We start from the raw sequence: 72,089 nt of genomic DNA, 5'->3' as shown, positions 1-72,089 counted from the left end.
TCCAGCCGTATACACCCCATACCAAATTTTACACCATGTGGGGAGACTACTCGACCCACCCAACTGCTACACAATTACGTAAATTGCAAATGAGGTCGCGGATATTGTGACGAAGTCACCAGATATGATATTGTGGCTAGGCCACCGTATCAGATATATATATGTGGCGGCCACCAGATTGCAAATGAGATCGGCAAATATTGTGACGAAGTCACCAAAATGAATATATGTCGCGAGGCCACCAGATTGCAAATGAGGTCGCTGTAACGCTTCCTCCAAAGAATATAAACCCATGTCCCATGCGATGTAAATAATATGTCATGGCATACGATACGTAAATGTAACATCATGCTTTTCAGAAAAAATAACCCTACGGGTAAAATCGTAATTTTGCATGCATAAGGGTATTTTAGTAATTATTACCTATTGCTAAGGTTTCATGCTCATTCTAACGCTTATCAAGTAATCGAAGTACTTACCTCGTTTTTACCAAAGTGGGCCAACCCATTGGCCCATTTTTGGCCCATTAAGCCAAAAATACCGTTGGGCACCTAAAATGCACACTCGCACTCTAATCATCCAAATGCACCATATTCATTAACAATCGTTCACGAAGCGCCGCGACGCCATAAGTTCACAACATACCAACGTTTCGGTATTTCGGCTTTTACCAATTCAGTCTAAGGAAGGCTATGGTTTACACACTTGGTTGATGACGATTGATGACGATATCTCCCACGTGATAATCCTACAATCGATCACTAACACATTAGCCTTACGAATTAACGATAACTAACATAAATCCACGTCAACTAACCCAATTATGACACAAGTTAGTCATTTACGCACGAGGGGCAAAATGGTAATTTTATGTAACACCCCGTACCCGAGCCCGTTACCGGAGTCGAACACAAGGTGCACACAAACTCAGCTAAATTGTTTTCACAAATCCATAAAAATTTTCCAGACTAGCTGGTTATCAAGGCCACTGCCGCTTCAAAAATCATATCTTGAGTTTTAAAGCTCAAAATCGCTTTTGAGTGGGACTAGATCTTTCGAGATATGAAATGGTGTGCAAAGCCTAAAACCTAGATTTCTTCCCTTACCTCGTAATGGCTCTATGCCGCTAGACAAAAGTGCCATCGAACGACAATGAGTAATTCTGAAGCCTCACGAGGAGTATCATTAGAGATACATTATACACATAGTATATTAAGCTTCAATGAGTCAGTAACACCCTAAACCCTACCGAAGTTTGGCTCGAATCAAGGTGTCACATTGAAGTGTTTTTCAAAACCATGTTTCCATTAAAACCCTTCTTAATAATTAAAAACTTATACCCTTTTTAAACCTTGTTAGAAATCCTCACTAAATAACATTCTTAACAACTTTGTAAAAATCTTGGTAGTTATGGAAGCTTTAATTTAAAAACAATTGCGGATATCTGATGTTTTAAACAATAGTAGTTGCTTTGGAAAACCGTGTTCTAATACTAGCAATTATAAGAACAATAAATAAAATTCCAAATTTGAAATCCAGAAAATTACAACGGCTTTACTACAACCCACATAAAAATATTTAAAAGTAATAATCAAAACTGTAACATAAACAGTGTGTGTGGCTTCCTCCGAGCCCCTCGCAGCTCCGATCCATCTAAGGCTGGAAATTACCTGAAAGGTTAATAAATGGGGTGAGTTTACGAAAAATCAGTGTGAAATCCCCTACTATATAAAAGGAACAGTCAGTCATATAAACAAATTAAAAGTCTGGCCCCAACCCTACTTACAGTTTCAATATCAATTGGGCCTTAGCCCATTATAACAGACAGCACCAGATGGGCCTTAGCCCATTACAGAATAAGAAACGTTATCAAAACTAGAATCAAAATGAGAATCAGAATCAGAATCAGATGACAAAATCAGAATCAGAATCAGAATCAGACTTAGGTGATAGAATCAGAATCAATATTAGGTAACAAAATTAGAATTAGAATATGAATGCAATCCCAAACCAATCCAAACCAGATACACCCCATACCACTTACACCATGTGGGAGACTACTCGACCCACCCAACCGCTACACACCATAGAAATTGCAATGAGGTCATGATATTGTGACGAAGTCACCAGATATGATATTGTGGCTAGGCCACCGTAATGCAGATATATATATATGGCGGTTACCGATTGCAAATGAGATCGCGGATATTGTGACGAAGTCACCGTAACAGATATATGTGGCGAGGCCATCGATTGCAAATGAGGTCGCTAGAATGCTTCCTCCAAAGAATATAAACCATGTCCCATGCAATGTAAATAATATGTCATGGCATACGATACGTAAACAAAACATCATGCTTTTCAGAAAAAAATAACCCTAGGGGCAAAATCATAATTTTGCATGCATAAGGGTATTTCAGTAATTATTACCTATTGCTAAGGTTTCATGTTTATTCTAACGTTTACCAAGTAATCAGAAGTACTTACCTCATCTTTTTACCAAAGTGGGCCCGTTTTCGGCCCATTAAGCCCAAAAATACCGTTGTGCACAAAAATGCATACTCTGCACTCTAATCATCCAAATGCACCATACTCATTAACAACTGTCTCACGAGCGCTCCCACGCTCGCGAGTTCACAAAATACCAACGTTTCGATATTTTGGCTTTTACCGATTCAGTCTAAGGGAGGGTGTCGTTTACACACCTGGTTGATGACAATTGATGACGATATCTCCCACGCGATAATCCTACAATTGATCACTAGCACATTATACTTACGAATTAACGATAACTAACATAAATCCACGTCAACTAACCTAATCATCACACAAGTTAGTCATTTACGCACGAGGGGCAAAATGGTAATTTTACCCCACGAGGGTATCTCGGTAATTCTACCCTACAGGGGTATTTTAGTAATTCTACCCTATAAGGGTATTTCGGTAATTCTACCCTATAGGGGTATTTCAGTCATTCTACCCTACAGAGGTATTTCGGTAATTCTACCTTACAGGGGTATTTCAGTAATTCTACCCTACAGCAGTATTTCAGTAATTTTACAAATCTGGGGTATTTTGGTAATTTTACAAACCAGGGGTATTTTGGTAATTTTATAAACCAAGGTTATTTTAGTAATTTTACAAACCAAGGGTATTTTGGTAATTTTACAAACCAGGGGTATTTTGGTAATTTTGTAAAATAAGGGTATTTTGGTAATTTTACTAATTGAGGTATTTTGGTAATTTGAAAACTAAAGTATTCTAAACAGGAAAACAATACGAATGGGCCTAAAGCCCATTCTCTATTAAATGGGTCCACACACTGTGTGGCCCTTTTAGCCCAAATCTAGCCACGATATATGAGATTCACCTAGCCTAGTCCAATATTTACTACACAATCAAACAACTTATCCAATTGGGCTCAGAGGGCCCATTGGGCCCACATGGCCCCTTTCGCCATCGCGACTCAAGTAGCCATCCTACAGCCTAGAGTAGTGAGAAATACACACTTGATAGGAGACTGGAGTTAATCCTCGCTCCGAGCACTCTTAGCCGACGCCCAACCCAAACGAGCATGCCATAAAATGAAAGGAATCAGCCAAGAAAGGTATGCCTACTCTCCTCATGGTTTGCTCTATTTAAAGCCAACTCTCCATCTACTCTTATGTTAGCTTCCTGATGTGGGATCCCTCCATCACCAGAGTTTAAAACCAACACCAACTCTTGCCGTCCCAACATAGCAAAATAATCAACCTTTGCGTTCCAAGGGATTCGAACCAAAGTCCTCTCACATGACAACTCACGCCACCACACTCATTTGTGTCATAAATCCAACACATTAAACATTAAAGCGCACCTACTTGCTTCCAGATTTATTTAAAAGAAAAACCAAAATATATTGCAAGAGCCAAGACTTGAACCTTGGACCCCTTGCTTCCTCTATGGCGTCACTTCCTTGTCCCCTAAGTGGCACGACCTTGCCACTATACTACACTCCTTTTTGTGGCACAATTTCCCCAACAATATTCTTAAGGCCTACCTACTACACCTAGGGTTTTATTCACCTTAAACCAAAATTTTTGCTAGAGTCCAGATTTGAACCCAGGACTTCTCCAACACTTCTCAGCACACTTAACCACTAAAACAAGCCTTCATTAACGAAATTTACATGCACAAAAAAATATTATAAGCTGCCTTCAACCGCTCCCATACTCAAGGCCCAAAACTTCTAGGCCCAAATTTAAGGTGTTACAACTCTATCGCCCTTAAAGAAATTTCGTCCCCGAAATTTCCATCTAACAGGGTGGTCGTGTAACATCTATCCCACTACGCTACCATTGCGCACTCTGATCCTACTATCACTATCACACTTCAACTAGAACTTGAAATATCTCACACATACAACACTTATTCACCAAGGCATACATATTTATCACACATATATACAATTTCTATATCCAAACATCACATCCACATAAAATAAATACCAAATTTAAATTCAGACCAATATCTAAGGAATCTACAGAATTTCAATTTCTAAACAGACAAAACTATTCAGCAAACTTACGGATTCGGCGCCGGAGACTCGGTGTGCCACACTTTTTAAGAGAAATACTTCAAACTGAGCACATGGTTGAAAATAATTTTCTGAAATTCAACCTTTGAAAACCCAATCCACAGCCGAGTTGTTGCAACCCAGGCTCTGATACCACTAAATGTAACACCCCAACCCGGCCTGAAAGTTTGGTTCGAATCTGGCGTGTCACATTGAAGTATTTTTCGAAAACCATGTTTCCATTAAAAACCCTTCTTAATAATTAAAAACTTATACCCTTTTTAAACCTTGTTAGAAAACCTCAGTTGAATAACATTCTTAACAACTTTGTAAAAATCTTGGTAGTTGCGAAAGCTTTAATTTAAAAACAATTGCGGATATGTGATGCTTTGAACAACAATAGTTGCTTTGGAAAACCGTGTTCTAATACTAGCAATTATAAGAACAATAAATAAAATTCCAAATTTGAAATCCAAAAAATTACAATGGCTTTACTACAACCCACATAAAAACATTAAAAAGTAATAATCAAAACTATAACATAAACAAAGTGTGTGGCTTCCTCCGAGCCCCTCGCAGCCTCGATCCGCTTAAGGTGGAAATTACCCGAAGGTTAATAAACGTGGTGAGTTTACGAAAACTCGATGTAAAATCCTTACTATATAAAAGGAACAAATACCATATAAAAGAATTAAAAGTCTAACCCACTTACTTACGGTTTCAAGATCAATTGGGCCTTAGTCCATTATAACAGACAAGACCAGATGGGCCTTAGCCCATTACAGAATAAGAAATGTTATCAGAACTAGAATCAAAATGAGAATCAGAATCAGAATCAAGTAACAAAGTCAGAATCAGAATCAGACTTAGGTGATAGAATCGAATCAGATGTCGCAATGTAATCGAATTAGAATATGAATGCAATCCCAAACCAATCCAAACAGTATACACCCCCATACCAACTTTACACCATGTGGGAGACTACTCGACCCACCCAACTGCTACACACCACGAAATTGCAATGAGGTCGCGGATATTGTGACGAAGTCACCAGATATGAATATTGTGGCTAGGCCACGATCAGATATATATATGTGGCGGCCACCGGATTGCAATGAGATCGGCAAATATTGTGACGAAGTCACCAAAATGAATATATGTCGCGAGGTTACCAGATTGCAAATGAGGTCGCCGTAACGCTTCCTCCAAAGAATATAAACCCATGTCCCATGCATGTAAATAATATGTCATGGCATACGATATCGTAAAACAGAACATCATGCTTTTCAGAAAAAAATAACCCTAGGGGTAAAATCGTAATTTTGCATGCATAAGGGTATTTTAGTAATTATTACCTATTGCTAAGGTTTCATGCTCATTCTAACGTTTATCAAGTAATCAGAAGTACTTACCTCGTCTTTTTACCAAAGTGGGCCAACCCATTGGCCCATTTTTGGCCCATTAAGCCAAAAATACCGTTAAGCACGAAAATGCACACTCGCACTCTAATCATCCAAATGCACCATATTCATTAACAATCGTTCACGAAGCGCCGCCGCCATAAGTTCACAACATACCAACGTTTCGGTATTTCGGCTTTTACCAATTCAGTCTAAGGAAGGCTGTGGTTTACACACTTGGTTGATGACGATTGATGACGATATCTCCCACGTGATAATCCTACAATCGATCACTAACACATTAGACTTACGAATTAACGATAACTAACATAAATCCACGTCAACTAACCCAATTATCACACAAGTTAGTCATTTCCGCACGAGGGGAAAAATGGTAATTTTATGTAACACCCCGTACCCGAGCCCGTTACCGGAGTCGAACACAAGGTGCACACAAACTCAGCTAAATTGTTTTCACAGTCCATAAAAATTTTCCAGACTAGCTGGTTACTGCGTCACTGTCGCTTCAAAAATCATATCTTGAGTTTTAAAGCTCAAAAATCAGTTTCGTAATTTTTCCCCGAAACTAGACTCATAATTACATCAACATATTTTTTTCTAGAATTTTTGGTCGGGCCAATTAGTACAGTTTATTAGTTAAAGTCTCCCCTGTTGCAGGGATCGACTACACTGACCTTTGTGTGTTACGAATTGGATATCTCCCTGTACAGGGCTTCAATGCTGATGCCGTTTATTTCTATAGAAACTAGACTCAGAGAGGAATCTATAAATATATGGAATGACTCATAATTATCTCTGGTTAATTTACAATGAATTTCTAAAGTCGGAACAGGGGATCCAGAAACCGTTCTGGCCCTGTTTCATGAGAACTTTAATATCTCTTAACATATAATTCATATGACTGTTTCGTTTCTTCCATATGAAATTAGATTCATCAAGGTTCATTTACATAATTTATTCACTATTTAATTTCATTCCTACAATTTTTAGTGATTTTTCAAATCCACACCACTGCTGCTGTCAGCATCTGTTTTTCAGGTAAACCTTACCTATTTCGTGGTTTCTATGGACCAACTAAAGTTTTGACATACATAGGTCCACATATAATCATTTTTAGCCATTCCAATGGCTGATCATTTGCTCACACTTCCATTCAGTCCGTAGTCACATCATAAAACCATACATATATACATAAGCACAAATGGTCTAATGCCATACTCCACTTTTACGAGCCATTTTCGCATGGTCGTACACACATACATCACAAAAGTACTTAAAACGCAACAAAAGGGTAGTCCTATACATGCCATTTCAAAATCCAACCAAAATATATACCGAAAGGGACTTTGATAGTGTGGGAGACTTCGACTTCCAGAAATCCCGAGTCCGATAGCTGACGAGCCAAAATCTATAGACAGAGAAACAGAGAAACAGAGAAACGGAGTAAGCAATTTATGCTTAGTAAGTTAGAGCAAGGGATTCCAGCACAACAAAAGCATAACATTCATATAGCTAACGGATAATTTCATATGCACAAATTCTCAATATCATACTTATTTCACATTCCAACCCCTATATTCATACATAAGGGTTCGTCTTAGCCAAATGCCGAAAGCTCATTTCTCGATTGAGCGAATATTATTCGAAGGGAATCAACTATTCCAAAGCACATACGAACATACCTTGTTGCTGGAATTTTCAAGCGTATTAGCTGAAATTTTACAGCAGTTCATTCATTCTTGAATCACGTATCTTGAGTTTAACCGGATATGGCTACACATTCAAATGCCTTCGGGACATAGCTCGATTACATGATAACTCGCATACGAATGCCTTCGGGACTCAACCCGGATTTAGTAGCTTGCTCGAAAGCCTTCGGATCTTAGTCCGGATTTAGTAACTCGCACGTATGCCGTCGGATCTTAGTCCGGATTTAGTCACTTAGCACAAAGCCTTCGGGACTTAGCCCGGATATCATTCAATAACCATGTACATTTATCAATAAACCATAACACATTCACATTTCATTTTCATTAGCAAAATTCGACACAAGTCACTTATCACATTTGTAATTTCGGCTCAATAGCCACACACAAAGAGCATGATTTTAATTTGCTTTAAACATGATCTAATCAATTCGGAATTTAAGCTCTATTGCTCAAGAACTTACCTCGGACGTGGTCGAACGATTTCGACGGCTATTCCACGACTTTTTCCTTCCCCTTATCGGATTTAGCTCCCCTTTGCTCTTGAGCTTAATTTAACAAATAAATTGGTTTTATCATGTGAGCATCGAAGAGGAATTCAAGATACTTAGCCAATATATATACTCATTAGGCATCAAAGTCGCATATGTACGAAATCATGAATCGAACTCAACACATTAGTTAATATTCCTCTTAGCCGAATTTTCTAAGCCAAGAATAGGCATCAATATGCTTGCCTCTAACCGAATGCATGCACACCAATTTCCCCTCATGTGGCCGAATATACATGTCCAATTTGAGGCCAATTATACACTTAATACCACACAAAAACAGCATACATTTTACTACTAACGCATTACATATCGTAACTCATTGCACATCTCTCATTTACTTCATAATCGAAACATCATCACAAGCAAATATACACCTTGAAATAGCATATATGTCATACCAATACATCGTAATGCGAAAATATATACATATATATATGCTAGAGCCAATTCTCAAGTGGCTTATATCCAAATATATACACATATCCAAAGCTTAAATCTTACTTACCATGCAACATGCATGAATCATACTTATGGATATAACATGGCCGAATACCACAACACCATACCATTTCAATTTGGTCATGGTAAAACAAAGAACTTAGTATCTCATTCAAAAAAATGCTAAAAGAAAATCTAAGAATCCTCAATCCTCCATCACATGTATCATTATCAAGCTTGATATTTAGCATGCAATGGCATTAACACCATATTCACTTTGGCCGAATTTCATTCCCATGGCATAACAAAGATTTGAACCATGGGCTAACAAGAACATCAAGCTAGCAACTAAAAACATGCATGAATCTCATGGCACAACCTCAAACATACCTTAATCTTGATGCAAGTATAGCCAACCTCTTCCTAATCCTCTTCCAAACCAAGTATGAAGCAAAACTCCCTCCTTATCCTTAGTATTTTTGGTCAAAAAGAGAGTGAAAATGGATGAACAAAATTTTTTTGTTTTCTTTCCTACCTACACGGCAATGGGGAGGGAGAAGCCTTCACACACACACATTTTTTTTTATTCCATACTCCTTATTTTATTTAATCCAACATAACCCACTTACCAAACATGTTTCATGACATGATTTTTGCCCATAATTCCTTGTCATGGCCGGCCACTAGCTATTGGGGGAATTTGACATGCAAGTCCATTGTTTTGCATGCATGCTTTAATTAGTCATCACACATTTCCCCATCATACTTTCAAAGTTTACTACTAGGTCCTTTCTAGTGAAATTCACATTTATAACTCTAAATCAAAGCATAAAAAATGTCACACATGGGTTAACACACATTATAGGCAATAAAATAAATATTAAATTATTTTTATGCCTCGGTTTTGTGGTCCCGAAACCACATTTCGACTAGGGTCGTTTTAAGGCTGTCACAACTCTCCCCCACTTTAGAAATTTTCGTCCCCGAAAATCTTACCGGTAAATAGGTTTGGATATCGCTCTTTCATAGAGGTCTCGGGTTCCCAAGTAGCTTCTTCTATCCCGTGTTTGAGCCATAACACTTTCACTAGCAGAACCCTTTTGTTTCGCAACTCTTTCACTTCACAAGTTAGGATACGAATCGGTTCTTCTTCATAACTCATATCGGCTTGAATTTCAACCTCTGATGGACTAATTACGTGCGACGGATCAGATCTATAGCGTCGAAGCATTGAAACATGGAAGACGTTGTGAATCTTTTCGAGTTCAGGGGGCAAAATCAAACGATACGCAACTGGGCCAACTCGTTCGGAGATTTCGTACGGCCCAATGAATCTCGGGCTCAACTTGCCCTTATGGCCGAATCTGAGTATCTTTTTCCACGGCGAAACTTTAAGAAACACTTTATCTCCCACCTGATACTCAATGTCCTTTCGTTTCAAATCCGCGTACGATTTCTGACGATCTGTGGCCGCCTTTAGACTTTCACGGATTACCTTTACCTTCTTTCAAAGATCTTTAATCAAATCCACTCCGAAAATTTTGTTTTCACCGAGCTCGGTCCAAAACAATGGTGTACAGCATTTACGCCCATACAAAGCCTCGTAAGGCACCATCTTAATACTTGATTGGAAACTATTGTTGTAAGCGAATTCAATCAAAGGTAGGTACCGTTCCCATGAACCACTCGAACTCGAGGATGCAACATCTCAACATATCCTTAAGTATCTGAATTATCCGCCGGATTGACCATCGGTTTGGGGTGAAAGGCGGTCTGAAATGCAACTTGGTACCCAAAGCTTCTTGCAATTTCTTCCAAAATCGCGAGGTGAACCTCGGATCTCTATCCGACACAATGTAAATCGGTACCCGTGTAATCTCACAACTGAGAAACGTACAATTCAAATGCTAGTTTATCCAATGAAAAATTCAGACGCACAGGATAAAGTGAGCCGACTTAGTCAATCTATCAACGACAACCCAAATCGCATCCTTCTTACTTGTCGACAATGGCGGTCAACACAAAGTCCATTGTGATTCAATCCCATTTCCACTCGGGTATCGTGATCGGTGAAGTAACCTCAAGGCACTTGATGTTCCGCTTTCACTTGTTGACATATTAAACATCTCAAACAAAGTCGGAGATGTCTCGTTTCATACCATGCCACCAAAACCGACGTTTCAAATCGTTGTACATCTTCATACTCCCGGTGGATTGCCATTCGGCTACAATGGGCTTCGTTGAATTATCGAAATAAGTTCAATTCTTTGGAACACACAAACGACTTCGAACCTCAAACAATCGTCATCATCAATTTGAAACTCCGATTCCTTATTCGAACACACTCAAATTTCCATTTTGCAAGCAACTCCTCATCAACTTTCTCGAGCTTCACGAATTTGATGAGTCAACAATGGTTTGGCCTTTAATTCGCTACTAACACATTGTCGGGCGTAATGGACAAGTATACATTCATAGCTCGTAAAGCAAACAGTGATTTTCAGCTTAAGGCGTCCGCAACCACATTAGCCTTTCCCGGGTGATAATCAATGACAAGCTCATAATCTTTTAACAACTTGAGCCAACGTCTTTGTCGCAGATTTAAGTCTCTTTGGGTCATCAAATATTTGAGACTTTTGTGATCCGAATACACATGGCACTTCTCACCAAATAAGTAATGTCGCCATATCTTTAAGGCGAATACGATGGCGACCAATTCGAGATCATGGGTCGGATAATTTTTCTCATGTGGCTTTAATTGTCTCGACGATAGGCCACAACTCGACCTTCTTGCATCAATACGCAACCTAACCCAAGTAGGGAGGCATCACTATAGATGACAAACTCTTTGCCGATTCGAACAGTACTAGTACTTGGAGCTTCCACAAATGAGTTTTCAATTGGTCGAAACTTTTCGACACTTTTCCGTCCATTCAAACTTGACATCTTTCAAGCGGTTTCGTCATGGGTGTGGCTATCATCGAGAATCCTTTTACAAACCGTCGGTAGTAACCGCAAGTCCCAAAAAGCTCGAACCTCGGAATATTTCTTGGAGGTTTCGAGCTTAAGTATGGTTGAAATTTTGCTCGGTCAACTCGAATACCCGATGCAGATACCACATGACCCAAGAAGCTAACCTCTCTTAACCAGAACTCACACTTGCTGAACTTAGCATATAACCTGTTTATCCCGTAAAATTTGCAACACTAATCTCAGGTGCTCCGCATGTTCGGTCTCATCTCTTGAATAGACCAAGATGTCGTCAATGAACACAACTACGAACCGACCCAAATATGATCTGAAGATCCGATTCATCAAATCCATAAATACCACAGGGGCATTAGTGAGCCTAAACGGCATCACTAAGAACTCGTAGTGACCATATCTCGTTCTGAAGGCAGTTTTGGGTATGTCCGAATCTCGGATTCATGAATCGATAATAGCCTCGATCTCAAATCTATTTTGAGAACACCGAGGCTCCTTCAGTGATCGAACAAATCATCGATACGCAGTAACGGATATTTGTTCTTTATTGTCACTTTATTAAGTCGACGATAGTCGATGCACAACATCATGGTTCCGTCCTTCTTTTCACAAACAACACCGTGCACCCCAAGGTGAAAAACTCGGCGAGCAAAACCTCTATCCACCAACTCTTGCAACCGAGCTTTCAACTCCTTTAATTCCGTTGGTGCCATACGATCTGAGCTATCGAAATCGGTGTGGTCCTGTACAAGCTCAATACCAAACTCTATCTCCCGAACAGTGGCAAACCCGCAATTCTTCTGAAAAACATCCGGTATTCACAAACCACCCAAGCAGATTCGGTTTTATTTCTAACTCCTTATCATCAAGTACATACGCAAGGTATGCTTCGCACCTTTTCTTACATATTTCGGGCCAACATTGATGATATTACGGTGGCAACCCTTCAAGTCCGTAGACTCAACTCGGATCATCTCGTTATTTATGATCTCAAATCAATAGTCTTGCTTTTGCAATTCACAACCGCATCATGCACGGTCAACCAATCCAACCCAAGAATAACATCAAATTCATCGAACGGCAAAAGCATCAAGTCCGCCGAAAACAGAACCTCGAATTACTAGGGGCATTTCTTACACACTTTGTTGACCAAAGACGTAACGACCCAAAGGATTTGACACCAATTACGAACTCAGAGACTCAATAGGTAAAGTCTTCGGATACTAAGGTTTCGCATATATAAGAATGAGTGGAACCGGTCAATCAAAGCAATCACATTAGTATCAAAGAGAGTGAAAGTACCGTAATAACATCCGGCGATGAAGCATCCTCATGGTAGCGTAGATAGCATAAGCTCTAGCAGAGCGCGAGCCTCGGATCTGGTCGTAGCATCTCTAGATCCTTCGACCACCACTAGCATTGCCCATATTTCTAGATGGTCTACCTCGGCGATGGTAGCGCCGGTTTCCCACTCGATCTACATTCTGCTCGCACAACCTCGGGCAATCTTTAATGAAGTGGTCAACTGATCCGCACTTGTAACAGGAGCGGTCACGGAATCTACAACTTCCGAATGCCATTTGCCACAATGTCGACACTCGCTCTATCTCGATGTTCATTCCCAACACCGGCAACCGAAGTGCCTCGTGTACCCATTGTGGGTCGATCACGATCTCGCCTAAAAGGCCCGGTGCCTCTAGATCGCCCACATCATCTCGAAATTTCTTCGATGCTGTTTATGAGACTTTCCGAGGATCTTTTACGAAACTCTCCGTTCCCACATCAACTTTTTGTTTTTCTTTTCTAAGCTCCTCGGCTTTACAAGCTCGCTCGACAAGTACTACTGAACTCTCGATTTCAAGAATGCCCACGAACATTTTTATATCTTCATTTAGCCCATCCTCGAGCGTTTACACATGATAGCCTTGGACGAAACACATTCCGAGCGTATCTACTAAGTCTAACAAATTTTCGTCGTAGTCGAGAATCGACATAGAACCTTGCTTAAGCTCAAGAAATTCCTTCCGTTTTTGATCAACAAATCTCTGACTGATATACTTCTTCCGAAACTCAGTTTGGAAAAACTCCCAAGTTACTTGCTCTCGGGACACAACAGAAGTCAGAGTACTCCACCAATAGTAGGCAGAATCGCGTAGCAAGGAGATAGTACACTTTAGGCATTCATCAGGTGTACAAGATAGCTCATCGAGTACCCAGAGAGTGTTGTCCAACCAAAATTCAGCTTGCTCGGCGTCGTCGCTATCCGTAGCCTTAAATTCAGTAGCCCCGTGTTTCCGGATTCCATCAACTGGGGGCTTACTTGACCTTATTTGGTCAGTTACCGGAGGCATTGTAGGTGCGGGGGTTGTATTTGTTGGGAATGGAGGTTGTGGAACAGCCGTATTTGTTCGAATGTATTGGTTAAACCAATCATTCATCACGCTATAGAAAGCTTGTCTAGCTTCATCATTAGGATTACTAGCATTAGGTTGAGAGTCCGTCGGAGCTGTCCCTTGTGCGGGAGCAGGCGCTACACTCTCAAGATCATCAGCTACCGCTCGATCGGGATCGGGATCCATTACTATAAATAAACACATTTCAATTGTCAGAAATCACCACACTATCAAATAATCACATAAAATGGCATGTATAACTAGACCCAACACATTACGGTAGTCCTAGAACCGACTAAACCGTAGCTCTGATACCAATAAAATTGTAACACCCGCACCGAGCCCGTTCAGAGTCGAACACAAGGTGCACACAAACTCAGCTAAATCGTTTTCACAGTCCATAAAAATTTTCCAGACTAGCTGGTTACTGCGTCACTGTCGCTTCAAAAATCATATCTTGAGTTTTAAAGCTGAAAAATCAGTTTCGTAATTTTTCCCCGAAACTAGACTCATAATTCCATCAACATATTTTTTTCTAGAATTTTTGGTCGGTCCAATTAGTACAGTTTATTAGTTAAAGTCTCCCCTGTTGCAAGGACCGACTACACTGACCTTCGTGCGTTACGAATTGGATATCTCCCTGTACAGGGCTTCAATTCTGATGCCGTTTATTTCTATAGAAACTAGACTCAGAGAGGAATCTATACATATATGGAATGACTCATAATTATCTCTGGTTAATTTACAATGAATTTCTAAAGTCGGAACAGGGGATCCAGAAACCGTTCTGGCCCTGTTTCATGAGAACTTTAATATCTCTTAACATATAATTCATATGACCGTTTCGTTTCTTCCATATGAAAGTAGATTCATCAAGGTTAATTTACATAATTTATTCACTATTTAATTCCATTCCTATAATTTTTAGTGATTTTTCAAATCCACACCACTGCTGCTGTCAGCATCTGTTTTTCAGGTAAACCTTACCTATTTCGTGGTTTCTATGGACCAACTAAAGTTTTGACATACATAGGTCCACATATAATCATTTTTAGCCATTCCAATGGCTGATCATTTGCTCACACTTCCATTCAGTCCTTAGTCACATCATAAAACCATACATATATACATAAGCACAAATGGTCTAATGCCATACTCCACTTTTACGAGCCATTTTCGCATGGTCGCATACACATACATCACAAAAGTACTTAAAACGCAACAAAAGGGTAGTCCTATACATGCCATTTCAAAATCCAACCAAAATATATACCGAAAGGGACTTTGATAGTGTGGGAGACTTGACTTCCAAAATCCCGAGTCCGATAGCTGACGAGCCAAAATCTATAGACAGAGAAACAGAGAAACGGAGTAAGCAATTTATGCTTAGTAAGTTAGAGCAAGGGATTCCAGCACAACAAAAGCATAACATTCATATAGCTAACGGATAATTTCATATGCACAAATTCTCAATATCATACTTATTTCACATTCCAACCCCTATATTCATACATAAGGGTTCGTCTTAGCCAAATGCCAAAGCTCATTTCTCGATTGAGCGAATATTATTCAAGGAATCAACTATTCCAAAGCACATACGAACATACCTCGTTGCTGGAATTTTCAAGCGTATTAGCTGAAATTTTACAGCAGGTTCATTCATTCTTGAATCACGTATCTTGAGTTTAACCGGATATGGCTACACATTCAAATGCCTTCGGACATAGCCCGATTCTGATAATCGCGACGAATGCCTTCGGACTCAACCCGAATTTAGTAGCTTGCTCGAAAGCCTTCGGATCTTAGTCCAATTTAGTAACTCGCACGTATGCCGTCGGATCTTAGTCCGGATTTAGTCACTTAGCACAAAGCCTTGAACTTAGCCCGGATATCATTCAATAACCATGTACATTTATCAATAAACCATAACACATTCACATTTCCTTTTCATTAGCAAAATTCGACACAAGTCACTTATCACATTTGTAATTTCGGCTCAATAGCCACACACAAAGAGCATGATTTTAATTTGCTTTAAACATGATCTAATCAATTCAGAATTTAAGCTCTATTGCTCAAGAACTTACCTCGAACGTGGTCGAACGATTTCGACGGCTATTCCACGACTTTTTCCTTCCCCTTATCGGATTTAGCTCCCCTTTGCTCTTGAGCTTAATTTAACAAATAAATTGGTTTTATCATGTGAGCATCGAAAGAGGAATTCAAGATACTTAGCCAATATATATACTCATTAGGCATCAAAGTCGCATATGTACGAAATCATGAATCGAACTCAACACATTAGTTAATATTCCTCTTAGTCGAATTTTCTAAGCCAAGAATAGGCATCAATATGCTTGCCTCTAACCGAATGCATGCACACCAATTTCCCCTCATGTGGCCGAATATACATGTCCAATTTGAGGCCAATTATACACTTAATACCACACAAAAACAGCATACATTTTACTACTAACGCATTACATATCGTAACTCATTGCACATCTCTCATTTACTTCATAATCGAAACATCATCACAAGCAAATATACACCTTGAAATAGCATATATGTCATACCAATACATCGTAATGCGAACATATATACATATATATATGCTAGAGCCAATTCTCAAGTGGCTTATATCCAAATATATACACATATCCAAAGCTTAAATCTTACTTACCATGCAACATGCATGAATCATACTTATGGATATAACATGGCGAATACCACAACACCATACCATTTCAATTTGGTCATGGTAAAACAAAGAACTTAGTATCTCATTCAAAAAAATGCTAAAAGAAAATCTAAGAATCCTCAATCCTCCATCACATGTATCATTATCAAGCTTGATATTTAGCATGCAATGGCATTAACACCATATTCACTTTGGTCAATTTCATTCCCATGGCATAACAAAGATTTGAACCATGGGCTAACAAGAACATCAAGCTAGCAACTAAAACATGCATGAATCTCATGGCACAACCTCAAACATACATTAATCTTGATGCAAGCATAGCCAACCTCTTCCTAATCCTCTTCCAAACCAAGTATGAAGCAAAACTCCTCCTTATCCTTAGTATTTTTGGCCAAAAGAGAGTGAAAATGGATGAACAAAATTTTTTGTTTTCTTTCCTACCTACACGCAATGGGGAGGAGAAGCCTTCACACACACACATTTTTTTTATTCCATACTCCTTATTTTATTTATTCCAACATAACCCACTTACCAAACATGTTTCATGACATGATTTTTGCCCATAATTCCTTGTCATGGCCTACCACTAGCTATTGGGGGAATTTGACATGCAAGTCCATTGTTTTGCATGCATGCTTTAATTAGTCATCACACATTTCCCCATCATACTTTCAAAGTTTACTACTAGGTCCTTTCTAGTGAAATTCACATTTATAACTCTAAATCAAAGCATAAAAATGTCACACATGGGTTAACACACATTATAGGCAATAAAATAAATATTAAATTATTTTTATGCCTCGGTTTTGTGGTCCCGAAACCACATTTCAACTAGGGTCGTTTTAAGGCTGTCACATTTTACCCCACGAGGGTATCTCAAGGCTGTCACATTTTACCCCACGAGGGTATCTCGGTAATTCTATCCTACAGGGGTATTTCAGTAATTCTACCTTACAAGGGTATTTTGGTAATCCTACCCTACAGGGGTATTTCAGTAATTCTACCATACAGGGGTATTTCAGTAATTTTACCTTATAGGGGTATTTCAGTAATTCTACCCTATAGGGGTATTTTGGTAATTTTACAAATCAGGGGTATTTTGGTAATTTTAAAAACTAGGGGTATTTTGGTAATTTTATAAACCAAGGGTATTTTAGTAATTTTACAAACCAAGGGTATTTTGGTAATTTTATAAACCAGGGGTATTTTGGTAATTTTGTAAACCAATGGTATTTTGGTAATTTTGCTAATCGAGGTTATTTTGGTAATTTGGTAAACTAAAGTATTCTAAACAGGGATAACAATACGAATGGGCCTAAAACCCATTCTCTGCCCAAATGGGCCCACACGCTCGTGTGGCCTTTTTAGCCCAAATTTAGCCACAGATATGAGATTCACCTTGCCTAGTCCAATATTTACTACACAATCAAATAACTTATCCAATTGGGCCCGTAGGCCCATTGGGCCCACATGGCCCCTTTCGGCCCATCGCGACCCGAAGTAGCCATCCTACAGCTAGAGTAGAGAGAAATACACACCTGATAAGAAACTGGAGTTAATCTGCACTCCGAGCACTCATAGCCGATGCCCAACCCAAACGAGCACGCCATAAAGCGAAAGGGATCAGCCAAGAAAGGTATGCCTACTCACCTCATGGTTTGCTCTATTTAAAGCCAGCTCTCCATCTACTCTTATGTTAGCTTCCCGATGTGGGATCCCTCCATCACTAGAGTTTAAAACCAACACCAACTCTTGTCATCCCAACATAGCAAAATAATCAACCTTTGCGTGCCAAGGGATTCGAACCAAACTCCTCTCACATGCCAACTCACGCCACCACCACTAGGCCATCAACTCATTTGTGTGATAAATCCAACACATTAAACTTTAAAGCGCACCTACTTGCTTCCAGATTTATTGAAAAGAAAAACCAAAATATATTACAGGAGCCAATACTTGAACCTTGGACCCCTTGCTTCCTCTATGGCGTCACTTCCTTGTCCCCTAAGTGGTGCCACCTTGCCACTACACTACATTCCTTTTTGTGGCACAATTTCCCCAACAATATTCTTAAGGCCTACCTACTACACCCAGGGTTTGATTCACCTTAAACCAAAATTTTTGCTAGAGTCCAGATTTGAACCCAGGACTTCTCCAACACTTCTCAGTACACTTAACCATTAAAACAAGCCTTCATTAATGAAATTTACATGCACAACAAAATATTATAAGCTGCCTTCAACCGCTCCCATGCTCAAGGACCAAAACTTCTAGGCCCAAATTCAGGGTGTTACAGTAGCAATTTACTGAATGGAATCAAAAGAGGAAGAAGAAAATAGATGTACTAGCATCAGTTAAACAAAAAGATTCAACGAAGGTTAAAAAAGGAGCTAGTGGAACCATTGAACAAAACTCAACGGGATGACCAGATGGATGCAGGAAGCAGGCCTGGTACGTAACGCCCTGAATTTGGTCATAGAAGTATTGGGCCTTGAGTTTGGGTCCGTGAGGAGGTTGTATATAAGTATTTAATTGTGCAAGAAAATGACACAATTAAATGTCTATTTTAGTGGTTAATGGCCCTGAGAAGTGTTAGAGAAATCTTGGGTTCAAACCTGGACTTTAGCAAAAATTTTGGTTTTAAGTGAATAAAACCCTGGATGCTGGGATGAAGGCCTTTTAAATTATTGTGTTACATAAATGACACAAGGAAGCATGTGGTCTAGTAGTTGTGGCGTCATTAAGGTTGCAAGGGAGCCTAGGTTCAAGTCTTGGCTCTTGCAATTTATTTTAAGTTTTTATCTTAAGTGAATCTGGACGCTAGCACATATGTCTTATAGTTAATTGAGGATATTTTGTTACACAAGAGAGCTTGTTGCAGGGAGGCAAGTGGCGTGTGAGCATGTAAGAAGGGTAAGGGTTCGAATCCCCTTGCAAGCAAATTGCAATTATTTTGGTACATGGGGATGGTAAATGGTTGAATTGGATTGAAACTCTGGAAGGTTGTTGTGGACTTGGTAAAAGGGTCAAGTTTGAACTGGTCATGGTTGTTGAATTGAATTTGAATTGGGGAAAGCTGGAGTAAATTAAGGAGGGATTTGTGGAGAAAATTAAGGAAATTGAAATTGGAGAGTTGTACCCGAATAGGGAGGTTTGCGTATGACAAATTCGGCTAAGGGGGATTTGGTGAACATTTTTGGCAATCTTGGAGTTCTAGTCTCTTGTACAAATTCGGGTTTTAGTGATGTTAAACATTTAGTTTCAGTTTCTATTACCTTTTGCTACTGGTGCTGATTTCTTGCTAGGGATTAAAGGTCTTTTCAGTTTTAGGTGCCTTCGGGTATTATTCTTTTTCTCCTCAATTTCCCTGTTTTCCAAATCCATTTTGTGGTGTAGCACCGTTTCTCTGTTCTTATTCCCATTTGCACTCATTCAAGTTCTTTTCTCTTCTAATCTGAATCATTTCTCCATCTTTGTACTCCACTCTCTTTTCTGTTTTTCTCTCGATTTTCCCATATCATTTAACACGAATACTCCTCTTCTCTTCTATTACTACACTATTTCAGTTTTACAAGATTCCTTGGCTATTGGTAAGTGCCACTTTTCCCTCTTTTTGTTTCAGTTTGCTCTCTTTCTATTTCTTTTCTGTGAGTTTGGCCTAATATCACTGCTCCTCTCCCTCATAGCCCATTCGGTTATCATTGTTAGCCGGTTGTGCTTTCCTTTTTGTGAACCGAATCTCTCTGCATTTAGTTATCCATCTGATCAAACTCGCAATGAGCAAAGGGGGTTCTAGCAATAAAGGGATGTCAATGGTGCCAAGCGGGAGTGGACGTGTAGTCTTTGCCCCTAAGTTTAAGCGACGTGGGGTGTCGGCAGTTCGGGTCTTTCTGCCAGGTTGTGGAAGCTGCACCAAACTTTGGATTAAGTAGGCAAATCGCAGTTGACCAAGGCAAGTGGTAGTCGATCCTTTGGCTAGGGGTTTTTGTTAATATTCTTTTAACTATATTGCTAAGTGATTAACCGATGTTATGTTGAATATAGGTTCTGGCGATCGTCAATTCTTAGTACTCTACGTGACCAGGTGTGTAATCGAATGCCTTGTTTGATAATTGTCTGAAAAGTCAAAAATGTGCATGATGTTACTCTGCTATGAATGTAGACCGGCAAATGCCGAAAAGCCGAAAACATGGCCTATGACGCCACACAAGCGTGCGATCGCATGTGTGGTGAATCAAGCCCACAAAACGTGGGTGTACGGCAGAAGAGGCCACCATGAGCGAATTCGTGGGCTTAGGGTAGTGGGGCACTTCGGCCACGAAATGGACCGAATAAGCCCAATGGGCCTGTGGGCCCGCTTGTGTCAAATCAACTGCTAGGTGGAATATGGTTGGGCTTGTCATGTCGCGTACATGGCATTGGTTGTTCTGGGCCATGTCGGGCCGGACTGGGCCGTGTAAGCCCGATGGGCTTGTGGACCCACACAGATAAAATGTATGTTATGTGGAAAGTTTTGAATTGGGCTACGTCGTTCGTACAGTCAGGAATAGTTCTGGGCTAAATGGGTAGTATGGGTCCAATGGGACCATGGGCCCTCGTGGATAAATTTTGCTGTTAAGCGGGGAGTAGATAGACTTGTCATGTCGCGCACATGACTTAGGTTGTTTTGGGGCCTTGATGGGCTGAAATGGGCTGTGTGGGCCCACACAGATAAAATTTGCAGTTAGTGACTATTAATGAACTAAGCTATGGTGTACACATAGCCATATCTAAATTTGGGCTAAATGGGCCACACGAGCGTGTAGGCCCACTTGGGCCGAGTATGGGCCTTCGGCCCATTTGCACCGTTATGTCTGTTTAGGTTACTTTAGTCGCTCGAGGCAACAATGGACCTTCGGCTGGGTCGTTAAGACCCTAAGTTTGTAAAATTACTAAAATACTGTCGGTTTGTGAAATAACCGTAATGCCCCTATAGGGTAAAATGACTGTAATGCCCATGTAGGGTAAAATTACCGTAATACCCTCGTATGGTAAAATGACGATTATGCCCTTATGTTCCATATGACTGATGTGCTTATGATTTACATATATGATTGTACTGAGTATGGCTTTGCATACACATAATGTTTATGACATGACGTATTGCATCGGGGTTGGGATTTTGATATGGAGGAAGTATTGTACTGGTGACTATGTCACGTTTACTGTTTTTGGTAGCTATGCTGCATTATTATTACTGACAACTTTGCTGCGATATTGGTGTGCTGGCTGGGTGGGACAATTTATATCCCCACATGGTCTGTTGGTAGGTACGGGTGGTGTGCTGGTTGGATTTGGGTAGGATGCATAATTGCATTACACTGTACTATATTGTTACTATATTAGGCTTAGGCCCACACTACTCTCAGATAGGGCTAAGGCCCATCTGACCGATCTTGTATAGGGCTAAGGCCCGGCTCGTATTGATCTTGAATAGGGCTCGGGCCGGTATCACATGATTTGGGCTTAAGCCCAGACTGTGTTATTCACTGTTTGTTCGTTATAGGGGTTACACACTGAGTTTTCGTAAACTCACCCTTTCTTTTGTTTGTGCAGGTAATCCCCAGCCTTAGACGGTTAGTGCTATGAGAGACTCAGAGGTGGCCATACGTTTGCTTATGATCTACCTTTAACTTTATTTATTTAAATTTCATTTTGCGGTTCTGATTATGTAATAAGGCCATTGGTGGTTTTGACTTTTAATTGGGCTTGTGAATTTCTATGATAAACTGCTAGTCTAGGAAAACATGAGTTTTCAAATTGTCACAGTTTTTTAAAAGAATACGAGCTTTTAATAGCAAAGTTTTCAAAATGCTTCCGTGATTTAGGTTGGATAAATGTACCAAGGTCAAATAAATTGGTAAACGTTTTGACAAGAACTATTTTTGAATAGTAATAAAGGATTTAAATTCAGTAATGCATTTTTAACGAAAAGATCAAGTCTTCGAAAAGCACTTTGATGTGACACGTCAGATTCATCCATAATGTCTAGGCCAGGTTTGAGGTGTTATACGATACTTCAAGAATTCTCAAGGATGAAAGGGTTATGCACTCTAAGTTACCCCCTAGATATGTTCAGGTCGACTCCAACTCATCAGAATAATGGGGCTAATTTTGAGGAGGAAGGTGCTGCTTAAGAGTGCCCTGAAATGGAGGACGAGTACGAAGCGACATTTCAACTGCAATTTTCTACACCAAAAGGGCCTATCATATGAAGCCTAACTCATCAAGTGCCTTCTATGGGTGGGAGCTCCCACCGAACAGATGTTAAGGGAAAGTGCAGAGCCTCTATGGAGAAGTGAGACTATCATCCTCTCAATGATTCAAAGGAGGATTGAATATTTTTATTTTGTTACTTTTCAAAGATTTTTTTGTTGTACTTTGTTAAATTTTCTATGTAGGAACCCAACACGAAGGAGACACAAATAATTCAAGCTAACACGATCAAAGGAGGAGGCACCCACCATTAGCAATTGGATCAACCAAGATCAGTCGGGTAACTTCCTTTCTTATCTATTATTGGGCTACACAAAAGTGTGGGGGAGGGGGTAATATAGAAAATTTGCTTAAAACTTTTACATTTTCTTTGATTTTTCTTGTCCTTTGGTGTGCTTGAGCTTATAGAAATACAAGTGATTGGTTAGAAGTATGTACATAGGTTGCTTGTGTTTATGAATAAATTTAGCATGATGATAGGAGATTTTAAATTTTTTATTATTGGACTACTACAGTTCTATATGTTACACTGTAAATAGGTATTAAGCTATCATTTGTACTAAGTGATATAGAAAATACAAGGAAACAAACATGCTAGTACCAATGATAAATAGTTGAATTTGTATTTGTTTGGTTGATTAAATTTGTGTATGATTGAGATATTTAGGGATGACCTAAAGAATATTTTGGAACACATCCAAAGCCAAAAAGCTGTCGTAATTACATTTCACCCTTAATACCAATTTTTGAACCTACTGCCACTTCTTGATGAACCACATTACAAGCCCCAAGCCTAAAAACATCAATTTGTATTTGCCCTTTTTCTTTGGTCTTGCACTACACGATTATAGACGTTTGACCATAAGTATTGAGGGTTAAGTAGATACATCATGGTGGAGGTTGTAAAAATAGAGTGAAATAGGAAATATTAGTCTAATATGGGAACTATAGGTTAGCCCGAATGTGCAAAACAAAAGAGAAATCCAGAAAATAGAAGTAATACGAGTAGAAAAAGTACCTGAAAAGCCAAAAAGCATTCTTGAGTGAGAGAAAAAATTGAAAAAAAATAGTGACAAAGTCACAACAATAGAAAAAACTCATTCATTAGTGCACCAAAACCCATAGGCTAGCCATGGTTACTATGTCATGCTATAATTTCCTATCCCAACTAGTTGTTCCGCTAAGAATCCCTACATAAAAATTAATTACTCCTATGTCTACTTACTAATCCCCCATAAGAGGATTAGTTCCTCATGGATCTCATAAACAATATAAACTTGAAAAAGAAAATAGACATGAAGAATAAATAAAGAGTAAAAGTTAAAGAGAAATCTTGAGTTGTATTGATATTGAAATACAGAAATTAGCAAAGAGTTTGTTGAATCTACAAATCAAATTCTCCGAAGAACAAAGATGAAAATAAACTGAAAAGAAATCCTAAGTACAAAAGAAATTAAAAACTAAAACCTAAACTAAAAGAAAAGTTCTATGATACAGAAAAGATGATGCTCAAGTGTTTGACGAGGCCTATTTATAGCTTTAGGGTTGGCCATCATCCTTAGCCCTAGCATGGCTAATTTTTTATATAAAATTTCATTGTGTAGACCAAAATGCCCTTAGCTCGTTAATTCTTCACGTATAGGGCTACTGTTGCGACATCCTCTACCCTATGTCGTGACACTGATGGAAGTTTGATTGGCTTAAACTCATATTTAAGGTTGTGTCGCGACATCCTCTGACTATGTTGTGAACCAAAGGCAATCTTACGATTTTGATATTTTCTCACTATGTTGTGATGTCAAACCTCCATGTTGACCAGTCGCTTGTTCTCATGCCTTCAAATGGTGTCCTACACACTAACCAAACAAGTTAGAATTCCCTTCGACCTACTTTGGCCTCTAAGGTCATATAAACGACTTAAATCACACTTTTTATTATTCGAGGCTAAAAGTATTTTCGTTAGGATCCATCGAAGATGTTTTATTACTAAAGATTAGTCACTAAAAATCTCTCCATACACTTATCCCATGTTTTGCACACTCGAATCGATGATTTTCGATCCAAAGTTAAGGATTTCTCCAATTATTATCGATCGGACCTTCAATGAGCATAAAGAATAATATTAACACGTAAATAAATAAAAAAATAAATTCCATGGCCAATATACCATTCAACCAAGAGAGGAAAATACTAGGAAGAGAAGTTAATGATAAGATAACCCACATTTACACAACTTAATCAATTTGGGATGGTCGATGGATCGATATAGATACAAGATCGAAGAGTTGGGTGATCTAAAAGAATTATTAAAGCAAAGAGCGTATAAGATAAACCATAATAAAAAGAATGGGAAGAAAATGAAGAGAGAAAAAGAAGAAAAACCCAACCACCACCAGCTACAGCGGTCCGACGACAAGAGAAGCAATAGTCTGACAAAGGGTAAAGTAAAAAGAAATAATAAGGGTTTGACACAAATGAGGGTGAATTATTGGGACAAAATAAGGAGAGATAGAAGAGAAGAGAAATTCACAGTGGCACGTGGTGGTGGTCATGGCGGCGATGAGAAAAGAAAGAGGAGGAGGAGGAGCTACAATGGTTAAGAGGCACGGTGGTTTGTGGTGATAGGTTTGGTTACGGTGGAGGGAGGAAGCAATATGAAGGAAGAAGAAATGGTGGTGGCTAGCAAAAAGGGAGAAAAATGGATGAGAAAAGGAGAGGAAAAGTGAGAAAATGGGAGAGAGGGAGGAAGGGGCAACAATGAGAGGTAGGGAGTGAGGGGAAAAGGTGGTCAACCCAGTCTAGGTTCAATGAACCATTTCTATGGCAATGGTGGGAAGAAATGGCAAGAGAGAGAGACATGGAGTAAAAAGTGGGGCCATGTTACCTTAACATATGGTAAGCTTAACTCTTTAAAAAGGATAGGAATCCTCCTAGCTTGGTAACAAGAGGGATGGACGACAAGCATATAATGCACATAGGAAAATGTGTAAAAATTAAATAAAAAGATGAGAAGAAGGCTACTTGAACTTAAGACCTCTAGGATAGCTTAGAAGCACTGAACTACTTGACTACTTCACTTGTTTTTTTTTTTTTTTTGCACCACTAATAATAAAAATGTGGGATGTATCATGTTGTTTATATGTTCTATTAGGATAATCAAACCACTTGTATGATTTGTTGATGGATTTCTATAGGCGAGACCCTTAATGCTTGTATACTTTGTAATGCATGAAACTTAGATGTTTGAGGTCAAAATTGGTAAATCAATTATTCTGTAACACCCCTAACCCGTATTTGTTGTTGGAATAGGGTTACAGAGTATTTTCCTAAAAACATACATTTCCAAACATTAATATAAACATAGAATAATCCATTCATATACATGCATATTGTCCCTTAAATAAACCCTCGAAGCCTTAGAAACACATTAGAAATGATTCACGACTAAATCGAAAACATTTGGAACATTGAGGAAAAAGTTAGAAATTTTAAACTACAGTAGTCACATGGTCGTGTGATTCACACAGCTGAGACACACGCCTGTGTCTTAGGCTATTTAACAATCAAAATAGGGACACACGGCCATGTCCCAGCCCGTGTCTATACCCGCGTATCTCTCTGATTTGGGTCACATGGCCAAGCCACACGCCCATGTGCCAGGCCGTGTAACACTCGAAATGGCTACACACGCCCGTGTGCTAGGCCGTGTAACTGCCTAACTTGAAACCTTTGAAACCTATAGGGGACACACGATTGTGTGTCACGCGCCTATATCTTAGGCCATGTGGACAACAAATTGGCCAAAATTAAGCCATTTCCTTCACCCACTTCAAGCATGTACCTAAAAGCCATTAGCACCCTTAACCGAGAAATCAAAGCATATCAAATATGCATAATGTGACCTATTCAAGTTACCAAATCCCATTCAACGAATATACCATATAGGCACCTCAATCACTATCAAACTAACATACCTAAACTTATACATAATTGGCCATATTTCATACAAACATATCTAGTTCATAGTCATCTCAAATATACCATACTTGACCACATTACAACTACTTCATCACATACCAAATTGATTATTGAAAACATGCATCAATTTAACAATATTATCAAACATCAACAAGATGCAATAAGTACCAAAAGTGTACCAGCCATAATAACACATATACATGCCAAAACCAATAATTAGCATTCAACCTAAAGTATAAACATAAATCCACCTATACATGCCATTATAACTGTGACAGCCCAAAATTGACCCTAGTCGGGATGTGGTTTCGGGACCACAAAATCGAGGCATAAAAATAATTTAAAATTTATTTTGATGCCTATGATATGTGTTAATTTGTGTGTGGCATTTTTGATGATTCGATTTAGTGTTATAAAGGTGAATTTCACTAGAAAGGACCTAGTAGTAAACTTTGAAAGTATGATGGGGAAATGTGTGATGACTAGTTGATAATGCATGCAAAATTAAGGGATTTGCATGTCAAATTCCCCAAAGATGGCATAGTGGCCGGCCATGACAAGGAGTTATGGGCAAGGAAAAACATGTTATGACATGTTTTGATAATGCATGATGTGATGAAATGATAAAAAAATTTAGTGGTGGGAAGAGAAACAAAAAAAAAATGTGTGTGAGTGTGGTATTCTCCCCATTGTTGCCGTGAGTGAAAGAAAAGCAAAGAAAAAAATTTTGTTCATCCTTGTTCTCTCCTTTTTGGCCGAAAATACTAAGGAAGAAGATAGGATTTTTGCTCCATTTTGGTTTAGAAGAGATCTAGAAGGAGATTTGGCTATACTTGCATCAAGATTAAGGTATGTATGAAGTTGTGTCATGAGATTCATGCATGTTTTAGTTGCTAACTTGATGTTCATGTTAGCCATGGTTCAAATCCTTGTTATGCCATGGAAATGGTATTAGGCCAAGGTTGATATTGTGTTAAAGCCATTGCATGCTAAATGTGAAGCTTGATAATGATGCATGCAATGATGGATTGACTACTCTTCAAATTTCTTTGTAGCAATCTTGAGTAAGACATTGAGTTCTTTGTTTAACCATGACCCAAGTTGAAAGGGGTATGAATGTGATGTATTCGGCCATGATGCATTCATGAGCATGATTTATGCTTGTTACTTGATTGGTAAAATTTATGTTTTAGATGGTTATGAACACCTTGAGGTTCGCCATGCACCTATATGTGTATGTATGTTTGCACATGATGATTTGGTTATGAAGTAAATGATAAATATGTTTGTTTAAAGAAGAAATTGTTGAAGAATGTTTGTGAAATTGCAAGTACATTCGCCTAGTACACATGTGATGTGAAAATCTTGGAATTTATTGTTGATTTGGTGCAAGTATGGCTAAGTATAATCGGCCATATGAGTGCTTGATGCTATATTATAAGTATTGAGCTACAATATGTAAAGCATTAGCTAGTAAAATGTGTGCCATTCATGTGTGGTGTTAAACATGTAATTGGCCTCAACATCAACATGCATAATCGGCCATGAATGAGTGCCTAAGAGGTTGTGTTGTTCGCCATGAGTAAGCATGTTGAAGGCTTTGTGTGTTAAGTCGATTCATGAATTCCGTACTTATGTGACTTTAATGTCTAGTGAATATATGTGGGCTAAGTGCCTTGAGTTCTTCTTTTCGATACTCAAATGATTGAATCAAATTATTTGTTAAATTAAGCTCAAGAGCAAAGGGGACCAAATCCGATAAAGGGAAGGAAAAAGTAGTCGAATAGCCATCGAATCGCTCGACAACATCCGAGGTAAGTTTTCGAGTATCGAACTTAGATTTTGATTCGATTGGATGAAGTAATAAGCAATCGAAATTGTGCCCTTGTATGTGGCCATTGAGCCCAAATGATATTTCTTATTAAGTGAATTGTGCATAAAAGTTTTGTTATGATATTGAAACAAAGATGTGTACGAATGTGCAATTGTGATATTCGGCTAAGCCCAAGGCAAATGTGCGACCAGATATCGGGCTAAGCCCAAGGCAAATGTGCGAGATATGATATCCGGGCTAAGCCCGAAGGCGATTGTGCGAGTTGTGATATCCGGGTTAAGTCCCGAAGGCATTTGTGCGGGTTATCATAACCGGGCTATGTCCCGAAGGCGTTTGAACGAGTAGCTATATCCGGTTAAACTCCGAAGGTATGTGATTTGAAAATTATAAGCTTGCTGTAAAAATTTTCAGTTAATGCACTTGTGAAATTCCCAACAACAAGGTATGTTTTGTGTGTGCTTTGCACACTATGAGTAAATGCGTACGAATATTCGCTCTAATGATAAATGAGCTATCGGCATTAACTAGGCCGTTATTTGTGTATGAATATAAGAGTTGGGATTGTGAAGTAAGCATGTCTTTGAGAAATTGTGCATATGAATTATTGTTTAGCTACTTGAATGCTATGCTTTGGTTGTGTGTATATTATGGCTCGAAACTTACTAAGCATAAATTGCTTACTCCGCTTTCTTTGTTTCTCTGCTTATAGATTTTGCTCGTTAGCGATCGGATTCGGGATCATAGAAGTTGAAGTCAACCACACTATCAAAGCCCTTTTGGTACTCCTTTAGTTGAGTTTTGGATATGGCATGTATAGGACTACCCTCGGTTATTTTTAAGTACTTATGATGTATATGTGTACGGCCATGCGAAAATGGTTCGTAAAAGTGGAGTATGGAATTTGACCATATGTGGTTTGTAATTATATTTGGTTTCATGATGTGATTATGGTTTGAATGAGAGAGTTGGTCACATGATCAGCCATTGGAATGGCTAAATATGATCATATGTGGACCTAAGTATGACTAGACTATAGTTGGTCCATGGGAACTACAATATAGGTAAAGCCTACCTTAAAAACAGAGGCTGCCAGCTGCAGTGACGTGGATGTGAAAAATCACCAAAATTTGTAGGAATGGTGTTAAATAGTGAATAAATTATGTGATCGAACCTTGATGAGTCTATTTTCATATTAAAGTAACTAAACGATCATATGATCATTATACCGAGAGATATTAAAGTTCTCGTGAGACAGGGCCAGAACGGTTTCTGGGTCCCCTGTCGCGACTTTGAAAATTTTCCATAAATTATCCAGAATGAATTAGAAGTCATGCCTTATATGTGAAGATTTCTTTTTGAGTCTAGTTTCATTGGAAATAAACGGTATCAGTATTGAAACCCTGTACAGAGAGATATTCAAGTTGTAACGCGCGAAGGTCAGTGTAGTCGACCCCTGTAACATGGGCGACTTTAACTAATAAACTGTACCAATTGGCCCGACCAAAAATTCTAGAAATAAATACATGGATGGATATATGAGTCTAAATTCAGGTAAAATTTACGGAATCAGATTCCGAGTTGTGAAACTTGAGATATGCTTTTTAAGGCGACAGCGATGCAGTTTTCCAGCTTGCCTGGGAATGTCAAATTGGTCGGTGCCATAAGTGGTTTTGGCTTGTTAACCCCTCGTGTCCGACACCGGCAACGGTCTTGGGTTCGGGGTGTTACAATAACCTTGGCCAAAACATCAAAAACTACTGATATATTCACTGGATAATGTGATAGGTCTTCGATGAGCTTCCAAACTTATCGAGCTTCTGATAATCTATAAAACATAGGAAAGAAAACTACGTAAGCATATAATGCTTAGTAAGTTTGTAAAACATGAACATGACTTACCATTTCATTATATAACATTAAAATTAAGCATGATATAATCCAACAACAAGCTTGGCACAGGCATAAGCATGAACAACATATGTTAGTCTTTAACACATAACTCAATTAAACTATCACATGGTAAGATAGATTTACATGAACATAGTACCACTTATTTCATACTTTCCATAAGCATAAATATACATTCTTAGAACATTATCATTTAATACATTTCCATACGTTCATAACATAGCCGATTGGAACACTTACCGTTCTTTCCCTTTACATGTCTATTGAATCACTTAGAATAATATTAGATACATGGGAAAGCTCACACAAAGTGTGCTAAACATATGGTCGAAACCATTCCTTTTCCTTTTTCTTTACATCGTTGCTCACTCGAGCCATAAAATGGGTCTGCTCACACAAGCTGACGGTCAAAATTTAAGCTACACGATGCATCTCACACAAGATGACGAGGATCCGTAACAAATGGAAGACCTCAGTCATCGGTAGGACTTTCAAGACCAACACTCGACACATTGTAACCCTAATGACATGTCATTTGTATCCTATATATTCCTAAAGTTCAAACGAGGCTTGATAATTGTCGAAACATCGTTGGATTCTCATAATTTCATTACATGATATATAGCACAATTCATAAATATCAAAATAACATTACAACATTATTTAAACATACGAACTTACCTCAGTTACAAAGATGTCAAAACAAGATTAACAAATCCGAGGCTTTAGCTTTTCCTCAATCTAGATCCGTACGAGGTTTATCTTGATCTAAATAATCAAATTTAGTCAATTTAATACTCATACTATTCAATCTAGTCCAAAATTCATACTTTTACACAATTACAATTTTGCCCCTAATATTTTAAGTTCTTTACAATTTAGTCTCTAAGCTTGTAAATTGAAATTTATGCAATTTCATCCACATTTCATGCTAGCCAAATTACCTAGGGACTTATATCAACCCATACCAATCATCATTTCGTAATTTTACCATGATATTTTACTACTTTAACAAATAAGTCCCTAAATGATCATTTCATTAAAAAATACTTTGAAAAACTTGTTTATTTAACAACAAAGACTCATATTCTTATTTGTTCAAGGGTCATCTTTTTTTTTCTTGTTTGTGTTGCTTGAGGACAAGCAATGACTTAAGTGTGCGAGAGTTCAACCTACCGTAATTCGGTGTAGCAGACTAAACTAATTTTAGCACTTTAAGAGCTTGAAAACAAGAATTATCATTAGGTTTTAATTATGTGTTAGTTTAACTAAATTCAATAAAATGTGCAAATTCAGTCTTTTATTGACCTTAGAGGCCGAATAAAGCCCAAGGGTGAGCTAATGAACTTTACAAGTGTGCAGGAGACCATTAGAAGGTGTGTTAAACTGATACTGGTTACTATGACGCAACACTGAAGGTTTGATATGTAGCATAGGGAGCAGAATGGAGAAATCCTGAGACTGCCTTTGATGTCACGACATAACTTAAGGGTGTCGCGTCATACCCTTGAAGTCATCTTGAAAAGGAGTATATTGATTTCTATGTCGTAACACAGATCCTGATGTTTTGTGACATCGAATTTGGATGGAAATAATACGAATCAGGGGGCGTTTTGGTCTGCACAATCAAACTTAAATGTAACACCCCTAACCCGTATTTGTCACCGGACTAGGGCTAAGAGGCATTACCAGACTTATCGGAACATTTCAAAATCATTTCACAATCAAAAGTCATACATCATCATATCATAGTCAAATATCAACATAAAGTCCCTTTCTTAGGTCAACGAGACCTGAAACATACTTTGGAGAAGGTTCGGGACTAAACCAATCTTGTATAAAAGTTTCCATGCACTTAAAAAAATCATGGAATCACAGGTCACACGGCCGTCTGAACAGGCACACGGCCACCAAACACGCATGTGGCATAAGCCGTGTTAAAACAAGGCATACATATTGACTTATACCACACGGCCGGAGACATGCCCGCGTGTCTTGGCCGTGGTTGAAACTGACTTGGGTCACACAGCTGACCATACACTCGTGTGTCTAGCCCATGTACCCTTCTAAATGGCCACACACGCCCATGTGCCAAGGCTGTGTGCCTCACACGGCATTAGACATGCCCATGTGTCTAGGTCGTGCTTGAGATTAACTTTAAATTGTAGGTCTAACCCAGGGGACACATGATCGTGTAACATGATCGTGTGTCACACACGGCTGAGAAAAACGCCCGTGTCTCTGCTCGTGTGGACAAAAATGGGCTACTTGAGAAGCCATTTTTCCACCCTATATACATAAGCTTTTAAGACCACATTTCATAACCCTATATGCAACAGAAACATTTCCAAAACAAGCATCACTCATACTTCAATATCATTAATCATTTCCATACATAATACAACTCAAACATACTAATTCCATGTAACTAATTCATACCTTGAACACATGATTTATATCACATTTATAACCATTTCAACCACAAAACTAACTTACCAAAAAGACCATTTCACTAGTCCATATATATACACCAAATTTACCATTTTTGCATCACATATCAAATACCAAAATTAAACCATAAGTTCAACCATAATCAAGCCATATCTCATGGCATGATATACCCATCTCAAAACATACCACATTAATTCTAGCTTATACATGCCATACTTTGATATACATATATTTTCAAAAGGTACCAAAATAATATTTGATAGTGTAGTGATGATCCTCGACGATCCTCGAGCTTCCAGTAGCTTCGATATCTAAAACACAATGCAAACACACACAAAGTAAGCTTTCAAAAGCTTAATAAGCCATATACAAATAAACTTATCATTTTAAGCATATAAGCTTCATTAAATACATATACTCCATAGCGAAATACTATCACAAACCACATAGTTCATATACATGTCACATATTCCCAATTCATTTGCACATATAGCATATTTTCTCATACTTATATCACATATCATCACTTGCACATATACTTACTTCTCATTAACAAATGTTGAACATATCTCCACATATCTAAATCGGTTATTTGTTCATTCAATCATGTATTTCTCAGAATGCCCGTTGAACTGTACAGAAATAAATAGGATACGCAGATAGCTCGAAAAGCTCGTACAATGCCAACATCCTAGACGTGGTCTTACATGTAATTAAATATTGATACCATTGTTCCAGACAAGGTCTTACATGAAATCAAATACGATGCCGATGTCTCAAACATTGTCTTACATGTAAATCTCAAATCGATGCCAATTTCCTAGACGTGGTCTTACATGAAATCACATATCGGAAATCCTATGTCATGACATATGTATCCTAACTAATTCTATGGTTTGTACGGGGCTTTCGAAATTCGTCACATTATCAAAACTTTGTCAATTTCACATATTCAACTTCTATAACCATTCATCACAGTTCAATATCTTATAAACATGAATAAATCAATTCAAACACATTTATTTCTATATAGACTTACCTCGTACAAAAATGAACGGAAACAAATGGCTATTCAATGATTTTCGACTTTCCCCGATCTAATTCCGTTTTCTTTGGTTCTTAATCTATATAAATTCAAATTTTACTTATTCAATCTCACATTCATTCAAATCAATCCATGTACAATATTTAGGGCATTTTATAAATTAGCCCTCACATTTTCACATTTTAACACTTTAGTCCCTAATTCATAAAATCATAAAATACACATAATTTCTTTTCGCACATGCCTAACCGAATTTTCCTTTAGCTAATATAAGCCCACATATTTTGTTTATTTTACATTTCAGCCCCTCAATTTCTCATTTTCACAATTTAGTCTAAAATACTCAAATTCATTAAAAATCCCAATACAAAACATAGTAATCTAACACATATCTTTTATTTTCTATCATCAAACTTCATAAAGCTCACATTATCAACAATGGCACATCTTAAAATCATCATAAAATTCTAAAATTTAGGCATGGGCTTAATAGAACACAAAGCAACAGTCACAAAAACATAGAAATTATCAAAAAACCGAGTCAAAATCGTACCATAATCAAGTAATCAAAGTGCCGAACCCTAGAAAGCTTATTTTCTTTTCTTTTTCTTTCAGTTTTTGGCAAAGATGATGAATATAACACTAAATTCATGTTTTGTTTTATTTAATCAACATTATTACATAATTTACCATTTTAACCTTTGTTTAAAACATTAAAATTCATCCATTTTAAGGTCATTTATGGCCAATCCCACTAACCATGGTAAAATTACAACATAAGGACCTTTGCTTTAATAAGCCATAACAAATTGGCACACTTAACAAATAGAACACATTTTTGCATTTTCTGCGATTAGGTTCTTTTATCAAATTAAGCACACAAACGATCAAATTTTTATACGAAACTTTCACACATATTAATTCACGCACGAAAAATAATATTAAAATATTTTTTCAACCTCGAATTTGTGGTCCCAAAACTATTATTTTGACTAGGGTCTAAATCAAGCTGTTACAACTCTCCCCCTTAGGGATTTTCGTCCTCGAAAATCTTACCGTTGAACAGATTCTGTGTAACACCACAAACCTGGCCTAGACGTTACGGCCGAATCCGGTGTGTCACATTACCTACCACTAACCAAGTTACCTAGTTTACTAAAGTTTGGGTGAGCTTTGCAAAAACCATTAATGAAGTTTTAAGAGAAATGTTCCGATTCACTAGTGTGACTCCTATTCATTATCGATTGTAAAGGGTTTAGAAAAACGTGACTTTGTTGTACTTTGAAAAGTTTTGTTTTGAAGAAGTTTGGTTGTCGTGTCGGTTTGAAACAAGTAATTTTTGATAAACCTAGAGTTAACCAATTTCAAGGAATCAATTTAAATGATATGAATCTCAAGTTGAAAACGATTTAAGTAATTCAAAAACCCAAAATCAAAAATAATAGAGCGACCTTATTACAACTTTAACCAAAATAGAAATAATCAAAAATAAATGCGAATTTTAAAAGGAAGCTACTTGAAACTTATTTAAAACCAGAAATTTAATCTTCGTGGCCACTCTAAATCCCGCCCAACTCCAAGTCCACCAACTAGGGCTCACCTGCAAGGATGGAAGAGAAATAGGGTGAGTTTTTAAAACTCAGTGTATATGGAAAACCCATCCAAAGCCCAAGTCAGCTCAAGCCCATTAGGCCTAAGCCCTATTCAGATAATCAGAGGTATTGGGTCAAGCCCTTTTCGTATCATCGATAAACCGGGCCTTAGCCCTTTTTAGATAACAAGATGGCCCGTAGGCCCATTCCGTAACGTAATGACATATTCGTATGCAAGCCCAACCCACCTATAACCAACCGCTACACTCCACCGTACCAGCCCTCCACTCCATGTGGGAATAGCTCAACCCACCCAAATTTACACTCCACGAGCTTGCGGGATAGCTGCTCAGATATCGAGAAGTTGAGGCAAAGCCTCCAAGACGTGGTCAAGCCACTTTCAAGACTTCCTTCATCAATAACCCATCCCATGCATCGATAATAATAACATGGCATGCAAGAAATAGTAACATCAAACATGCATTCAGGTCAGCCTTAACCCTAAGGGTATATTAGTAATTTTGCTCATTGGAGTAAAACTGTAAACTTTCCACCTATAAAGGTATTTTAGTAATTTTATCAGTTTTAAGGGTTCTCATGAATGTTACGGTCCTTTCTAGCCCATTTTTCATCACAGTAATTTATTTATCTCAATTTCACAATTTTAGCCATTAGGCCCGAAAACCCCTAATGGGCCCTACAGTGTCCATTAGCAATTTAAGCCCATTTAATTCAAGTTTTACGACCAGTTTATCGGTTTAAGCAGTTTCGTTTCTACAGTCTAACAGAACATACTTATTGCCTTTTTTATATTATAAATATTTTTATTATTTACCCGTATGGGCCCGTAAGCCCATTAGGCCCAGTTTTAGCCCATCGAGGCCCAATTACCGAAGTGCACGAAACTTCACACACGACTAACTTACCACTTGCGATTTCAGATCTAATGATTTCTAAACGTCTTGTGAGCACTCGCACACTCACAAGCCCATGAAATGTCGAAATTTCGGCATTTCGGCTTTTGACGAATTAAACTATGAGAGGGTGTTCGATACACACCTGTTTTGCGATGACTGCTACTGAGATCCTTTACGATGTCCTTTTTGCCAAAAATCGATGACTAGATCTAAGTCTAGTTGTTCCAAAGATCCAAGCCTTCAATCAAACCTCTAGAAGACACACTTATTCCTCTCTGATTTCTACGCAAATCTGATGCAGATCTATCCTCTAAACGATAGTAGAACTCGAATCCAGGAGATCTGAAGTTTCGGCTATAAGTCCCTAAATCTATGGTATTTCTACTTTTTAAGTGATGAAGAAGATGACAATTTGAGGCTATAACTTTGAAGTAATGTTTCCGACAGATACTAAGGGTTTAGAGAAGATGAAAGTTTATCAAAAAGAACAAAAATAACTGAAGGATTTTGGCTAGGAGAAATCGGCACAAGAACTGAGTTTTCAGGATTTCGACTTTTATGGCAATCGGCTATGGAGGTTTTGTGGAGGATGGGATTGAAAGAGGAGGTGAGTAAGGTGATCAGAAGGTTTCGGCTAGAAGAAAAAGCAAAAAGGAAGAAAGAAAATAGAGGAAAAGAGAGGAAGAAGAAATCGGCACCAAGGAGAAAGAATTTATGCTTTTGGCTTTTGTGAGAACTCGAAAAGGATGAATGGCGTTGAAAGCTTTCAGTGGCTAACCCTAATTCTCCAAGACAGAAAAAGAAAAGAACCTAACCCTAATATCAACTAAAACAATCGGCCCAACCTCCCTAAGGCCCTTGCCGAAATTCACTTAAGTGATCACATGCCCGGCACATGCCTAAAATTAAAAAGTAACCATATGCCTACCTTGCAACTTGAACCCTGGACCTTTAATTCCTTCCCAGACGCCATTTTTTTAGGAACTTAGTGGCGCCACCTTGTCACTTTACCAAGGCCTCATTTGTGTCGTACTTTACGAAGTTCTTCTTAAAAGCCCACTTAACCAAGTCTCCTATTCACTTAAAATCCAACCTTGATATTTTACCGTGTTTAACTTAGGATTGGGCCTTATAAAGGCCCACTAACACATTTAAACACAATTCCAATATTCAAAACACCAAAATTTCAAAATTTACCAAAAATCACAGAAACCCAAAAAATCCAGAAAATCAAGGCGTTACATTCGGATATTCCTATCTCATAACATCTTCGAGCTCCCATGTAACCTCTTGAACACTGTGTTGATGCCACATTACTTTTACTAACGGAATTTTCTTATTTCTCAATTCTTTAACCTCACAAGCTAAGATACGGATTGGTTCTTCTTCATAAGTCATATCAGACTGAATTTCTATCTCAAATGGGGAAATCACATGCGAGGGATCTAATCTATATAGTTGAAGCATCGATACGTGAAACATATTATGAATCTTTTCTAAATCAAGTGGCAATAACAATCTATATGCAACAATTCCAATACGCTTTATAATTTCATACGGTCCGATGAACCTCAGACTTAATTTGCCTTTACAGGTGAACCAAAATACTTTCTTCCACGGAGACACTTCTAGAAATAGTTTTTCGCCAATCTCAAATTCAATATCTTTTTGTTTCAAATCTGCATATGATTTCTGACCATCGGAAGCTGCTTTCAGACTTTCTCAAATTGTTTTTACTTTTTGTTCAGTCTCTTTTATCAAGTCAATCCCACGTATCTTATTTTTACTGAGCTCTGACCAATACAATGGTGTACGGCATTTTCTACCATACAAGGCTTTGTACGGTGCCATTCTAAGGCTCGATTGAAAACTATTATTATAAGCAAATTCAATCAATGAAAAATACTATTCCCACGTATTTTCAAAGTCAAGAATGCAACATCTCAATATATCCTCGAGAGAATCTGAATAATCCGCTTGGATTGACCATCCGTCTGCGGGTGAAAAGTAGTCCTGAAGTGCAATTTCATACCTAAAGCCTCTTGTAGTTTTTCTAGAACTGCAAAGTGAATCTCGGATCTCAATCTGACGCAATATACAATGGAACCCCGTGTAATCTTACAATATCAGAAATGTATAACTCAGCTAATTTATCAAGCCAGTAATCAGATCGTACCGGAATAAAATGAGCTAATTTCGTCAATCTGTCAACTACAACCCATATCGCATCTTTTTTTTTCTTGGAGATAAAGGCAAACCCGAAACAAAATCCATCTTTATTCTATCCCATTTCCGTTCTGGAATCATAATCGGTTGCAACAAACTAGATGGCACCTTATGTTCAGCTTTAACTTGCTGACAAATCAAACATTTCAAAACAAAGTCAGAGATATCTCTTTTTATTCTAGACCACTAATAATGATGTTTCAGATCATTATACATTTTCATACTACCCGGATGTACAGATAAACAACTGTTGTGAGCTTCGTTCAAAATCATCTGAATCAACTCAGAATTTTTTGGAACACAAATCCGACCTCAGAATCTCAAACAGTCGTCATTATCAATTCGATATTCAGAATCAAAATCCAAATCACACTGAGCTCATTTTTCTATTATCTCATTATCAACTTTCTGAGCATTAATAATCTGTTATAAAAACAACGGTATCGCTTTCAATTAGGCTAAAATCGAATCATTATTGGACAGAACTAAATGAGTATTCATCGCACGCAATGCAAACAATGATTTCCGACTCAAAGCTTTAGCAACAACATTTGTTTTTCCCAGATGATAATCAATAACAAGCTCGTAATCTTTTAGCAGTTCTAGCCATCTTCTCTGTCTCAAGTTCAAATCTTTCTGAGTCATCAGATATTTCAAACTTTTATGATCAGAATAAACATGACATTTTTCACTAAACAAATAGTAGCACCAAATCTTCAAAGCAAACATAATAGCTGCCAATTCTAGATTGTGTGTCAAAAAATTCTTTTTGTACGGCTTTAACTTTCTTGAGGCATAAGCTATGACTTTGTCTTATTGCATCAAAATACAGCCCAGGCCATTCAATGATGCATCACTATATATTAGAAATTCTTTACCCGATTCTGGTTGTACTAACACTGGAGCTTCTATCACTAAAACTTTCAATTGATCAAAGCTTTTCTGACACTTTTTGGACCATTCAAATTTCACATCTTTCTGAAGTAATTTCATCAACGGAGTAACAATAATAGAAAAGCCTTTCACAAATCATCTACAATAACCGGCAAGTCCCAGAAAACTGTGGACTTCAGAAACATTTTTCAGAGGCTTCCAATCTAAGATAGTTGAAATTTTGCTCGGATCAACTTGGATACCTGATGCTGAGACAATATGTCCCAGAAAACCAACTTCACGTAACTAGAATTTACATTTACTGAACTTCGCAAATAACTGCTTATTACGCAAAGTCTGTAACACTATTCTTAAATGCTCATCATGGTCGATTTCATCACGTAAATAAATCAAAATGTCATCAATGAATACGACAAAAAATCAATCTAAATATGGTCTGAAAATTCTGCTCATCAAATCCATAAAAACAGCTGGTGCATTCGTTAATCTGAAAGGCATAACTAAAAACTCAGAGTGTCTGTACCTCGTTCAGAAAACAATTTTCAAAATGTCTAAATCTTTTACTCTCAACTGATAATAACCCGAACTCAAGTCTATTTTTTAAATCACAGTAGCTCCTTTCAACTGATCAGACAAATTGTCAATTCTGGGCAGAGGATATTTATTCTTCATAGTCACTTTGTTCAACTGACGATAATCAATGCACATTCTCATCGTACCATCTTTCTTTTTCACAAACAAAACAGGAGCACCCCATGTAACACCCCTAACTCGAATCCGATCGCCAGATTAAGGCTAAGAGGTATTACCGAACTAAACATTTAATAATCTCATTCACATTGTAAATAAACATAAACAGAGATCGAGCTGAAATACATACTGATATTTAAGTTATACGCCATTTTCGTATGGCCAGAATATTTATAATTTCAAAACATCGTTATCATCACCTAACCTATACATGCCATATCGAGTCCAAAATATAATCAGACCAAAAAGATCGATAGTGTGATTAATCACGACGATCCCCAGTCGGTGGCGAATCAACAATCTATAAAATAGAGAAATAAAGAACAGAGTAAGCTTTCAAAGCTTAGTAAGTTTTAAGCAATACAAACAATTAAAACTTGTCAATTAAATCGAGCATTTAGTATCACAAAACTAATATTCTAATTAGTTATCACTTGGCCGAATATACACAAGTACACTAATTAAAAAGCCTATTGGCCGAATATATATGTATATAAATATATGAATACACAAAGAAATTTCAGCATATACTTTACTTTACTTTATAGCTCATACAATTAATTTAAGTCACATACTTTCATATAATGACAAACATCGACCGAATAGGTCATGCTCTTATTCGTAGATATAGTAATCATTCACATACATATATCATTCTTTGATACTAATAATTCACTTTAAAAATCAATTCACATGCGAGTACATAATACGTACCTGACTATCATAATGTATCATACATAATCAATAGTAGTTTACCTCGAACTTTCGAATTCATAATCTTACTTGAATCACCGGCGTTAAGCCTGCTAGGTTTAAAACCCGAATCCAGTCACCAGCACAAAACCTGTGGGACTTTAAGCTCGAATATAATACCAGCACTAAGCCTTTGAGATTTAACCCGAATATAATACTAGCACGAAGCCTGCAGGATTTAACCCGGATATAATACCAGCACGAAGCCTACGGGATTTAACCCGGATATAATACTAGCATATAGCCTGTGGATCTTTAAGCCCGGATACACATCAAATATCATGCATATTTAATCATATATTAACACATCTCATTCAACATATCACATTAGTAGTCATTTGCTACATTCAGATACAAGCTCCATATGAACATCATCATTTACATTTCTCATACATAAATATCACATATCCATTTCACCATTCAAGCTTAACCCATAGTGACCATTCAACTATATGTCATATACATAAATTATTTATCACACAACTTAATTCAAGTAGAACCAAAAAGTCACAATTCATCTAATATATACATTTCAAGGCATCATCAATTATATACTAAAGGTGACTACTTAAAACTTACCTCAGATATACTTGAATGGTTGCGGAAAGGCTACTCAATTACTTTCTCCTTTCCCCTATCCAACTTCGACCCTCTTTGCTCTTGAGCTTAATAAAACAAATAGATTTGTTTAATTACTTACTCAACTTTATTTCTTAATAGTCACATTTGACAATCATATATAACTTCAATATGTATTATATTTTATAAAATATGCCATGACGTGATTTCATGCTTATTTAATCTATATCTAATTCGCACATACAAGCAAAGATTCACATAACTTATCATGCTTCCTTATACATGAATTTAACCATATTCCTGAATGTCTTTATAAGCACAAGGTACATACATAAGGCATATATATATATATATACCTATATATGACTATCACAATTTAATCATTTACTCATATTTATGCACAACCGCGTATACACATGCATATATATAATGCATGCTTTAAAATCATATACTTTTTATTTATTTTTCAAATTTACACTATAGCTCCAAGACATATAACTAACTCTAAATGTCAACTTATTACACATTTACCACATTACCAATTGCCATTTATCATCAATGCCACACACACAAATACATACATACTCATATGCATAAAATCCATTTATGATTAATATATAACCCATTCAACCTTAACTACTCAACTTAACTTTCATATTCAATTCCATTTTATGATCGAATGTAGCAAAATTCATATAGGTTTCACCTATGCCAAACAATGACCGAACCATCTAATCATGTTTATGGCCAATTCTATCTTGCTCAAATCAAGGTCATAATTCACTTAAAAGAAATTCTAACCTTTCATACACTCATATCCAATGTTATAAGTAATGCCGAATACCCAAACTTAACGAAACTAAAAATTTAACCTTCATCATTTTAATTAATCACTACCTATTCTTCAAAACCTCAAATACAAGATAATTAGCACCTATACACTTATACCGAATTAGCTAGCACATATAGTCCTTGGCCGAATGTTACTAAACTCAAGTCACCATAATCTTATTATTTATCACCTTATATAATATTATCAAAATGGATTAATTATACTTATATATATACTATCAAAGCCGAACATAATAATTTCACCTATGCATAACATTACTCACATTCCATTACTTGCATTATTCAAAATCATACCCTTAAAAATCATGTACAATGCTGAACCCTTAGATATTCAACCATCTAATTTATTCATTTCAAATCACCCAAACGGCATTTGCTCACATTTTAGCATTTAAATACAAAACACTTGTTCAAGTCATTAAGCAAGTCCAAGTTCGACTATTACACATATAAGTACTAGCAATTTAAATCTTTAACTAGCTCAAACTTCTTTCATCAACAATTTTTCATCAAAACATAAAGGCAATAATCCAATCCCTTCCTTATCTACCATAACCGAATGCTCAATTTATCACCCAAAATTCAAAGTTTTGACATGGGCTAAGTAAGAAACTTGATAATTAACTTAAAACAAGCTAAATTTCAAAAATCTAACATAATTTACTAACCTTCCTCAAGCTTAAAATGACCGAATGTCTTGCCCCCTTTTTTTTTCTTCCAAATTCGGCTAAGAAGAACAAAGATGAAACTTTGTTTTCTTCACCCCTTTTTATTTTATTTTATTATATTCATCAATAATATAAAATACAAAGCCATTTAGTTGCCATTAAACTAATAAATAATACATATATTTTATATTAAACATCAACATGGCCGGCCACTACATTAAAAATGGATAATTTGACATGCCAGTCCATTCTTTTTATATCATGCATTAATAGACCATTTTTAAATTAACCTATCACATTTCAAAAATGTCTCACATATGTCCTATTTAATAAATTTCACATACAAATGACAAAATCAAAGCATGAAACTTTCACACATGCATTTACACATATAATAAGCATAGGCTATAACGGTTAATTATATTTTATGACTCGATTTTGTTGTCCCAAAACCACTTTCCGCGAGGGTCAAATTAGGGCTGTCACACCCCAAAGTGAGAAACTCAGTCTTGCAAATCCTCTATTAGTCAACTCTTGTAATTGAGACTTTAATTCTTTTAACACGGTCAGAGCCATTCTATATGGAGCTATCGAAATCGGAGTAGTCCCTGGCACTAATTCAATGCCAAACTCAACTTCTCGAATCGGAGGTAATCTTGGAAGTTCTTTAGGAAACACATCATGGAATTCACAGACAACAGGCACTGATTCTATTTTCCTTTCTGTCATTTTTGAATCAATTACGTAAGCAAAGTAGGCTTCACAACCATTTTTCACATATTCCATAGCTTTCGTTGTAGATATCACAGCTGGTAGCCCATTCAAATCACTAGACTCAATTCGGATTATCTCTTCATTCTTGCATCTCAAACCAATAGTTTTTCGTTTGCCGTTCACAATATCATCATACAAAGTTAGCCAATCCATACCCAAAATTATATCAAATTCGTCAAATGGTAATAACATCAAATCAGCCGAAAAACATGAATCTTGAATCATCAACAGACAATTCTTACACACTTTGTCAACCAAAACACATCGACCTAAGGGGTTCAATACTCTAATTACAAATTTAGTAAACTCTACAGGCAAAGTATTCCTACACACTAAGTTCATGTATATATAAGAATGCGTTGATCCCGGATCTATTGATGCAATCACAGAAGTATCATAAAGAGTGAAAGTACCAGTAATAACATCTGGAGATGAAGATTCTTCGCGTGCACTGTAACACCCCAAACCCGGCCCAGACGTTATGGCCGAATCTGACGTGCCACATTGGAGTTGAAAACCCACGTTCCGTTTTAGTGTTTTAAAACCATACATTTTATTGAGTTAACAAAGTGTATGGAAGCTGGACACCAGGTAGGTATCCGAGACAGAGGAGGTGAGCCATGAAGGCTGCTTAAGTACCAAGCTCTTTGATTGGATCCAATCCTAGACATGCCAACAACCATAGCCACACTTTGTTATATCGAGTTTAAATTCGTTTAAGTGGACGTCTTTGATTAATCGATGAATCGTGGTGTTGAGATAATTTGAAAACAAGTATCATTTTGAAAACACGTCCTAAGTCTAGCCCATTTGAATAATTATTAACCAATTTTAAAGTTATTAAAATTAAAATAATCCCGAAAAGAAATAAAAGAAAAGTTAAAATTGGCCTTATTACAACCCAAAAATAAATAATAGTTAAAGGAAATTAAATGGAAACCAACACTTTATTTAAAGCCCAAGACGATCACCGTGGCCACTCTGAATCCCCTCCGGCCCAAGTCCCCACATCAAGGCTCACCTGCAAGGTTAAGGAAAGGGGGGTGAGTTTGGAAACTCAGTGTGCAACAAGCCCCTTTCAGAGCCCAAAAACAATAATAGCCTGTTGGGTCTAAGCCCAAATCCAATCTCAACATATACTGGGCCATAGCCCTTTGCATGTTTCATATTCCATAACACTGGGCCGAAGCCTTTTCATATTTCATATTACTGGGCCTAAGTCTTTACTGTAAACGGTATGGCCCTTAGGCCCATTTCAATGTCACATATAATTTCAATGAAAGAATGCAACCCATTTGGGAGACTACTCAACCCACCATCCGCTACTCTCCACCGTACCAACCAACACACCATGTGGGGATTAACTCGACCCACCTCGCCATATCTCCCATCGGCAAGATAGTCTTTATCATATAACCGGAGGCCTAGCCTCTTTTTAATAATCGGGCAAAAGCCCTTTCAATAATCGGGGCATAAGCCCTTTTATAATCGGGGCATAAGCCCTTTTGATAATCGGGGCATAAGCCCTTTTGATAAGCGGGGCATAAGCCCTTTTGATAATCAGGGCATAAGCCCTTTTCACTTCCTCCATCCATATAAAACCCAACCCAATGCGAGTTATGATTACATCATGTGCATATCATACATATCATGTGCATATCATACATTTCATGTGCATATCATACATACCATATTTATCAAAATCCTATGTATTAAAATCATACATAAACCCTAGGGGTATAATGGTCATTTTACCTAGGGGCAAAACGGTCATTTTCATGGTATAAGGGTAATCTCATAATTTTACCAAAATTAGGGTTTCCATGTTCATTAACGATTACTAACAATCCATGGGTGCAAACAAGGATTACGGCCCATTTTAGCGAAATCGAGTTATTGGGCCTAAAACCCTAATAGGCCCTACTTAGCCAATTTCGTCATCTAGGCCCATTTAGCCTATATTCCATAACGGTTTTAACAGTCTTATCATGCCATATAACGATTTCGTTTTCTACCAATTTTACCCAAATGGGCCCGAAAGCCTAATGGGCCCCACTTGACCCCTCGAGGCCCAACTTACCAAGAACGCCAAAATCACATTCTTACCGTTTCCATCGTTCTCGATCACCGTCTCATCGATTCTAACTAACTAGTGAGCGTTAAACTTGCTCATAAGTCCTCGAAATGCCGAATTTGGCATTTACGCTTTTAAGCATTTTATCGCTTTAAGCTATGAAAGGGTTCGTTACACACGATTTGCGATATTCCTTGACGAGATCTCCTATGCGATTTCTCCTATAATCAACCACTTATAGATTAGACCATGTTAATATTAAACCAAATCGAAAACTACCTATTATCATCACTTACACATTCGGCCACCATCCCCAATGGCCCTTGGGTTCATACCTTTGCCGAAGTTGATGACTAGATTTAGTCACTCCGATGATCCAAGCTTTTCACACGCTCCTCGATCGGCAGCCTTTAATCCTCACTAGCACCAACAAACCAAATAACACCAAAAACCTTTTTAGCCTTAGTCGACAGAGGGGTTTTCAGTTTTTCTTAAACCACAAGATACCTGTGAATCCAACTTAAACGTGCGTAGAAAATAGATCTAAATATTAATTCCCGAATCACTAAAATATGAAGCTTTCGCTTTTCGAAAATATTAATCTAAGCTATTTAGAAGGTTAGTACACACCGTTATGGGTTGAAGTTGAAACATTTCCAAAATCAATCGCCTCGATAACCACCACATCACTCAAACTTAACTAATCCAATATCAATATATGTAAATCCTAAGCACATCACCATACTGGAACATAAGGGCATATTCATCATTTTACCATACAGGGTATTTTGGTAGTTTTACAAATTGAGGGTATTGCGGTAATTTCACAAACCAAGGGTATTTTAGTAATTTTGTAAATCGAGGTAAAAGCAGTAATTTTGTAAATCAAGGGTAAAACAAGAATTCTATAAATCGAGGGTAAAATGGTAATTCAGTAAATCGAGGGTGAAACGGTAATTACAGAATCGAGGTAAAACGATAATTATGTAAATCGGGGTAAAATGGTAATTATGTAAATTAGGGTAAAAGCAGTAATTCTATAAATCGAGGTAAAATAGTAATTACAGAACCGAGGGTAAAATGGTAATTTTGTAAATCGAGGTAAAATAGTAATTACATAAACCGAGGGTAAAAGCGGTAATTAGAAATCGAGGGTAAAACGGTAATTTTACAAATCGAGGTAAAAGCAGTAATTCTATAACCCGAGGTAAAACGGTAATTTTGTAAATCAAGGGTAAAACAATAATTCAGAACCGAGGGTAAAAGCGGTAATTCAGAAATCGAGAGTACTTTGGTAATTTTACAAGTCGAGGCATTTCAAGAATTGGTAAACTAAAGTATTCTAAACATGGATAACAATACGAATGGGCCTAAAGCCTATTCTCACCCAAATGGGCCCACACGCTCGTGTGGCCCTTTTAGCCCAAACCTAGCCACAGATATGCGATTCACCTAGCCTAGTCCAATATTTACTACACAATCAAACAACTTATCCAATTGGGCCGTGAGGTCTGTTGGGCCCACATGGCTCCTTTCATTATCGCGACCAAGTAGCCATCCTACATGCTAGAGTATTGAGAAATCAGACTGATAGGAGACCTGAGTTAATCCACGCTCGAGCACTCTTAGCCGACGCCCAACCCAAACGAGCACGCCATACAATGAAAGGGATTAGCCAAGAAAGGTACATTTACTCTCTTCATGGTTCCTCTATTTAAAGCCAACATCACAACCACTCTTATATTAGCTTCCGATGTGGGATCCTCCAACATTAGAGTTTAAATTCAACACCAACTCTTGTCGCCTCGTTAGCAAAATAAATGCTCTTTGCTTGCCATGGGATTCAACCTATGCCTCCCTTAAATGCTCCACACGCTACTTGCCACTAAGCCACAAGGCTTTTTATGTCATATTTTATTCCCAATTAATTATAAGGTCTAAAGGCCAAAGTCCGTGTTCCTTTAAAAAAACAAAATAAATTGCAAGAGCCAAGGCTTGAACCCGTGCTCCCATACAACCTTAATGACACCACAACCACTAGACTACAAGCTTCCTTGTGTCATTTATTTAACACAATAATTTAAAACCCTCATCCAAGCATCCGTGTTTTTTCACTTAATACCAAAATTTTTGCTAAAGCCCAAGTTTGAACCCAAGATTTCTCCAACATTGCTCAAAGCCATTAACCACTAATAGCAAACATTTAATTGTTTCATTTCATTGCACAATTAAATACCTATATAAAACCTCTTTACGGACCCACACTCAATGCCCAATACTTCTAGGCCCAAATTCGGGGTGTTACATGCACGAATAGCTAAGGCTCTGGCAGGTGCACGAGCCTCAGATCTAACAGTCGTATCTTTAGTTCCCTTCTGGCTGCCATTCACATTACCTTATTTCTGGGCGGTCTACCTCGAACTGTATTGCCACTCGGCCTCGAATTTTTCACAATCTCTTACTCTACAGACTCAGGGCATAAACAGATAAAGTGATCTAAGGATCCACATCTAAAACAAGCTCGGTCATTCAATCTACAACTTCTCGGATGTCTTTTACCACAGTGTCTGCACTTAGGTTGATTAGATCAAACATTTCCAACACTTGCAGCAGAAGTACCTGGAGCTCTGAAACTCGAATGCGATCTAGTACGATCTCTACTCGAATGTCCCACATTATCCTTTGAATGGTTAAAATCATCTCAGAATTTCTTTAATGCTGATTGAAATGACTTGCTCGATGATCTTTTTCGCACCTCTCTAGCTTCTGAGTTAGCTTTTCTTTTCTCTTTCTCGAGTTTTTCAACTTTACATGTTCTTTCAACAAGCACAACAAACTCTTTTATCTCTAGAATTTAGACTAACAAATGGATGTCTTCATTTAAGCTGTCTTCAAACCTTTTACACATTATTGCTTCGATCGAGACACATTCTCGTGCATACAAGCTCAATCTCACGAATTCTAGCTCGTGTTTGTAACAGACATACGGTCCTATTTCAACTCAAGAAACTCTTTGTGTTTCTAATCGATGAATCTCTGATGATGTATTTCTTTCAGAATTTAGCTTGACAGAAATCTCAGGTGACTCATTCTCTCGGAACCACTGATATCAATGTCTTCCACCAATGATACGCTGTATCTCTCAGGAGTGAAACGACACATTTAAGACATTCGTCTGGAGTACATGACAAATCATCAAACACTCATATCGTATTCTCTAGCCAGAATTCAAATCTCTCAACATAATCATTTGTAGTAGCACGAAACTCTTCGGCCCCATATTTTCTAATTTTATCAACAAGTGGCTTACTCAACTGAATCAGATTAGCTTGTGGCATGACAGGAACTTGTGGAGGATTTAGCGGGGGTGAAGGTTGCGGAATAGCTGGATTAGTTCTCATATATTAAGTAAACCAATCATTCATCATTTGGTAAAAGGCTTGCTTAGCCTCTCCCTCGTGGCTACTAGTAGCACATCTAGAATCAGATGGCGTTGTCCTTTGACCGAGAGCAGGCGCATTACTTTCAGCATCATTAGCTATGGCTCATTCGGGATCTATTTACTATATAAAAGCACATATTAGTTGTCAGGAATCATCACACTATCACAGTTCATATATATGGCATGTATAGCTAGACTCACATACGCTACGTTAGTCCTAGAATCAACTAAACTGTAGCTTTGATACCAAAAAAATGTAACACCCCTAACCAGACATATCGGAACATTTCATATATATGGCATGTATAAAGGCATTACCAGACATATCGAAACATTTCAAAATCAAAAGTCATACATCGTCATATCATAGTCAAATATCAACTTAAAGTCCTTTTCTTAGGTCAACAAAACCTTAAACATACTTTGGAGAAGGTTTGGAACTAAATCGATCTTGTATAAAAGTTTCCATACACTTAAAAAAATTTCATGGAATCACAGGTCACACGCCTGTGTGAACAGGCACACGGCCACTAAACACACCCATGGCGTAGGTCGTGTGAAAACAGGGCATACATACTGACTTATACCACACGGCTGGAGACATGCCTGTATGTCTTGGCCGTGGTCAAAACTAGCTTGGGTTACACGGCTAACCACACGCCCGTGTTTCTAGCCCGTGTACCCTTCGAAATGGCCACACACGCCCATGTGCCAAGGTTGTGTGCCTCACAAGACATTAGACACACCCGTGTGTCTAGACTGTGCTCAAGACTGACTTTAAATTGTAGGTCTACCCCAAGGGACACACGGCTGTGTAACATGATCGTGTATCACACACGACTGAGATACACGCCCATGTCTCCGCCGGTGTGGACAAAAATAGGCTATTTGAAAAGCTATTTTGCCACCCTATATACATAAGTTTTTAAGACCACATTTCATAACCCAATATGCAACCAAAACATTTCCAAAACAAGCATCACTCATACTTCAATATCATTAATCATTTCAATAAATAATTCCAACTCAAACATACTAATTCCATGTAACTAATTAATACCTTGAACACATGATTCATATAATATTTATAACCATTTCAACCACAAAATTACCTTACCAAAAAGACCATTTCACCAGGCCATATATATACACAAAATTTACCATTTTTGCATCACATATCATTTCCCAAAATTAAACCATAAGTTCAATTATAATCAAGCCATATCTCATGGCATGATATACCCATCTCAAAACATACCACATTAATTCTAGCCTATACATGCCATACTTTGATATATATATATTTTTTCAAAAGGTACCAAAATAATATTTGATGGTGTGATGATGATCCTCGACGGTCCCCGAGCTTCCAATAGCTTCTATATCTAAAAAAAAATGCAAACACACACAAAGTAAGCTTTCAAAAGCTTAATAAGCCATATACAAATAAACTTATCGTTTTAAGCATATAAGCATCATAAAATACATATACTCCATAGCCAAATACTATCACAAACCACATAGTTCACATACATTTCACATATTCCCAATTCATTTGCACATATAGCATATTTTCTCATACTTATATCACATATCATCACTTGCACATATACGTACTTCTCATTAACAAATGTTGAACACATCTCCACGTACCTGAATCGCTTAATCATTCATTCAATCACATATTTCTCAGAATACCCATTGAACCATATGGAATTAAATAGGATACGCGGATAGCTCAGAAAGCTCGTACAATGCCAACGACCTAGATGTGGCCTTACATGTAATCAAATATCGATGCCACTGTCACAAATAGGGTCCTACACAAAATCAAATACGATGCCGATGTCCCAGTCATGGTCTTACACGTAAATCTCAAATCGATGCCAACGTCCCAGACTTGGTCTTACACGAAATCACATATATGAAATCCTATGTCATGAAATATGTATCCTAACAATTCCTATGGTTCGTACAGGGCTTCCGGACGTTGTCACATAATCAAAACTTTTTCAATTTCACATATTCAACTTCTATAACCATTCACCACAATTCAATATCATATAAACATTAATAAATCAATTCAAACACATTTATTTGTATATAGACTTACCTCGTCCAGAAATGAACGGAAACAAATGGCTATTCAATGACTTTCGACTTTACTCAATATAATTTTGTTTTCTTTGATTCTTGATCTATATAAATTCAAATTTGACTTATTCAATCTCACATTCATTCAAATCAATCCATATACACAAATTTAACGTATTTTACAAATTACCCCTCACATTTTCATATTTTAACACTTTAGTCCCTAATTCATAAAATCACAAAATACACATAATTTCTTTTCACACATGCCTAACCGAGTTTTCCTTTAGCTCATATAAGCCCACATATTTCATTTATTTTAAATTTTGGCCCCTCAATTTCTTATTTTCACAATTTAGTCTAAAATACTCAAATTCATTAAAAATCCCAATACAAAACATAGTAATCTAACACATATCTTTCACTTTCTATCACCAAACCTCATAAAGCACACATTATCAACAATGACACATCTTAAAATCATCATCAAATTCTAAAATTGAGGCATGGGCTTAATAGAACACAAAGCAACAATCATAAAAACATAGAAATTATCAAAAATCGAGTCAAAATCGTACCTTACTCAAGTAATCAAAGTGCCGAACCCTAGCAAGCTTATTTTCTTTTCTTTTTCTTTCAATTTTTGGTAAATGTGATGAATATAACACTAAATTCATGTTTTGTTTTATTTAATCAACATTATCACTTAACTTACCATTTTAAACTTTGTTTAAAACATTAAAATTCATTCATTTTAAGGTCATTTATGACCAATCCCACTAACCATGGTAAAATTACAACATAAGGACCTTTTCTTTAATAAACCATAACAAATAGGAACACTTATCAAATACAACAGATCTTTTGCATTTTCTACGATTAGGTCCTTTTATCGAATTAAGCACACAAACGATCAAATTTTTATACGAAGCTTTCACAGATATTAATTTGCATATTGTAAGCACAGAAAATAATATTAAAATATTTTTCTAACCTGAGATTTGTGGTCCCAAAACCACTATTCCGACAAGGGTCTAAACTGGGCTGTTACATTAAAACTCGAAAATGTTAGCTAAACTATGGTTAGGGGACAATTACCACCTTAAATCTATAAATAGGCTCATTTTTCACATCTTATGTACACCAATTACTTAGCTTAGAATGTAACAGTCCAATTTTGACCCTAATTGGAACGGTGGTTTGGGGACCACGAATCTGAGTCAGAATAACATTTAAATATTATTTTCTATGCTTAAAATGTGTGAAGTTGCTTTTTTGAAAGTTTTGTTTAAAAATTTTAGTGTTTGGAGGTCGATTTATTTAAAAAAGGTTTAATCGCGTAAAATGAAAAATTTAAGGGTTAATGTATAAGGGCCAAATTATGATTGTTTTTATATTATGGAATATTAAGGTTGCAATTTGGCAATAAATAGGAATTAGTGGCAGGCCAACATGCATGAATTTATAACTTGAATTGTTTATTAAATTTTGTGGCATTATGGTATATTTTAATACATGTTAATATATTATATTTGATAAAAAGATGAAAGTGTTCATCTTTCTTATTATTTTCAGCTGAAACTAAGAGAAAGAAAAGAAAGTTTAAGCTTTGGTATTTTCGGTCCTTGCAAATTCAATTAGGTAAGTGATTTGAGTTCAATTTTTATTAATTTTTACATTTTTGAGATCGTTGCTATGAATACTATAAAGCCCATGCTCGAAATTTTGAAATTGATTATGTATTCATGAAGTGTCATTGTTGATAGTTTGATGGAATTTATGTTCGATGTTAGAAAATAAAATAAAAGTGTTAGATTAATATTTTTGGCATTGGGATTTTTGGTAATTTTAAGCATTTAGGGTTAAATTGTGAATATACTAAATTGAAGGACTAGATTGTGAAATTAGTGAAATGGGAGGACTTATATAAGCCTAGTGAACATTCGGTCCCAGCATTGTATATGCAAATTCTTCATATTTTGTATTTTGTGAAAATTGGATTAAATTGAAAAAGTGTATAATGTTAGGGGTAAACTGGTAAATTACTCAATTATGTGTATTTGGACTTAAATGAATGAAATTCTATTTGAATGAGCTTAATTTGGAACTTTTTAGATCAAGAACCAAAAAGATCGGATGCGGATCGGGGAAAATCAAAAATCGTTGAGTAGTCGAATTCAACTGTCCATCGATATCTGAGGTAAGTTATTAAGAAACTTTTTGTTTTGTTATTGATAAAATTTAAATCAATTTAAGTAGATGAGCCGAATTGAATTATATGATAGATTGATGTTGCTGAATTTAAAGGGAATTGATGAATTTAAATTGATGTGTATTGAGTAATGGAATTTAGGCACTAAGTGTGCGAGTATAAACAATTACGGGTGTGAATTTTGCACTAAGTGTGCGAATGTGGTTATTGAGCACTAAGTGTACGAGTTTAAATATTGAGCACTAAGTGTGCAACTATATATATTTTTGAGTAAACATTAGCACTAGGTGTGCGATTAATTGATTAAATCGGGAATGGTTGAATGAATTAAAGCTTTAAAATTCTTGATGTACAACTATGATGTATAGCTCAAGTTTGTGCAGGTGAGTATCGATTCTATGTGATGGATATTATAAATCGAAAGTATGTATAATGATAGATTGGTTTTAATGGCTTTGTGCTCGAATATATTAATGTTATACGATGATGGGATGTTAAATGCATTCGGTTTTGTGTTTTGAGAGTAATGTAGTATATTGTGGTTGAGCAGATGTATATTGGACTTAGTAAAAATTGAGTATATGTTTAACAAATTGCCTTGAATTTGGTAAGATATTGATTAAATGATCTAGTAGCATGATTTAGTTAGATGATACTAGACTATTAAATTGAATTTGGAGTTTTTGATGCTTATAACTTACTAAGCTATGGTAGCTTACTTTGGATGTGTTTTTCTTGTCTCTATTTTATAGATTTTGGAGATCGTTAAGCGCTCGGGGATCGTTAGTGAAGTCATCCACACTATCTTCAATATTTTGGTATTTTTAAAAGTTGGTTTGGTACTTATGGCATGTATAAGCTAACAACTCTTTTGGAGATGTTTAAATTTCATAAATGTATAGTGGTTAAGTCATGCGAAAATGACTTAATTTACATGTTAAAGTTTGGTTATGCTTGGTTGTGGTTTGAGTTTACCTTTATGTGTGATACTTAAACTATGAGTATTTAAATATAGTAATGATCAATATGGGTTTTAGTATTAGTTTGGTAAAAATTTGAATATGTTGGAATAATGAGCATTAATCGAGTTTAATTATTATATGCTATGGTGGTGTAAGTTTAATCATGATATGTATATGTTGTGATAAGTGAGTTCTTTTATATGTTCTTGGTTGATGATCGAAAATTTATACTTATAATTTGATCAATTATGGGTTGGATATTGATATTAGGTGGTAATAGCAAATGTGAATATGTTTTAAGCTTATTAATTGGTATTTATATTAGGTTTATTATATATATATGATTTTGGTATGTACATTGAGCATATATGGTTTTATATAAACGTTCAAAATGGTTGAAATGGACATGGTCATTTTGCTTAAACATTGTTGAGAAATGATGCACATTTGGTCTTGTTATAATGTTACTTCATGCGCATAATTTTTGTTAAGTATATATATATACCTTATTTTGTTGAGTAAATATCAAACATTGATGGTATTTGGTTTAATCTATTAATTGTTTTTAAATGATTTCGTAGAATGGTCAATTGACTTTGTAAGCAAGTATAAGCAAATATTGTTGTGATCATTAGGTAATACCTCATAACCCCTCCGGGGACGGAATTAGGTTAGGGGGTGTTACATAGAATTTCTCTTTTAAGCTTTTCTCTTTTCGTAGGTTTTAGATTTACTTTCAGTTTGTTCTTTGTTTTATTTCAGGAGATCCAATTTGAGGATACAATCAACTCTTGTGGATTTGCTTTTATTGATAATGCAAATCAAGATTTTCCTTAAACCTTATACTTTTGATTCAATTATCATGTTTATGCTTTATATAAATTTTATAGTGTTAAAGAAAACCATAACTAACCCCTCTATGGGGGATTAATGAGTGGAGGTATGATTTATTAACTATTTTTTAAGGTTACTTAAGTGGATATATTTGCAACTTTAGGATAACACTATAACATTGCATCATGAATCTTGGACTGTGCATTCAATGTTACTATATGTTACTTTTGTTGGTGGAAAGGAAATGAATTGTTTGTATTTGCAGCAGGTGTAGGAAGGAAGAAGAGAAATGAAGGAGTGAAGTATTGTCATGGAAAAAGGTTAGGCAGATTGCTGGCATAAATGCCATGACAATTCTAGAAAGATGCTAATGCAGCACTCAGTCCTCTTCACTCTTAGTCAGTTGGACGTGTACTAGATTAATCCACCTGAAAAAGAGGGAGAAAAAGTGTGTGCTGATAGCAGGGAGCTACTTATAAAAGAGGAAAGAGAGGAGAATTCATAGAGGGATTTTTACACGAGAATTGAAGAGAGGTTCTTCTCCAATAAACTCTTATGAAAAATATGGAGAAAAGAAGAAAGGGTAGCAGGTAAAGCATAGAGCAAAGATGCAAGGAAGGGGACGAAGCATTCAACCTTGGGTCTTGTAGAATATTGCAGCACTAGAGTTAGGAACTGGTTTGGCGAAAGCTTTCTAAAGTTCTTCCTTCATTATCTTGATTAATTTCTCTATATTTTTAACCATTAAATGATGTTTTTGAATGATACTTTTATTTTGGATGCTAATTTCCAACCCATGAGCTAATCTCATAGGGTTGGAATTACTTGATGAATCTTTATTTCTGTTAATAACCATGCATTATCTTGATTAGATCTACTGTTTCATTCAATTTGCATTATTTTGAATGCATGCATGCAATCTCTAGACATAGATTGATGTATGGTATATTCATAAACTTGATTTAATTTCAAAAAGGTTAGATAAGTTGGATTGTGATCGAATGATACAAGTGAGTACTTGAAAGAATATTTGTAGCACTCTAGACATAGAGTTGCGCTCTATACAGAGTAAGAAAAAAATATTGTGTATCATCCTTGATGCTTGTAGACATACAAAGCCTTAGGAATGGTAACTTGAAGTTTGACTCTCGAAAGAAGCAGACTACTATAGCTAGAATCTGAACAACAAACTGGTTAAAAATTTTCCATGGCATTATTGTGTTTTAAAGATGTAATCTGAGTAATTCCAACCTTCCCATTCAACAGTGTTTTTCTTCTCAACTTTATCTCGTTACATTGCCACACATTTTAAGTTAGTTATCTAATTTTAATGTTGCATACATGATTATCCTTTACAATTTTATTATTCTGTGTTTTCCATACCCTGATTCATATAGCTCATATAGATAACTTAATCAAATCAATCCTAACCGATCCCTGTAGAGACGATCCTATTTACTACTTTATTACTTAATTCGACGCAGACACTTGCACATTTACATATCATTTCATACGTGACAGTTACTTAATGGATCAACTGTTTGGGAAAGGAAGAGCCTAAACCCTAGGCTTGACAACCCTAGGAAGCCATCAAGGTGGGAATTAACCCAAAATTGGTATGGCCTACCCGTGAGCACCTTTACCTCAAGTTGGTCTGGACTGTGAGGTCGGAAGATAATTAGTCTGTAACATCCCGAATTAGGGCCTAGTCGGAACAATGGTTTTGGGACCACAAATCCGACGTAATAAAATTTATTTTTATTATATTTTTACGGTCTACGATTTCACGGAATGATTTCGTGAAAATTTCGTTCGAAAATTTCGACGTTTGGGCACTCAATTCGGTCAAAAGGACTAAATTGTAAAAAGTGAAAAAGTTGAGTCTACATGTTAGAGGTGTCTAATTGTTATGAAATTTTAAATGGGAGGTCCTTAAATGGTAATTAGACCATTAGTTAATTGCTGGACAAAAATAGACATGAAATGGGTGTAATAAAATATTTTTAAGTTAGGGGCATTTTGGTAAACTAATAATTAAAAGAATTAAAAAGCCAAAATAGCCAAAATTTGGTCATCTTCTCCATGTACCAGCCGAAACCCCCATGGAAGCCATGGTTAGGGTTTGGTTTAAGCTTCCAAGCTCATTTGTAAGTGCTCCCGAGCCCCGTTTTTAAAGTTCTTTACATTTTTGAAATCCCGGTAACATGTTCTAGCTATTTCTACCATTATTTTGAGCTAGGGTTTGTGTTTAAAAATTTACCCATGAGTAATATGCATAAATTTTGATGTCTAATGGTAGATAATGAGTGTTGGGTGTTTAATAAATGACTTTTACTAAGTGGTTTTCGATGAAAACGTCCGAAAGGACTGTTTTGTAAAAGTTGTAAAATTGGTCATAAATGGGTGATTTAGTGGAAATTTGGAGCTATCATAGTTATGAAAAATGATTAGAATGTCATAAAACATAATAAAATCAGATGAATTTTAATTTCCGAGCATTGGGGCTAAAGTGAAAATATGCAAAAGTTTAGGGGTCAAAATGTAAATTTGTAAAAATATGATTTTTGGACTCCTATGAATAATGTGACTAATTAGTAGGCTAAATGTGATATTATAGATCAAGGAAAACAAGATTCAGGCTTAGAACGAGGTTGAACAAGGTTAAGCACAAACTCGAAATAAATAGTCGTACTCAAAATCAAGGTAAGTTCATATGTCAATGATAGTGCAATAATATTATTGTTCATACTTGAACTTAAATCCATGTGTTAACATTGTGTGATGGATATTTATTTAGTTTATATGAAAATTATATATTGTAACAAATGCCAAATTATAATTATATGTAATACCATGTTTATCTTATGGACTAATGTCTAAATAAATATGGAAATGTGTTGAATTGGATATACATGGCATGAGTAGCTATGCATAATGGGATACTTTATGAAAAGAGAAAAATCTCGGTTGAATAAAAAGGGAAATTCGATGGATAAACCATGTTTTACATGTGAAATGAGATCTTGCATGTGTTGCAATAAGGATTTAGCCCGGACGGGTAATCCGTGATCTCAAGTACGAAAAGGATCTAGCCCAGACGGGTGTTCCTTAAGTGATTGAGCCTCCCTAAGAATATGTGTACATTAAGGATTTAGCCCGGACGAGTAATCCGATTAGGGTCTGAATTTAGCCTGGACTGGTAATTCAGATTCGAGCTCATTCAGAGTGCTTATCGTACAAAGGATTTATCCTGGACTGGTAATCCCGACATCACTCCATGAGTTTATATTACGGGGGATTTAGCCTGGACTGGTAATCCCGCCGTAAGATGTGAGGTTCGTGGGAGTGTGCATATGAAATGATCACTTGTATGAATTGACGGTGAATGGGATATCCATCGAGATTCCGAGAAATTCAACAAGATTAATATGAGAAAAGAAATAAAAGGCTCTTGCCATGATACATAATGTATGTTATATGATAATATTATGATGCATGTGAGTTGTCATGTTTGGACAAGTGCGGTGCTAAATGATAGCACATGTAAGTACTCAAAACCCATGAACACATGCTTGACATGTGAAATGAAATGGACTTGTGACGATGGTGCAAATGAATGAATGATATTTATGAGAATAACTTCTATGACAAATTGTGATGGTTGTTATCTTGTTGCACTAAGACAGATTTGGTACAGCAGCATTTGTTCGACTTTGAAAATCCACTAAAAATTGTGAAAATTGAATTAAAGACTGAATAAAATATGGAATGAAAGCTTAACGAGTCTAGTTTCACATAAAGGAAACGCTGTAAGCAAAAGAATTTTGTATCACGAGATATTTGAATTCTTATGAGACAGAGTCGGAGTGATTCTGGACTCCCATGTCTCAAATTTGGAAAATCACTAGAAATTGTACAAAAATAATTATAAGTTAAAATTTATATGAATGAAATCCTTAATGAGTCTAAGTTTAGGAGAAAGAGATAGAAACACTATCCAAGTCTCGTACTAGGAGATAAATAAATGTTAGTGAAGAAAGGTCAAAGCTGTCAAATAGAGAAATAGGGGAGATTTGAATAATAAACTGTACTTATTGGCTAGACAAAAAATTCTGAAAATTTTATGATAAAAAGATAAACGAGTCTAGTTTTTAGGAAAATTAATGGATGTTAATTTGGAGTTTTGTAGCTCGGGTTATAAATAATTTATTGACTATAACTTGAGTAGACAGCTTGACTAGAATATGAATAAAAGCATAATTATAGTTGTTTTACCTAAGGAAACATGCTATTATAATGCTTATTATTTTCATATGGACTTACTAAGTGTAAAGATTACTCCCCCTTTCCATCTTTTTAGTTTTGACAAGTCAGCTCGAGGTTGGAGGTTGTCAGAGGCAGCATCACACTATCAAGCCCTTACCCTTGGAGTATTTACATGTATATGTTAAACATGTTCAAGTGAGTGGCATGTATAGGGACTTAGTTTTTCTATGATCAATGTTGTTGTAATTAGCCAAATGTATTGGCTTATAATGATTTGTTGTATGTAGCCATGAGATGTGGCTTATAATGATTTTGGCTTGTAAGCCTATTCATCCATGATATATGTAAATGTCTCGTGATGTGGGTATGTGATTATGCTTGCTCACTATGCATAAGAAGTATATAACATATATACATGGTGAATGCCTTAGGACCATTTGAGGTGGTCATGGCTATGGAATAAATGTGTGATATGGTAATAAGTTGATAATACCCTGAACATGGACGTTTAATTTATAAGTTTGTAAACATAGTATAATGGTATAAGGAGTGAAAAGGGGTGACTTAAGGCTTGGAAAATAGCCTATTAAGGTCTACATGGTTGGACACACGGGCGTGTGTCTAGGCCGTGTGTAACACACGGTTCCCTCCCATGGGTGTGTGCTATGGTCGTTTGTCCCCTGCATTTAAAATTTTAAGTTAGTATAGGACACGGGTGGGTCACATGGGCATATCTCATAGCCGTGTCCCAAAGTCAGTATTGAACACGGACAGGCAGCATGGACGTGTGCCATGGCCATGTTTAAAAGTCAGTGTTGCCCACGGACTAAGGGCATGGGCATGCCCTAAGCCACACGAGCGTGTGAGTCCACACGGCCCACCTACACGGGCGTGTGGCACCTCAAAGCTAGAAATTTATTAAGTTGCCCAAAGTTTACCGAATGTTTTTGGTTTTTTACCGAGCTGACTTAATGTAAGTTATAGGCCTCGACGGCCTGTTTAAGAGATGATAGCATATGTTCTAAAAGTTTTAAATTTTGGGCGAAATTTTGTGACCCAGTTTTGTATGTTATGAATGTTTAAGTCTGGTAATGCCTCGAGCCCTGTCCCGGTGTTGGATACGGGTGAAGGGTGTTACATAGTCATTGCTGACTTGTTATTCTAGTGGACGTATCAGAAGATCCTAGTAGGATATTGACTAGTTGACCAACAAGGAACCCGAAACGACAGTTGATGAAAAAGCGCGCTAATCACCCATAATCAGATTTGATTAATTCTACTTTTCAATCTCTTGATATTTATTTATTTATTATATTTGATTATTATAAAAATAAAAAAAAAATCCCTTTTATTCATATTTGCATAATATAACCTATTATGGGTACTAATTAGATCTTTTGGTGTTTAGGTTAAAATTGATCTAGCACTAGCCTCCCTTGGGCTCGACCCTCGGAGTACTCACCTACTTCGTTGTAACTATATTACAACTGGACCTATATACTTGCAGATATCGTCTCATTTATATATCTTTTACTGCAGTATTCACACTCTGGACATTAGTACGTCCGAAGGCGGTCACTTCTAAACCAAGGTTAAGGGTTCCTAACTTTACTGTTCCATTGCATTACTCTTTGATTACTTTGAAATATATTGTTTGATTTCAATTATTCATCTAGTTAAAAGATTATTGGAATTACCTTTTAGAAAATCTAGAAGAACTAGTGACCAAGAACAATTTGGTGGCTACGAATCCCTTAAAATTTCCAAACGTGAATGTTAAAATATACTTTTTAGAACTACAAGGAACGAAATTCATTAAAGAATGGGGCCTCAAACCATTGATGATTCTTTGTAAAGATATTTGGGCGTTAGTTTGGTATCATAGATAGGAGAGATTTCATATAACTCCCAAAGAAAACGTTGTTATCCCCGTGGTCTAAGAATTTTATGCATCCTTAGGGATAAAGAATCTAAACAACCATTTGATGATGAAATTTGTGTAAATAATAATGAGGGCCAAGAAAGTTCATGTCACCCCTCATGAAATTTGGGAATTTTACAATGCTCCATACTATGAAAATGATTTTCTGGAAAACACTAATTTAACAAACTTTAATGACATAGATATGGATAACATTGTAAAGTACCTGACCGAGGAGAAGGGTGACTGGAACCACCTTCTAAATATCGGACTTCTGACCAATTTTAATCAAGCAATTATGTTTTCGGTAGCTAAAATATGGATGCAATTTATTTGTACTAGATTTACACTTGTTATGAATGTATCTAATATAAATACTTTTCAAGCTATTTTGTTATAAGGTATTTTGAAAAAAAAACATATATGCATTAGGGAATGGATCTATCATAGCATGAAACATTGTATCAATGGCCAAAAGGTTGGGGTTTTCTTCCCTCACCTAGAGATGAAATTATGCAAAAAAGTGGGAGTTCCAATGGAAGCAAATGAATAGTTCATGAAGCCAACGAAAAGATTAATAGGTGATTCCATGTATACACAATATGTTGAGCTCAACCCGAAACAAATCAAAGATTGGAACTAGTGAAGAAAACACAAAATGGATGTCCCAGCATCTCTAAAAAAAAGAGGTATCAAAAGCTCGACAAGGAAGTGAAATCAAGGATAACGAATGGATGATCAGATGGAGCAAGAAAGCTAAAGAGGAGGAGGATGATATGGAACAAGATTCTCAAGAGGAGGAGGATGATGGTTGACAAACTTTTTTATTATTTTTGGAATTGTAAAACAATTAATTAGGATGATTTTTATTTTACTGTTTTAAGAGTAGGACTAACACTAGCTTTATATATATTTGTTGTTTTTGTTTTTGAATGTGGGAACCTCAAATGAAGGAAGCATTACATTTACGAGCTTTCAATGAACAAAGAAGGAAACACCCACCATAAGAATACGACAATGTCATGATCAATCAGGTAACTTCATTCCTTATACATTTAGGGGTTGCACATTAAGGACAATGTGCTATCTAAAGTGTGGGGCGTAACATAGAAATTTTGTTTTTATTTTTATGTTTTTTTCTTTTATTTTTCTTGTCAAAAGTATGCTTGAGCTTGTAGAAATTCAAGTGATTGGTTAGGAGCATGTATATAGGTTGATTGTATTTACTATAAATTTGGCATGATAATAAAGGATTTTAATTTTTTTAGTTATTATACTAATTAGTTCTATATATTACACTGTAAATAAGCATTAAGTAATTGAATATACCAAATGGCATGGAGAATATAGGGAAACGAGCATGCTAGTATGTATGATAAATGGATAAAATTGTGGTTGCTTGATTAATTAAATTTGTGAATATTAAGATACATAGGGATGCCTTAAGGCATTATTTGGTATAATCGAGAGCCAAAAAGCTAACCTTATTCATTAATCATTAGTACCTATTTTTGAGCCAGAAAATGCTTCTTGATGAAACTTCATACAAAATCTAACCCAAAATGAAAATTTGTACTTATCCTTTTTCTTTAGTCCTTAAAATACACGAATGTAGGCGTCTGGCCATACATATTGAGGGATAAGTAGATACATCATTGTGGTTTTGTAAAAGTCAAAGTGAAATAGGAAGGAGCAATATGATATAGTGATTATAGGTTTAGCCAAAATGTGCAAAACAAAACAAAAAAATCAGAGAAAAATCAAAACGATTAGAAAAAGTACTTGAGTAATGAAAAACAAAAGCATTGTGAGTGAGAGATGCTGAAGAGTCAAAAGTGACTAAAAAAAAGGTCACAATATTAGAAATCTCAGTCATTAGTGCACAAAAACTCGTGACCTAGTCATAGTTAATTTATCATGTTGTGACCTCCTACATGGAGAATAAGGAAGGTGAGACAAGGAGAAATCAAGAGGTGAGCGAGCAAGGGCTATTAAGGGGAAGAATAGAGGCCAAACTACTTTCATTCTTGAAACTGTTTTGATGCTCCTTTTCTTCAATTTCATACCAACCTTAAGCTTCAGAACGTTACAAGCCAAAAAGCCCTATGTGACCTTGGTAAATCTATTCATGAATGGACATTATATCAAGTAATTAGAATGATGAATGTTTATATTCTGCTAAGATAACAAAATTACCTATATGATTTATCGATGGATCAATATATATTATAATCTTGTTGTTTATATATTTTGTAATATACTGAGCTTAGGTGTTTGAAACTGAGAACGGTAAGTCATTTATATATCATGCTAGAGTTACATGTATGTATGATTAGCCCTAGTTATGTGTTCCAAAACTCGTCATCGTATCATATTTTCTCAAAAGTCATCTTTTATTTTATTTTGTTTTTATTTTTTGGCTTGAGGATAAGCAATGACTTTAGTGTGGAGGAGTTTGATCTGCCGCAATTTGTTGTAGACAGCTATACCATCTCAGATTCAATTAAACATCTGTTAATATAACTTTCATCTATTTGAAACTCTTCTAGTAATTATTCAATCCGACAAAATTGATATTTGCAACTATTTCGTCAATGATAGAGCTATCATAAGAAATTTTGAACAAAACATTTGTCTTATAACTCTGAACTGACAACCATCTAGTCGAAATCAATATTTGAAGATACAATAATCCTTTTTTTAAATAATTAACTTATCTATATAAAATAAAAAAGTAGTGGTTCATCATGATGTCTCTGATCTACTATCTGAAACCATTATACAATTCTCATAATCACAACATTATCTTCTCAAATTACACCTCTAGTCATATAAAACCTCTACGAACTAACTCTTGTCATTGCCTCTTTAACTTCTTCAATTCAATAGAAGCCATTTTATACGGAGTAATAGATATCGGAGTGGTTTTGAGCATTATATCAATAGTAAATTCAACTTCTTGTTTTGATAATAATTTGATTAGTTCTTCAAGAAACATATAAGTGAATTCTCTATTTGTCGATAACAAATCAATCTTCAACTCTGATGCTCGTGAATGTAGAATGTAAACTAATAATGCTTTACATTCTTTATAAACCATTCTCTGAGTAGAAATCATAGATATAACATTTATAGCACAATCAGTTCTATTTGACTCAATAGTAATTAATTCGTTAAATTTGATATCTCAAATAAATTCGTTTCTGACTATAATTTACTTCATCATCATGCAGAGTCAACCAGCCCATGCTACATATTACCGGTTAATATATCTGGGACAGAAGTCTCTTATCTGGCTCAAATGGCGTAAGTTCTAGTATTTCTGCTTTATCCTAGTCATCTACCTCCTTGAGAGACGAATATCTGTGAAACAACTTGATTTTCAAAAATGTTTGATTTCTGTGATCAACCCTTCACCAAATGTTTAGTAGATCCACATTGAAAACAGGCTCCAGTCATTACTCGACACACATCCTTGTAGAACTTTCCACAATGATCACAAACAAAATTTATCAATGTTGGGGACATTGCCAATACTAACTTCCATTGTCTACTAGAATCTTGAATCATTCTGCCTCAATTTATTTCTTCTGGTGAATCCAGACAATATGACACTATGGCCAAGAGTACATTGGTTTCTTTTACTAAAGTCACGAAATTTCATTTCAATCTTTTTGTTACTATCATAGATCTCTTCCATTTATTGCACTCGATTAGACAAAATCAAGAATTCACCATATTTCTATTACTTCAACCAACATTTTAGTTTATAAAAAACAGTCCATCTTCGTAACAAATACACATCTCAATAATTAGTCAGTACATTCTCGTGAGTATACTAACTAAATTGTACGAACTCTCATTCATAATTTGATATAGTCTTGTTTTCCTTTTAGCTCAGGAAACTATTTCTTTTCTATTCCAAATATCATTTATTAACATATTATTTTCCGAATTCAGTTCAAACAAGATTCTAATTAACTTTTTCTTTCGATACAATATCTAATAACGTACTACCACTAATAAACTTTTTCCTCAATAATAATATTGTACTAATCATCAAGTGAACATACCAATTCATCAAATATTCTCTAAACATTTTCCAACCAAAATTTCACCCTAACTAAATAATCATATATTTTATCTCTAAACTCATCGGCCCTACATTTATAATCTTATCCATGGCAAATCTAAATATACATATAGGAGGGAACTTTGAGGACCACATGGTGCTGGGGTAGGCATAGTAGGGGGATTAAGGTTGTGGAGCCACAAGATTAATTCATAACAATTTCATTAATACAATAATCTATTAAGCCAAAAGAACATTTTTTACCGTCTTTTCAGACATTTTCGAAACTGGCATGCTAAATACTCGCTCCTTGCTCGTGAGCTAGAATATTACTTTTGATTTCAACAATAACGGCATGATTTAAAATCTGCCAACATCTTTTAAATTAAAAGAAAATAGGGTTAGATCGGATCAAAAGTATCATATTATCACCGGTATTTGTGGCATGCATATAACTAGACTCAATACGTGTCCTAAAATCAACTAAATCGTAGCTCTGATATCACTAAATGTAACACTCTTATTTCGTCTCCAATATCAGATTAGGGATATAAAGTATTAAAGTACAAATTAGAATATTTAACATCATTTAATCATACATTTATTACCTTACAAATAATAAATCTAAAGTTAATATTATTCATAATATACATACATTTACAAGCCTTATATTGAGTTTCTGGGACCCAAAAATAATTTTGTAAACAATTAGGGATTAATCAGAATTAAAATAGAAAACATGAAATTTTTTTTAAAAATAGAGGCCACATGGCTTTGTGACTAGGCCGTGTGACAGAGCTCAGGCCGTGTGGCTTAGGGACATGGCTGTGTGGCCAACCGTGTACAAATCGAAGTATAGATCACACAGCCGTGTCACAGATTGTATGCTAAACCGTGTAACTCATTTACTAGAAACACACAGCCGTGTGCAACATACGACCATGTGACAACCCATGTCTCAGGTCGTGTGCCCTTAAATGACTCCATTTTCAAGCCAAAACAAACACCTTTACTTAAGCACCATGTAACAGCCTAATTTTAGCTAAATCAAAATAGTGGTTTCAGAACCAAAAATCTGAGGTCGTAAAATTATTTTAATATTATTTTTGGTGTTTACAGTATGTGAATATATATGTGTGAAAATTTCGTGAGCTAATTTTATCGTTTACTAGCTCAATTTGGTAAAAAGGACCTCATTGCAAAAAATGCAAAAGTTTCATTCTATTAGTTAAAGGTGTCAATTGTCCTTGGCTTTTAAATATGATGGCCTTAAATGGTAATTAAACCATTTTATTTATGAGTGGACAAATATGGACTTATATTAATTGTTTTATATAGTTTATTAACAAGGTTATTTTGGTAAATTGATATTATTATGATATTAAATAAAACAAACAAATTATAATTGTTATCGTCTTCATCAATTTCTAAATTCAAGAGGAAAGAATACCATTTTAGGGTTTGAAAGGTTCAGCCATTGCTTAGCTTAATTGTAAGTCCAATTTTACTCGGTTTTTGATGATTTTTATGTTTTTGTGATCGTTGCTTTGAGTTCTAGCTAGCCAATGCTTAAATTTTTGAAAGTGTTGATGATTTTCAAAGTTTCCATTGATGAATGCTTGAGCTTTATGATGTTTGATGATGAATCATGCAAGCTTGGTGTTTGATATGCATGTTTAATTAAGTGATTTTTGATAAAAATGCTTATTGTGGACTAAATTGTGAAATTTGAAAATTTAGGGGTCTAAATGTGAAATAAATGGAATTAATGAGCTACTAGAGACCAAAGGAAAATTCAGTCTAACATGAGCATGTTGAAATTTTGTGTATTTTGAGTTGTTTAGAAATAAGGACTAAATTGAGGAAATGTGAAACATTAGGGGGTTAATGTAAAAAATTCCCATTTATGTGTTTTTGGATTAAATTGAATGAATTTGTGATTAAATGGGTTAATTTTGAATACATGTAGATCAAGAAAGAAAGAACTTGGATTTAGATCGGGGAAAATCGAAGGTTATCGAGTATTTGATCTGATTCGTCAATTCCGGGTATGAGGTAAGTTTGTACGTGATAAATGAAATTACAATTATGTTTTTAATGCTTTAATAATGCACAAATTGTATATATGCGATTACGATTGCATACAATGATAAATCGCCTATGTTTTGCACTTAGTGTGCGTTTCAAAACAGCTTCGGCTATAAATAGCACTTAGTGTGCGAATTGGAATAGCTTCGGCTATAAATAGCACTTAGCATGCAAATTGTAATAGCTTCGGCTATATGAGGCACTAAGTGTGCGATACAGAGATAGCTTCAGTTTAATGTGATGGCACTAAGTCTGCGAGATCGTTATAGCTTCGGCTAATCACTGATGTACTAAGTGTGTGAATTCTTAGAGCATTGAAAGACATCCGAATGAATTAATGTATTGAACAAAGAGGTGAGAATGAAATAAATAAATATGGGAAAGTTCAGGTATGTATGATACCTATGTGGTAGTTGATACTATGTGTATGAAGCTTGATGAATTTGTATTTACATGTTAAATGGTGATGGATTAGAATTGAATGATGTTATAAAAAACTAATAAGTGTTTATTAATTGATGTTTTGTATTATATGAACTGTTGAGTATATTTGGTATGAACTTACTAAGCTATGAAGCTTATTGTATGATATTTGTCTATGTTTTATAGATCATCGAAGCTATTTTGGATTCAGGGATCGTCAGGAAACGTCATCACACTATTGATCATCTTGTTGGTACTTTTGAAGCTTGTTTATATGGTATATGGCATGTATAGGCTAGTGTCATTTTGAGTATGTTTTGAGTTGTGAATTTAATCATGAGATATGGCTTGTAAATGGTGTTGTTTATGAAGTTGAATTTGGCTTGATTTATATGTTGTCAAGTGATAAGTATGTGATGTACATAATGCCTCCTATGTTGGCTTATTTTGGTATATTGGCATTTGCTGTTGATATAGTTTAATGATATGTTTTGTGATATGGAATATATGTTAATGTGATGAATTTTGGTATAATAATTTGATAGGTTTTGAATGTGGAAATGAGTAGTTGAATTGGTTGATGATAGATGGCATGACGTGAGTATGAATTGGCATGTTCTTAATTGCTTAAAGATGTATTGAAATGGTGCTATTTTGGTTTCTTTGTGTACTTGAGAATAGGGTGGCAAATTGGCTTTACAAATGGCCTATTTTTGTCCACACAGGCAGAGACACGAGCGTGTGTCTCAACCGTGTGCAACACATGGTCATGTTACACGGCCGTGTGTCCCCTGGGATAGCCCTACAAATTTAAGTTAGTCTCGAGCACTGCTTAGACACACGGGAGTGTCTGGTGACCGTGTGAGGCACACAGCCTTGGCATATGGGCGTGTGTGGCCATTTCAAAGGGACCCAAGTTAGTAACCCCTCCAGTTTTCCCACGGCCAAGGCACATGGGTGTGTCTCCAGCTGTGTGGTGCAAGTCAGTATGTATGCTATGTTTTCACACAGTCTAGGACACGGGCATGTCCAGTAGCTGTGTGAGGCACATGGCCTGCTTACACGAGCGTGTGACCTATGAATGTAAAATTTTTCTAAGTGTTTGGAAATTTTTATATGTGATCGGATTAGTCCCAAACTACTCTTAAACATGTTTTAAGGTCTCGTAGAACTTTATAAGGGACAATGTAAATGTTTACGAATGGTTTTTGATAATGAACGTATAAATGTATGTGAATGGGATGTGTTATTCGGTAATGCCTCCTAACCCTATTCTGCCGTCGGATATGGGTTAAGGGTGTTACACACCAAACCATAATATTTCCAACCAAAAATACCTTTTCAAAAACACATTTAACACATCTAAATTATACCAAAATTCACACTTATGTACCTAACCAATGTGTCCTCATTAACACCTCAACTATACAATAAGAAAATCATCTAAGAATTTCACCACCATATACATGCTATTCAATTTAGCAAATAAAGCTTCCAATTACCAAATATCATATACCAAAGACAAATCAAATATGACCGTTATCCAAAGACAAATCAAATATGACCATTATCATTAATTACCTAACAAATTGACCATACCACATTTCAATCACTACAAAAGATACCAAGCTAAATAATGCCTAACAACAAGTACTCAAAACATTATCATACAAAACTATATCAATATGAGTCATATAACATAAACACAAAAACTTAACTATAATCGAACTAACAATATAACCTTGACAACATCAAGTCCTATATACATGCCACAAACTAAAATAGCTAAAGAAAAACTACCAAAAAATGGTTGGATAGTTTAAGCTCTAAAATTGATCTGTCCGACTAATTCTGCAAAACGTTAACTACAAAAACAAAAATGAAAATAGGTAAGCTTAAGAAGCTTAGTAAGTCCATAGCTAAAGATTCAAATCAACTTACCTCAATCTATAAATGAATAGTAAAAGAGCATTAAATTTCTAAATCTGACAATCGTTTCCAAAATCACATAATGTCAATACCAAAACTTTCAATTGAATAATTCATAAACCACAATAGTTCAAATCAAAACAAATCATTCTTTGATATTTGAAATACTTAACTCTGTCACCAACATCAAATTTACAAAGCGTGCGTTTCATACATATAATTATAAACTTTCCATTCATTTCAATATTGTTACAAACAACTTTTAAACACATAATCATTAATTATTCAATTTCATCACCTAGCATCTCCATTCTCATCTAAACTTATCATCTCCAAATATTCATGACTTCAATATCAACTTACCATAAACAAAATAGATAATTAAGATGATAAATTTCTAATTCCTAATAACAGAATGCTAGACCTCACTGCATTATTATATAATCATATAGAACATAAATAATACTTTTCAAAAGAACTAACCAAATTCAATCAATTACCATATCTTAATGTACTTATCAATATTTATACAAAAACATTTTGTAGTGTTATTTATCACATAGTAGCAATTTGATTGTTCAAGAGTATTAAGCAAGTAAATAAGTTTTAAGTCAATTAATACATAGACCGATGAACTATAGTAACTTGACTTGAATACTCAGGTTACTACACCACACCAGAGGCATCAAAGATGCGTAACAGAGGCACCGAAGTGCAAATAGAAGCATCAAAGATGGTTAACAGAGGCACTGAAGTGCAAATAGAGGCATCAACATGCGATCCCGTGCAAGCACGCGTTCTAACCCTATTGGCATGCCTATTGTATCCTAATTGTTTACTATGCTCAAACGAGCATATAAACTGAGTTCATCTTATTTACAAAATCAGAGGCACTTCCACAATATCTGTACATGTACTGTATATTTATTTCATCCATTTCGAGATAATATTATTCATATTTCACAATCATTTCTCAACTTTCAAATAGTACACTTTTACTTTATACTTAATTATATGCAATTCATAATTAAATTTTGTTACTAAATATTAAATAAAACTCTATTTAAACAAATAGAAAACAATATAATTTATAAACATATAACGACAATAATTCCATGAACTTACCTAGAATATGCTAACGGTTGACTTGTAGGGACTAATTCGCGATTTCCCCTGTTTCCCAATTATTCTTCATATGATCCGATTCTTGATCTAAATATGATAACTTCATTCAATTAACCAATCCAAATAATATAAACACTTAATTATACATATTTGACCTTTAATCAACATTTTATACTTTTACCCTTAAGTTTTACATTTTAATCAATTTAATCCCTAAATCCAAAACTCTCAAATTGAACACATTTAATCCCAAACCATGCTAATTGAGTTCTCCTTAATCTTATATAGTCTATATATAACATATTTTCACAAGAATTTCACGAAATTTTACTATTTTAATAATTTAGCCCTTCAACACTAAAATTACCAAAAATCACTTTATAAAATAATCATATTTGACAACTAAGATTATAAG

The sequence above is a fragment of the Gossypium arboreum genome, chromosome 2, assembly GCF_025698485.1.
Source record: "Gossypium arboreum isolate Shixiya-1 chromosome 2, ASM2569848v2, whole genome shotgun sequence".
Taxonomy (NCBI): domain Eukaryota; kingdom Viridiplantae; phylum Streptophyta; class Magnoliopsida; order Malvales; family Malvaceae; genus Gossypium; species Gossypium arboreum.
This window is presented reverse-complemented; position numbering follows the sequence as displayed.